Below are 69,081 nucleotides of genomic sequence, written 5' to 3'. Positions count from 1 at the left end.
AGTGAGCCGAGATCGCACCACTGCACTCCAGCCTGGGCAACAGAGTGAGACTCTGCCTCAAAGAAAAAAAAAAACCTAAAAGGATTTGGCAAAAAATTATTAGATATGATTACCAAAAGCACAATGCACAAAAGAAAAAAATAAATTGGACTTCATCGGAATTTTTAAAACTTCTGTTATTCAAAAGACACTTAAGAATATAAAAGGACAAATTAAGGACTGGAGAATATCCTTGGAAATCATACAGTCCTTAAGGATTGTATCCAGAATATATAAAGAACTCCTGAAACTCAACAATAAGTAAACACACAGTCCAATAATACAATGAGTGTGAGAAAAGAGTTAACGAGACCCAGTAGGTCTCATTGCTAACTTCTCACACACCTCCAAGAGAACTTGGAGCTGTTATTGATCACTGGACATCCTCTGGGAATGTGGTATTTGGCTGATTCTTCATGTTAACGATTGAGGATTTTATTGTATGCACCTAGAGCAATGTACTATATTATACCATCTTGCTTTGCACTAAATCAAGATTGATGATGTGAACCTGATTTCATGTTGGGGTCTTGAGTTTTGACTGCCACAGCTGGCTGCAGAGCAGAATGTGCTGTGTGACCACCTTTCCATAGAAACTTCAGATCCTGAGACTTAAATGGCCTTCCTCATATAGAGTCTTCACATATGTTTGTCCCATACAGTTCACAGCAGAGATAAAGTATATTCTCTGAGACCCCATGTGGGAAAGTGTTGGTAACCTGTGCCTGACCACTCTGGACTCCACCCAACAGATATTTTGTTACCCTTGTCCTTGCACTGTACACTTTTTCTTTAACAAATGTTAGTCGTGAATAAAACCTGCTATTGAGTTTTGTGAGTCCTTCTAGTGAGTTATCGAACTTGAGGGTGGTCTTAAGACCGCTGAGACGATAGAAAAAGTATTTGAACAAACACTTTACCAAAGAAGATAAAAGGATGACTAGGATGACTAGTAAGCACATGAAAAACTGCTTAATAAGATTAGTCGTCTGGGCAATAAAAAAAAAACTACAATGAGATACTATTACATGCCTGTTAGGATGACTAAAATTAAAAAGATTGATCATACCAAGTGTGGCAAGGTATGGAGAAATTGAAACTCTCATGCACGGCTGACATTAACATAAAATGGTACAACCTTAGGAGGCTGAAGTGGGCAGATCACCTGAGGTCGGGAGTTTGAGACGAGCTTGACCAACATGGAGAAACCTTGTCTCTACTAAAAATACAAAAATTAGCTGGGCGTGGTGGCGCATGCCTGTAATCTCAGCTACTCGGGAGGCTGAGGGAGGAGAATCGCCTGAACCTGGGAGGCAAAGGTTGCCATGCCTGAGCCGAGATCACACCATTGCACTCCAGCCTGGGCAACAAGAGCGAAACTCTGTCTCAAAAAAAAAAAAGATAAATAAAAAGGTACAACCACGTCAGAAAAACAGTTTGGTAGTTTCTTCTAAAGTTATGCATACACCTACCATACAATCCAGCCATTCCATCTCTATGTGTTTACCCAAGAGAAAAGAAAGCATGTGTTCATACAAAAGCTCATATATGAATGTCCATAACAGATTTATTTGTAATAGACAAAACTGAAAACAACTCAAATATACATAAAGAAGTGAATGGATAAACACATTGTTGTATATCCATTCAGTGGACAATTACTGAGAAACCAAAATGAAAGAACTATGGATCCACACAACAATATGAATGAATCTCAAAATAATTATGAGTGAAAGAATCCAGACTAAAAGAGTACTTATTGCCTGATTCCACTTATTTAAAACTGTAGAAAATGCAAATTAATCTATAGTGTCAGAAAGAAGATCAGTGGTTTCCAGATTGGGGATAGGGTATGGGGAGAGGCAGGATGACAATGAGAAAACATTTTGCAGTAATGAATGTATTCATTACTTCAATTGTGGTGGTTTCACAGGTGTATATTTATTTTAAAATTTTCAAAATGTACAGTTTAAATGTGTGCAGTTCATTGTATGTCAATCATACCAAAAACATAAAACTAATCTATGCTGTTTATGAAAAAACGAAGCTTAATGTTATAGACTCTACTTTCTCTACTATGTTCCCAGCAATTGAAATTGTTTCCTCTGCAAACAACAGAGGAAGGTAGAGTTTCTAGACAGTGAGCAAGGAAAAAATGGCTGGACAGTACAGCTAGAAGTTATACTTGGCGTCTGCTCCAAAGACTGGTTAGAAGGGAGAAAAAAACAGAAACATAAAGGAGCTTCAGGAAAAAATGGGAGGGTGGTGTGTCTAGATGAAGCATGATTGACAAAATGTTCATAATTTGTGTAGTTGGATGATAGGTATATGGGTTTTGTTATAGAAAAAGTGATATTAGCTTAACATGTGACTTAACAGAAGAACTAAAACCCAAAATATTTGAAAGTGATTGTATCCTGGGAATGAAAATGTGGGAAAGAGGGGCAGCCATTCTTTACTGATTGAATTTATAATGATTAAATTTGTATGTTGATTTTTTAAAAGCAATTTTGCAGAAGGAGGATTGATTAGTCAACATCAGGCATGTGTTAAAAAATGTTCACCTTCCCTTGTGAAGTCACTAAGTTGTATAAATCAATGAATGATTAATGCAGTAGTTTAGCAATTTTGATAATCACTTGTTTTTTGACAGCTGAAGTTTTATCAAAATTCTGATTTATCTTTATTTGTACAGTTTGGGTAGAGAAAAAGAATTCTAAATTTGGAAATTATAAGTACTCAGACATTTGAAAGCTCTTAGGCTGTTATTTAAGAATATATAATTTTGGTAGAGCTTTATGAGCTGAAAAGAATTAACATTATATATATATATGTATGTCTTGGGCTCTATATGTATATATCGCAATGTATAACATTATATATATATATATGTATGTCTTGGGCTGGGTCTGGTGGCTCACGCCTGTAATATTTTATATATACATATATATATACACATATATATATACATATATATACACATATATATACATATATATATACATATATATACACACATATATATACATATATATATACATGTATATATATATATATGTATATATATATGAAACCTTTGGCTGGGTCTGGTGGCTCACGCCTGTAATTCCATTGCTTTGGGAATCAGAAGTGGGAGGTTCCTTGAGCCCATGATTGTGAGACCAGCCTGGCAACGTGGCAAAACCCCGTATCTACAAAAAATAAAAAGAAAATTAGCTTGACGTGGTGGAGTGTGTCTGTTTTTCTAGCTGCTCAGGAGGCTGAGGCAGGGTGATCCCCTGAGCCCAGGAGGCCAAGGCTGTAGTGAACAGTGATGGTGTCACTCCACTTCAACTTGGGCAACAGAGCGAGACCCTGTCTCAAACAAAGAAACAAAACCAAAACAAATACCTTGTACTTCTAGGTGAGAGGCATTTTTATCATATTCCACATCACTATGATCTCTCTTTGCATAATCGGGAGAAAAATTTCAGAAATGAGAAAATTGAAGAAAGGAAAAGAATGTCTTCATATTCCTCTTGTTTCATCACTCTACTATGGGTGAATCTTTGATTAAAGGAATATATATATACACACACACATACACACATATATATACACATATATATATACATACAAATATATATATATATCCTAACATCTATAAATTTGGGAGATTTTGGGTTCTAAGGATTCAGAAAAGGGTTCTGAATTCATTGTGAATTCAAAATAGGTGATCCAAATGGTACCCTCACTTACTAAAGAAATTGGTTGCTTATAAATCAAAGAAGATAAAAACACAAGAAATGCTATACTGGATCATATCAGCATCTCTTTAGAAGTGATACTAAATAAATCTTTGTGGGAGGACCCTGTGCTTCTGATCAAAGTAATTAACCTCAAAATATTTTTCAAAACACCCTCAATATCCCAAAACATCCTTTCATATCTCATTAGGAATCTATAATCACTGGATTTACCCAAATCTTTCTTTGACCTATTTGAAGTGGAGGGTGTGCAGCAAAGTGTTAAGGGCACAAACTGCAGTCTGTTAAATTAAGTTTAGCCTAAAGCTTCCTCCTTTTAAGTTCAGCCTAAAGGTTTCTCCATACATAGTGAACTGCAACCTAACTGGATGTGTAACCTATTCTTGTACCAATCTCCAGGGTTCAGCCAATCAAAGGCGGCCAACTGTTCAAACTGTGTGCAGCGTAAATAAGACACTCTAACCAATACAGCTGTTTCTGTATCTCACTTTCATTTTCTGTACATCACTTTACTTCTTTTGTCCATAAATTACCCCCAACCATGTGGCAGTGCACTAGAGTCTCTCTGAACCTATTCCGGTTGCAGGGAAGGGGGCAAGGGGTGGGGAGAGTGACTGCCTGATTCATGAATCATTATTTGCTCAATTAAATTATGTTAAATTTAATGTATTTCAAGTTTCTCTCTTAATACGTCAAACAAACCTGGGTCGGACTCTTAGATCTCGGACAAGGAATTTCTCTGAACCTCAGTCTCATCATTTGTAAAATACAGATGATTAAAGTAACTACTTCACAAGTATGTTGTGATATTCAAGGAGAAGATTCATGCAAAACACTTAGTATAGGGTCTAACAGTCAATACTTTATATGTAAGTCATTGTCATTTTGTATTTTCAGCATGTATGTTTTCTTGGTGTTTCCATTATTAGTCCCAGATCTATTCTAATCATTAAAAGAAAAATTCTTTTTATAATAAAGGCTGAGCTTTAAAAGGATGAAATAGTCAATCATCTACATAATATGATTTCTAAGAGTATCAGGAAAATACCAACCCCTTCGTTCCCCCAGTCCCCACATGAACACAGCATACTCTTCTATTCACTTCCATTCCACCAATAAAGTGCTATCTCTTTGCTGACTTGGTTGAAATTCAGTTCAAAATTCAAATGTTCCCATTGTACATTGAAACAATAGATTAAACAAAGAATCTAAGGCTGATTTTGATTCTCTGGAAAGGAGAGGCTAGCAAATGACTGAATAGAAGAAGCTGGGTCAAGTAATGCTAGTAACTACCAGGAAAATCTAACTCTCCCCTCCTTTACATTGTGGTTAAGGAAGCTATTTAGTGCACTGGTTCTCAAATAGTTCTGACAAATAGAATCACTTGGGTCATTTGCTCAACACTGGACTCCCAGATCTTTCCCCTGGGATTTTGTAGGTTTAGGATAGGGCTCAGGAATCTGAAGGTTTAATGAGCATTGAAAGGATTCCTAAGAGCTGACAAGTTTGAGAAGTGCTGGAGTGATTAGGAGCCCAGGGTTTGGAATCAGACTACACCTGAATTCAAATCCTAGCTCCCCTTCTTGGAGATGGCTGACCATGGAATTAATTAGCCACCCTCAACCTCAGTTTTCCTCCCCGCAAAATGTTGCATTGGGATTAAATAAGTTAATATATGTAAGACATTTGTCTCACAGTGAGCACCGAAAAAATTGTTGGCATTATTATTGTGTTTAGTTTCAATTCATTTATACTTATATATGAATCCTTAGAGTCTCCTGGGCAAGGTGCCAAAGTGGTCAATGATTTTCAAGAATTTTTTGTTTGCTCTCTAACACGTCCTTATCGTTGAAGCCAGAGTTAGAGAAATAAGCATTGTTATTTTGATTAGCTGTTGTGGGTCACCTTTTATATCTTTATGCCTTATCATGTAAATTAAGCATTCAGAGTGTCTGAACATTCCAATTCATACCCTCTACCATAGGCACTGGACATCACCTGTCCCTGGAATGTTGATTTTCAAGCCTTCTCTTTGAGTTCCAACTTGAAAAGACCCAAGAACACTCTCTTATCAGTTTCAGTTTAAGCAGGGCTGTGAAAGAGCTTCAGAGTTTGACCTGCATGTTAGAAGGGGTAGGTGTCAGAGAAACAAGAAACAGAAATGGACAGAGAGTAGAAGAGAAAGCAGGGATAAAGTTAAAGACATACCTACAGCAACAAGGAAAAGACTGAAAAAGACACTAAAAGGCAGATTGACAGTGCCAGATAGAGGAGGGAAGGAGGTGAGAAGACAAAGACAATGATGGAGAAAACAGACAGAGGCATAGAGAGAGCTAGACATAGGGTTTTACATAGGAATAGAGATAGGCACGGGCACAGAGAAAGAAACCAAGGTATGTGCTAGGATGAAAGCTTCTCTTGTTACTAATACAAGTAGGTTTCATGTAGGGAATTTCCCTGGCAATTGAGGAAAGGGAAAATTCATTCGTTCCACGCAATTTTAAAGTAATTGCTATAGGAAAGGCACTGCTAGGTACCATGTGGAAATATAAGCCTTCCATCCCCTAGGTGGGGGAAGTAAAAGTGTGATAAGGCAGAATGCAATAAGCAGCTTTAAAATGTGAGGCCCTTTTTAGTCCTGAGAAGGAAAGAATACATGCAGTTGAAGGATGAAGGAGGTGTTACAGCATTGGTGCTGAACCCAGAGGGATGAGTACAGATTCAACAGATGGAGGGGGAAGGAATTTTCAAACAATAGGAAGAGCATTAGTAAAAACTTTGAGCAAGGAAAACAAGGGGCATGTTCAGGAAAGAAGGAATGGTATAATTTGGCTAAAGTTTAGGTTATAAGTAGGGAAACAGTGGGAAAAACTAAAAAGTCATTTTGTGTGCAAGAGGAGGAGCTGAAGGTGAGATTGAGGAGAAAGCAAAGGTTTTGGATGGGGGAGTAACAAGCCTGTGGAAGAATGAGGAGGAGGAGGCCTGGAGGGTATAAGTGGAGACATGAAGGAGACTGTTGCTATTGTATGTTCTGGAAGGTAAATCCTATCAAATGTCTCCTGATCATTCCTCCTACCCATTCTTTACTTTCTTTTCCCCAGTGTCTTAGTCATTATTTGGTTGGATCAGTAATGGTTTAAAGTGTTTTTGTTGTTGTTGTTGTTTTTGTTTTTTTTTTGAGATGGCGTCTCGCTCTGTTGCCCAGGCCGGAGTGCAGTGGCACGATCTCGGCTCACTGAAGCCTCCGCCTCCCAGGTTCAAGTGATTCTCCCACTTCTACCTCTCAAATAGCTGGGATTACAGGCACGTGCCACCACACCTGGCTATTTTTCTTATCTTTAGTACACACGCAGTTTCGCCATGTGGGCCAGGCTGGTCTTGAACTCCTGACCTCACGTGATCCACCTGCCTTGGCCTCCCAAAGTGCTGGAATTACAGGCGTGAGCCACTGTGCCCAGCCAGTAGTGGTTTAAAGTCTTAATTGGAGGTAGAGGATGAGGTCAAGGAAGGAATTGAAGGTAGCCTGTAGGTTTCTAGCCCGAGTAATTGGGAAGATGGTAATATCATTAACAGAAATTAGTTTGGAGAAGATAGGTTTAGTTTTTGATATGTAGTGTTAGAGATGCAAGTGAATCATTTAGATTATGTCCAGGAGGTGGCTGGATTGTGGATGTGGACATTTGGAGAGAGTTTGCTGCTATTAATATAAAGCCTAGAGGTGGATTCTGATGTGTTCCAGGAGAATGAGTGCAATAGGCTCTTTGGGAAGAGTTCTCATATACTTTCCTTTAGCCATGAGGTCCTTTTTTGTTATACTCTGGAACCATGTGTTAAGGTATCATGACTCTCAGTAGTAGATTCAAATTAGTTTCACTCTTCTACTTGATTGTCACCTCTATGGCTAAGGCACCCTTCCAGACCCAGAGAGAAAAGAGAGAGGGAATTAATAGATGGTCATAGACTATAGACAGTAGGATGGCATGAAAGGTGTTCTCTTTTTCCAAGAGAGCATGGTGCCTGCCTGCTTAGATGCGTTACTGTGACTAATGAGCACAGAGTAATAGCAGATAGCGTGAGAACATTTGCGGCAATGTGACGTGACTATGTATCTATCTAGGCTGTCCTACTCTGCTCCTGGAGCTAGTGAAGTCGTGTTCTGCTGATTTGTACAGAACCAATAGGACTAGTACAAATGGCTAAGACAAAACCCTACTGTCTCCACGTGGGTACTTGCTTCTTCTTGAAGGACTGTTTTTTTTTTTTTGAGATGGAGTTTCGCTCTGTCACCCAGGCTGGAGTGCAGTGGCGTGATCTCGGCTCACTGCAACCTCCACCTCCAGGGTTCATGCAATTCTCCTGCCTCAGCCTCCCAAGTTGCTGGGATAACAGGCATGCACCACCACGCCTGGCTAATTTTTGTATTTTTAGTAGAGACGGGGTTTCACCATGTTTGCCAGGCTGGTCTTGAACTCCTGACCTCATGTGATCTGCGCTCCTCAGCCTGACAAATTGCTGAGATTACAGGTGTGAGCCACCACGGCAGCCGTTGAAGCACTCTTTAACCACCTTCAGCCCTTCAAGATGGAGTGGGAGGATTGGCAGGCTGGGATAGGTTGCTATAAATATAGAGGGACTGAGGCCATAAACATTTGGCTATCTCAGGACCTGTTATCACCTACTTCCCACCATGGTATCTTTTGCTTCCTTCCATCTCCAAAGCCTGCGGGGTATTTACTCCAACCACATTCAATGTAAGGTATCCCTTAAGCACCGCAAAAATGTATGTATCTTTGTCATTTAAAATAGGTACACTCCAAGAATGGGGAATAGGTTCCTGGGTCTTCAGCAAGTTACCTCTTTTACTCTGCCATTTGCTGGATACCTTGAAGTAATTGATCTGGTACAAAGGATCTCAACTGTTAAAATTTATCAGAACGACCTGAGTCGTTTTAAACATACAGATGCTCAGGCCCTCCTTATGATTATGATTCCTTTAGTTTGGGGTTAGGACCCAGGAATGTGTATATTTAACAAGCTTCCTAAGTGATTCTATTCACATTGTTACCAGCAAATTGAATTATTTCCATCTTGACCTTTTGGGACATTAAGTTGGGTCCTACAGGCCTTAGGTCTCATTCCCTAATTGTATTTGCACCATCAATCAATGAGTCTCAAGGAAATCTCACGAAGTGTAACCTTTGAAAATGCATATCCTCAGGTCTCATCCCATATCTACTCTATCAGAATCTCTAAGAATAGAGCCCTGGAATCTGCATTCTTGCAAACACCACAGTTACGTGTAGGACACTTGTCTGGAATCCACACTTTGACAAACACTGATCTACATGTGGGAAGTTAAACTTGGCCTCCATTGTCAGGGGTGATGAGGTTTGCAGCACAGTGGAAAGAGGAGGTAGATCTGATTGGCTGTTGAGTCACTCTGACTCAGTGGACCAAAAAGTTCAAGGTTTGAATCTCAGCTTCAGTAATGTACTGAGCTGTGGTTAGGGTCTAGGCAAATAAGGCCAGATGACAGCTGGAGAAGATTGCTAATTAGTTAAACCTGGTCTAAGGTCAGGCCACCAACTGGCAGGAACAAGATCTTTTTCAGTTGGAGAATACGGATGAGAAGAATAGGAAAGATCTGAAATGCAAGACCTTTTTTTGACTTCTCAAACACCTCCTGTTGTTTGTCTTAGAGCTTAAGCAGTTCCCCTATAACATTATCAGAATTGACTCTTGAATTATTATTCATTGTTAAATTATGTTAGGAATGCATTTGAAATTCAAGAACACGGTACACAAAGTAGACACTATTTGAAAAGGCATTTAGAGTTTTTTAAAAGTGAGGAAAAAATATTTTTTCAGTGATATTTGAAAAATGGAGGAAATGTTTGTATTTTTCATGGTGTGTATTTTGTGAAACCATCCCATTATTTTATGGTAACATTTCTTCAACTGTGAAAAGCCATGGAAGGTAGGGCTGGTTTTCTTTTCTATTAATGGGGGCACCAGAGAGCATAGGTCCTAGTGGCACTTAAACGGAATTTGAGATTTTACATATACAGTGGTTTTCTGTTGTTATTGAGACATTTGACTATTAATTATGACTGAGAGTACTGTCTCCTCTTCCAGTCAATTAGATGGTTAACTTCCTGAGAGCAGGTACCTTGTCTCATTTTTTTTTTTTTTTTTTTTGAGTCAGAGTTTCACTCTTTCGCCCAGGCTGGAGTAAAGTGGCGCAGTCTCGGCTCACTGCAACCTCTGCCTCCTGGGTTCAAGTGATCCTCCTGCCTCAACCTTCCGAGTGGCTGGGATTATCAGTGCATGCCACCATGCCGGGGTTATTTTTGTATTTTTAGTAGAGATGAGGTTTTGCCATGTTGGTCAGGCTGGTCTCAATCTCCTGATCTCAGGTGATCCACCCACCTCGGCTTCCCAGTCTCATTTTTTATATTCCTCCATCTAGCACAGGATTGTGCACCTAGCAGGCTCTCAATAAAGATTTAACTTACATGAGAGTAATGAGATAGGAATGGAAGAATTGCACATGTCCACTCCACTTGCACTTAGTTGTAGTCCTAAGACACAGAGCAGCATGGGGTAAGGGATGGTATACTTTGGCACATCTATCCCAGCACTAGCTATTTATATTATGTATCCTTAAGCTGTCTTCTTACTGACACTTCCACTTAATTAGCAACTGCCGCCAGAGAAAATAAGGCAATACTGAGTGTCGTAAAAAATACTAAATTTACACTTTTCTGCAGCTACAATCATAAGTCAGTAATAGAAAGGTTAATAGTAGCCACCATTTCTATGAAAAAGAAAAAGAGTTGTTTGCTTCCTAAGATAGAAAGCATTATGCAAATTAGTCCAGACAATCATATTTAATAAGAATTTGGTTTCATTCAACTATCTGAATATTTCCCACAATTCTTATCAAATGTCTGCTTCCCTCTTTGACACACCAGCTATTCTCTGAAAAAGAGCTCCTTAGGTAAACCCAGCCCCACCCACACATGTCAGAACCAGGCTTTGTTCTCACTGATAGAATGGGCCAAAGAGGGAGAAGTTTGGGCTGAGAATCTAAACAGTCTTACAGGTAGCAGGCAACAGGGAGTCAGGCAGCCTAGACATCCCAATAGCAAGCATTAGAAGGAGGTACAGATAGTTAAACAGATCCCAGATGCTATGTTAAGTCCCGCAAGGCCAATGTTTGGTATAAAAGAGGTATTACATGAGATGGCAAGGAACAAGTCATGAGGATAAGGTTAAAAGCAGACAGACTAGGCTGGGCGCGGTGGCTCACGCCTGTAATCCCTGCACTTTGGGAGGCCGAGGCGGGCAGATCACCAGGTCAGGAGATGGAGACCATCCTGGCTAACACGGTGAAACCCCGTCTCTACTAAAAATACAAAAAAATTAGCCGGGCGTGGTGGAGGGTGCCTGTAGTCTCAGCTACTCAGGAGGCTGAGGCGGGAGAATGACGTGAACCCGGGAGGCGGAGCTTGCAGTGAGCCTAGATCGCGCCACTGCACTCCAGCCTGGGTGACAGAGAGAGACTCTGTCTCAAAAAAAAAAAAAAAAAGCAGACAGACTCAAATCATAAAGAGAAATTTTAAACATGGATTCCAAGTTACGCATGAAGCTAAGATGGGTTATAATAAGGCAATGAGACAGCCAAATAAAAACGGCTTCCCGGAGAACCTCCGTCTGGCCTGCACACTGGGAGGATGGGGTGGGGCCTTTGGAAGTTCTTGCCATTTGCAAGGGGGAGGAGCCTGGCCTCTCCTGCTCCTGGGTGGTAACCTGGGATTCAATCAGTGAGATGGGGCCTGTTAACAGGAACCCCTCTAGCTTTGCTGAGTTTTTTTTCCTTTTTTGTTCTCACCCTTCTGTGTGTCCACGAGCCTAATCTTTCCTGGTTGTGTGACAAGAACCCAGTTTTTAACTGAACTGAGGAGAAAGTTCTGCAATGGCAAGAGGTCAGAATGAAACCTAAAATAAAGGTGATAGTACTGATCTTTGAGATTATGGTTTCAGAAAAATTGGGGACAGAGTTTAACCCATAAGCAGAAATTCAATGGCTTTAGCTATTGGAATTCTTTAACTCTCAGGGTTCTAAGCTAGACACTGAGATTAATGTATTCCTGTGCTACCTCTATTTAGATAGATCTCTGCTACTATTCCCCAGCACAGCATGAATTTAATCTTTGTGTCTCTAAATATTTTCACTTGCTTATAAAATCTCATTTTAAAATGTGTTCAATCACATATTCATTCAACAAACATTTACTAAATGATTACTATATTTCAGATACTGTGGAATACTGAGGTAAATAAAGCACAGCTTTGGCCTTAGAAAACTTACAGGTTTGTGAAGGAGTCAGCATCTAAAGTGGTGATTCCAGAATAGTGTGCTGAAAGAACAAAGAAGAGAGGGGACTTTCATTCTCATCCCGTTAACCAAATGTATTGAGTGCCTTCTGTTTTCCATGCACTAATCTGGGAAAATAGAGGGTGACCCCGAACCTGGACTTGTGATGTCATGAAAAACTTCCAAGAGAAAGTGAAGCTTGATCTGAATCTTGTAAGAGATAACCAGGTAAAAGGATGTGGCAGACAATGTCTATTCTTCCCTTCTTACATACAAACAGAATTCTGAATTTTTTGTAAAATCTGCTCACCCCTTTATACAGCATTCTAGGCCTAGTGACCATATAAGAAAAAATCTACTGAGTGGGGCTTTGTTGAAAGTCATTTTTTTTCCTGATAAACTCAGCTGACAGGTTCTTTGCTCTTCTCTTTCTTTGTTGTTGCAATGCAGATATGAAACCTAGAGATGGAACTATCATCTTGAAGCCTCATTATAATAATGTAAAATAAAAGAGATAGTAGGAGTCTCAGACTCTGATTACATCATGCAACTTCTACTTCCTTTGGACTTGTGTTTAAGCTACTGTTGTCACTTTTCTATTGTGCCTATTATGTGTCATTAAACACAATTCTAAATAATAAAGAAGAATACTGGGGACTGGGCATGGTGGCTCACACCTGTAATACCAACATTTTGTGAGTCTGAGGCGGGCAGATCACTTGAGCCCAGGAGTTCAAGACCAGCCTGGGTAACATGGCAAAACCCCATCTCTAGTAAAAATACAAAAAATTAGCCAGGCATGGTGGCATGCTTCTGTAGTCCCAGCTACTCTTGGGCTGAAGCAGGAGGATCACCTAAACCTGGGAGGTCAGGGCTGCGGTTAGCTATGACTGTACCACTGCAAAGCGTTCCTGGTATGGGAAACAATGGCATGTGCAAAGGCATGGAATTAATGGAGTTAGACGCCTTCAAGGTGAAGAAACTGTAAGTAGACCAAATTGGTTGGGGTTATGAAGGGAAAGTGGCTAGAGATGAAGTTGGAGAGGTAAGTAAAGACCAGTTCCTTGTAACCCATGTTAGGGAATATGAGCTTTATCATAAAGGTTGTGGAGCATCACTTATAATTTTTTATTTATTTATTTTTTGAGACAGAGTCTCAGTCTGTCACCCAGGCTGGAGTGCAGTGGTGCAATCTCAGCTCACTGCAATCTCCACCTCCCAGGTTCAAGAGATTCTTGTGCCTCGGCCTCCCGAGTAGCTGGGATTACAGGTGCCCGCTACCACACCCAGCTAATTTTTTTGTATTTTTAGTAGAGACAGGGTTTCATCATGTTGGCCGGGCTGGTCTCGAACTCCTGACTTCAAGTGATCCACCCGCCTCAGCCTCCCAAAATGCTGGGGTTACAGGTGTGAGCCACTGTGCCCAGCTGATAAATTTTTTAATGACCTAATATTTGCATTTTAGAAAGATCCTTTTGTTAAAATATTTAGGACCATTTTGGGGAGGAGAGACTGATGGTGGCAGGTGGACTAGATAGAACACTTAAATAATCCAGGTGATTAAAACCAAAACTAAGATAGTAGAAATGAGAATATGGAAAAGATTAAAATTACTAATTACAGGTCCTTAGAAAAAATTCAAAATATATCAAAGATGTAGAATCAACATAGATTGGATGTGTGAATCTAAAGAGGTAGCTATCTCAAAAAAGAGTCTTAGGTTTCTGTCTAGGGTGATCAGATGATTCACCAAGATAGGAAATACAGAAGGAGACAATGGTTACGTGATTATCCAAGCTCTGATATCTCTGATAACCGAAGCAAGTTTAAGTGTTTTGCCAATTGTGGAAGTATCTATCAGAAGTAGTAATTATACAGCCTGTATTAGTTCATTTTCACGCTGCTATAAAGACATACCCAAAACTGGGCAATTTACAGAAGAAAGAGGCTTATTGGACTTGTGGCTGGGGAGGCCTCACAATCATGGCAGAAGGTGAAAGGCAGGAGCAAGTCACATCTTACATGGATGGCAGCAGGCAAAGAGAGAGCTTGTGCAGAGAAACTTCCATTTTTAAAACCATCAGATCTTGCGAGACCCATTCACTATCATGAGAACAAGAAGGGAAACACCTGCCCCAATGATTCAATCATCTCCCACCAAGTCCTTCTCACAACACATGGGAATTACAGGAGCTACAAGATGAGATTTGGGTAGGGACATAGAGCCAGACCATATCATTCTGCCCCGGCCCCTCTCAAATCTCATATCTTCACGTTTCAAAACCAATCATGCCTTCCCAACAGTTCCCCAAAGTCTCAGCTCATTTTGACATTAACTCAAAAGTCCACAGTCCAAAGTCTCATCTGAGAGAAGGCAAGTCCCTTTCATGTATGAGCCTGTAAAATCAAAAGCTAGTTAGTTACTTCCTAGATACAATGGGGGTACAGGAATTCGGTAAATACAGCCGTTGCAAATGGGAGAAATTGGCAAAAACAAAGGGGCTACAGGCCCCATGCAAGTTTGAAATCCAGCGGGGGAGTCAAATATTAAAGCTTTAAAATAATCTCCTTTGACTCCATGTCTCATATCCAGGTCACACTGATGCAAGAGGTAGGTTCCCATGGTGTTGGGCAGCTTTGCCCCTGTGGCTTTGCAAGGTACAGCCTACCTCCTGGCTGCCTTCATGGGCTGGCGTTGAGTGTCTGCGGCTTTTCCAGGTGCACAGTGCAAGCTGCCAGTGGATCTACCATTCTGGGGCCCAGAGAACGTTGGCCCTCTTCTCACAGCTCCACTAGGTGGTGCCCCAGTAGGATCTCTGTGTGGGGGCTCCAACCCCACATTTTCTTTCCTCACTGCCCTAGCAGAGTTCCCCATGAGAGCATTGCCCCTGCAGGAACCTGCTGCCTGGAATCCAGGCATTTCCATATATCCTCTGAAATCTAGGCAGAGGTTTCTAAACCCCAATTCTTCACTTCTGTGCACTGGCAGGCTCAATACCATGTGGAAGCTGCCAAGGCTTGAGGCTTGCACCCTCCGAAGCCACAGCCCAAGCTCTATATTGGCTCCTTTCAGCCATGGCTGGAGCAGCAGGGATGCAGGGCAACAGGTCCATAGGCTGCACACAGCATGGGGATCCTGGGCCCAGCCCATGAAACCACTTTTTCCTTCTAGACCTCCTGGCAAATAATTGGAGGGGCTGCTGTGACATGCCCTGCAGACATTTTCCCCCTTGTCTTGGGGATTAGCATTCAGCTCCTCATTACTTATGCAAATTTCTACAACTGGCTTGAATTTCTCCTTAGAAAATGGGATTTTCTTTTCTATCACATTGTCAGGCTGCAAATTTTCCAAACTTTTATGCTCTGCTTTCCTTATAAAACTGAATGCCTTTAACAGCACCCAACTAACCTCTTGAATGCTTTGCTGCTTAGAATTTTCTTCTGCCAGATACTTTAAATCATCTCTCTCAAGTTCAAAGTTCCACAAATCTCTAGGGCAGGGGCAAAATGCCACCAATCTCTTTGCTAAAACATAACAAGAGTTACCTTTGCTCCAGTTCCCAACAAGTTCCTCCACTCCATCTGAGACCACCTCAGCCTGGATTTCATTGTCCATATCATTATCAGTATTTTGGTCAAAGCCGTTCAAGAAGTCTCTAGGGAGTTCCAAACTTTCCCACATTTTCCTATCTTCTTCTGAGCCCTCCAAACTGTTCCAACCTCTGCTGTTACTCAGTTCCAAAGTCACTTCCACATTTTCGGGTATCTTTCCAGCAGCACACTGCTCTACTGGTACCCATTTACTGTGTTAGTCCATTTTCACACGGCTGATAAAGACATACCCAAGACTGGGCAATTTACAAAAGAAAGAGGTTTATTGGCTGGGGAAGCCTCACAATCATGGTTGAAGGTGAAAGGCAAGGAGGAGCAAGTCATGTCTTACATGGACGGTGCCAGGGAAAGAGAGAGTTTGTGCAGAGAAACTCTCATTTTTAAAACCGTCAGATCTTGTGAGACCCGTGATTCAATCATCTCCCACTGGGTTCTTCCCACAACATGTGGGAATTACGGGAGCAACAGGATGAGATTTGAGTGGAGACACAGAGCCAAATCATATTACAGCCTCAAATCTTAAAGTTGACATTTATACAAACTTATTATTTTCCAAAAATTCACAAGTAGATTGAGATCAGGATAACAGTATTTTTTCTTTGCATACTACTATGCTTATGCTGTCCTTTAATATTTCTTAGACCACTGATAGAAAAACTATGTAAAAGATAATACCAAAACGGCTGTACTACAGGAACTATAGTAATGTTTTTTGTTTCTTTGTTTTCTATCTCAGCCCAGTTCAAAACTAGGTAAGGAGAAAATGATGAATGGAAAGAATAACAAGGAAAGAAATGTGCCATTAGAGTCATTTAGCAGATGTTATTTTAACGTGTCTGACATAGCTCTGCATAGTTTTACACCTTTATGAGTTTATTGTGATAATGGTGGCAGGAAGATGCAGGCTCCAGGCATTGCTAAGTAATGTTACAGTTCTGAGTTTTACTTGATACTTCCTTCCATTAAAATGTTTTCACAAAGTCTGTGTTCTTTCAAGTCAGCCTAGAGAGTAATAACATAAAGCATTGGCAATGTCAAAGGAAATCAAAACTATCCCGATTCTTTTCCATTTAGATGTTGTCTCTTTTGTTAGGCCAAGCCTGGATTAAGGACAGAGTATAGACTATCACCTGTTGTCAGCTATGTACCTACTAACAGTAAAAATGCTGATGTCCATAGTCTAGTGACAATGGCTGGAAAAGGTTGGTATAGTTCAAACTTCTGAACTTAATGGCATAAACCAGGAGCCCATATTTGGACAAAGTAGCTACAGAGCAGTAATCATTCCATCTTAATAGGACTTGGTTTATTGCTACTTGCATCTAAAGGGGGCACTGTAAAAGACTTGGAAAAGCTGTTGTTACTACATATGTGTTGCTGCAATTCTTTTTTTTTTTTTTTTTTTTTTTTTGAGACAGGTGGTGTGATCATAGTTTACTGTAACCTGAACTCCTGGGCTCAAGCAATCCTCTTGCCTCAGCATCTTGAGCAGCTGGGACGACCGGTGCATGCCACCATGCCTGTCTAATTTTTGTATTTTTTGTAGAGACAGAGTCTCCCTATGTTGCCCAGGCTGGTCTCGAACACCTGGCCTCCAGCAATCCTCCCACCTTGGCCTCCCCAAGTGCTGTGATTATAGGTGTTAGCCACTATGCCCAACCTGCTGTTCCTCTTCTTAAACAGTGGAAGACTGCTTCTAATACATGGGCAGATACAGGTGTGATGGGAGAGAGATATTTGTGGAATAACTCGGTTCTTATAAGCTAGAAATATGGATTAGAAAGTTGTTGACCGTAGTCACTCTAGCTTTATTGGCATTTCAAAGGAAACACAAAAATAAAAAATTACCTTCCAAAACTTATTTTTTTTGGAGGCCATGCTCCTAAATGAGTTTGTAAAACACTTCTTGGAGTAAAGTCAGAGACTAGGGTAGTATTTGCTGAATTATCATTTCAAAGCTTAGAAACCTAGGCATCAATTGTATTTTTAGCCATCTGTTTAATTCACATCTTTCTTACACAGTGCTCAACGGGGGGAAGGGGAGAGCATAAATCCTACACTCTATGGGACTGGGTAATAAAACACCCTAAGGGGAATTTTTTTCCTGATCCCAGGTTATATTCATCTTATATCCAGAAGGATGAGGACTCATTTATCTTTTAACTTTTCTCTTTCCTTACTACTTCATCACAGATGGTTTTTATACAAATGTATGATATGTTTTTGGTTTATCTCAATTATTGTTTCTACCTTTCATTTTCTAGGTTACTTTGCAGAATCTCAAACTATTTTAATTCTAAAGTAGTCTAGTTATATATCAGTATAGAACAAAAAGCTCACCAATCAGAAAGCCAGGAATGAAATGGGTGTACGTCTATGCAAACATTAGAGTGATTTGGGGCCAGACCAGGTGGTGAGGTAGTGGCCATAATGACAGAAGATATAGACTATTGCCACTTTGCATGGAAGCAAGAAGATACAGGAAGGCAATGATGCCTTAAGATGTGTATAACAGTAAGGAAAAGAATAAGAAATAAAGCCAGACTCGTAGAAATAGGCTTTTCGTTTTCATTATATTTAAAGGCTCTAGAATGCCCTCTGACATTTCTACTAGGAGAAACACTAAATAAAAGGTATGAATACATTTTATTTACATATACGCTTTATACCTCAAATATGAAAATCAGCCCATTTGAAGATGAGCATGCCTAATTGCAACATCAGTGAATTCAAAGTCAACTGGTCTGTCAACCCAGTTTGAAACATTCTATTTGTTTCAAAATCATGTTATTTGCCCTTGTAAGAAGCAAAATACACAATGTTATTTATTTATTTATTTATTTTTGAGACAGAGTCTCACACTGTTGCCCGGGCTGGAGTGCAGTGGCATGATCTTGGCTCACTGCAACCTCCGCCTCCCGTGTTCAAGCAATTCTCCTGTCTCAGCCTCCCAAGTAGCTGGGATTACAGGCATGTGCCACCACACCCGGATAATTTTTGTATTTTTAGTAGAGATGGGGTTTCGCCACGTTGACCAGGCTGGTCTTGAACTCTTGACCTCAGGTGATCCACCTATCTTGGCTTCCCAAATTGCTGGGATTACAGGCTTGAGCCACCACACCTGGCTAAACAATGTAATTTAAAAGAAAGTTATGATATATTCAGGCTTAAATAATTTGGCTTCGTCAAATTCAAGAAATGAAAGAATACACAACTTTTTAAAAAAAAAAAGATGTTGGAGACAGTCTGTCCTTTTTTTTAAAATTCAGAATCAACAACTAATTTATTAAACAATTATTGAACATCTTGTATGTGTCAATCAGTACATGGGCTAGATACTAGATGTGTTAAAAATGAGAAGCAGGCAGGATCCATTTCTGGTTAGGAGAGGAAAAAGGAGATACCATGACAGAATAGTAGGTGAAATTTTAGGTTAAAAGTAGCCTTTAAGCATCTCTCATATCTCACCATGTAGGTGGCTACCTACCTAAAGAGCGGCCCTACTCCATATGGTGGGGAATAAATAGAGCCTCCCAAGTGCCTACCCAGTTTTGCCTCCAATTCTTACATAATGAAAACAATAAGAACATCGTTTTAATTGAGAAGATGATGGGTCTATATAAAAGCTTGCATGCTTTAAAAAATTCCTGCAATTACTGGCCTTTTAATACTCATGATAAAATACACAATGGCCACATCCTTAGTGTATCTCTCAGAAACCATAAGCTTTTGCTTTACATATTTTAAAATAGACTTTTTTTTTACAGCAATTTTAGGTTCACAGCAAAATTGAGCAGAAAGCACAGAGTTCTCATGTACCCCCTACACCTACACAGTCACAGCCTTACCCACTGCCGACATCCTGCACCAGACTGGCACATTTGTTACAAGAAAGGGACTTAAATTGACACAGCATTATCACCCAGAGTGCATAGTTAATGTAAATACTTAGGTTCATTCTTGGTGTTGTATATTCTTTGGTTTGGGACAAATACATAATGCTATATATTCACCATTATAACATCATACAGAATAGTTTCACTGCCCTAAAAATCCTCTATGTTTTACCTATGTATCCCTCCCTCCTCCCACTTCCTTGAAACAACCAATCTTTTTACTTTCTCTATAGTTTTGCCTTTTCCAGAAGGTCCTATAGTTGGAATCATATAGTATGTAGCCTTTTCAGATTGGCTTCTTTCATTTAGTAATATTCTTTTTAAAAAAATTTTTTCTAAAAAAAACTGGGATACATGTGCAGAATGTGTAGGTTTGTTACATAGGTATATGTGTGCCATGGTGGTTTGCTGCACCTATTGACCCATCCTCTAAGTTCCCTCCCCTCGCCCCCAACCCCCAACAGGCCCTGGTATGTGTTGTTCCCTTCTCTGTGTCCATGTGTTCTCTTTGTTCATCTCCCACTTGTGAGTGAGAACATGTGGTATTTGGTTTTCTGTTCCTGTGTTAGTTTGCTGAGGATGATGGCTTCCAGTCTCATCCATGTCCCTGCAAAGGACGTGATCTCATTCTTTTTGTATGGCTGCCTAGTATTCCATGGTGTATATGTGCCACATTTTCTTTATCCGGACTGTCATTTATGGGCATTTGGATTGATTCCATGTCTTTGTTACTGTAAATAGCACTGCAATAAACATACGTGTGCATGTGTCTTTATAGTGGAATGATTTATATTCCTTTGGGTATATACCCAGTAATAGGATTGCTGGGTCAAATGGTATTTCTGGTTTTAGATCCTTGAGGAATCGCCATACTGTCTTCCACAATGGTTGAACTAATTTACACTCCCACTAACAATGTCAAAGCATTCCTATTTCTCCACAGCCTCGCCAGTATCTCTTGTTACCTGACTCTTTAATAATTGCCATTCTGACTGGCGTGAGATGGTATCTCATTGTGGTTTTGATTTGCATTTATCTGATGATCAGTGATGTTGAGCTTTTTTTCATATGTTTCTTGGCCGCATAAATGTCTTCTATTAAGAACTGTCTGTTCATATCCTTTGCCCAGTTTTTGATGGGGTTGTTTTTTTCTTGTAAATTCGTTTAAGTTTCTTGTAGATTCTGGATATTAGACCTTTGTCAGATGGGTAGATTGCAAAAATGTTCTCCCATTCTGTAGGTTGCCTGTTCACTCTGATGATAGTTTCTTTTGTTGCGCAGAAGCTCTTTAGTTTAATTAGATCCCATTTGTCAATTTTGAATTTTGTGGCAATTGCTTTTGGTGTTTTTGTCATGAGGTCTTTGCCCATGCCTACATACTGACTGGTACTGCCTAGGCTTTCTTCTAGGGTTTTTATGGTTTGGGGTTTTACATTTAAGTCTTTAATCCATCTTGAGTAAATTTTTGTATAAGGTGTAAGGAAGGGGTCCAGTTTCAGTTTTCTGCATATGGCTAGCCAGTTCACTTAGTAATATTCATTAAGGTTCCTCTGTGCCTTTTCATGGCTTGATAGCTCATTACTTTTTAGTGTTAAATAACACTCCATTGGCTGGATGTACCACAATCTATCCATTCACCTACTTAAGGATAACTTGGTTGCTTCCAAATTTTAGCAATTATGAATAAATTGCTCTAAACATCTGTGTGCATGTTTTTGGGTAGACATAAGTTTTCAACTCCTTGGGGTAAATACTAAGGAGTATGATTGCTGGATCATATGGGTAAGAGTATGTTTAGTTTTTTGAGAAACTGCCCAACTGGCTTCAAAAGTGGCTGCACCATTTTGCATTTCCACCAGCAATGAATAAGAGCTCCTGTTGTTTCATATCCTCAACAGCATTTGATGTTGTCAGTGTTTTGCATATTAGCCATTCTAATACGTATGCAGTGGTATCTCATTGCTTTTATTTGAAATTATCTAATTACATACGATGTTGAGCATCTTCTTTATTCTTATTTGCCATCTGTATATCTTCTTTGGTGAGGCATCTGTTCAGATCTTTTGCCCATTTTTAATTAGGTTGTTAGACTTCTTGCTGTTGAAAGAGTCTTTTGTATATTTTGAATAACAATCCTTTATCAGATATGTCTTATGTAAATATTTTCTCCCAGTCTGTGGCTTGTATTCTCATTCTCTTGACTGTTTTTTACAGAGCAGAAGTTTTTATTGTGAATGAAGTTCACTGCATCAAGTCTTCCTTTCATGGGCTTTGTCTTTGGTGTTGTATCTTTTTTTTTTTTTTTTGAGACAGAGTCTCGCTCTGTCTCCCAGGCTGGAGTGCAGTGGAGTGATCTCGGCTCACTGCAAGCTCTGCCTTCCAGGTTCATGCCATTCTCCTGCCTCAGCCTCCTGAGTAGCTGGGACTACAGATGCCCGCCACCACGCCCAGCTAATTTTTTTTGTATTTTTAGTAGAGATGGGGTTTCACCGTGTTAGCCAGGATGGTCTCGATCTCCTGACCTCGTGATCTGCCCACCTCGGCCTCCCAAAGTGCTGGGATTACAGGCTTGAGCCACCACACCCAGCCCCGGTGTTGTATCTTAAAAGTCATTGCCAAACCCAAGATTATCTAGATTTTCTCCTATGTTATCTTCTCAGAATTTTATAGTTTTGCATTTTACATTTAGGTCTATGATCCATTTTGAACTAATTTTTGTGAAGAGTGTAAAGTCTATGTTAAGATTCATTTCCTTTTTATGTGGATACTCAGTTGTTCCAGTACCATTGTTGAAAAGACTGTCTTCTCCCCACCTAACTGCTTTGCTCCTATGTCAAAGTTCAGTTGAGTATATTTGTATTGGTCTATTTCTTGTCTTTCTAGTCTGTTCTACTGATCTATTTGTCTATTTTTCCGCCAATACTTGATTACTGTCTTGATTACTGTGTAGTCTTATAGTAAGTCTTGAAGTGTTAGTCTTCTTCTTTGTTCTTCTCCATCAGTATTGTGTCGGCTATTCTGAATCTTTTGCCTCTCTATATAAACTTTAGAATCAGTTTGTCAATACCCACAAAATAACTTGCTTGGGTTTGCTTTGCTTTTAAAACTTTCAATTATGAAACTTGAGCCCGAGAAATGCAATGAGCAGTAGAGATATATCTGAGTAATTCTACTCAATCTGCCTAATTTTACTTAATTTGGATAATCAAAGACTCCTACCATTGTTTCTCCTGTTTTTTTTTCATAAACAAGAAACATCAAGAGACATGCCTTAATAGCAAATGACGATACCCACCAGAATAACTAAAAATTTCTAAAGTATTTATTTTATTTCAATATTGATGGTTGCCATAAAGCAAACGTACAATCTGCCTTGGAAACATATAACATAGAGACATCATCAAGCCCGGTCGCTTGATGGAAGCAGAAGTGACATTTACTTTTCCTATATATATTTTAACTGTTTTATTTCCATTCACTTACAGAAAAGGAACCATTATTCATTTTCTGTGATCAGAATATAATTGGGTTTTCACCCTTACGTGATTCAGTATTGTTGTGAAGTTGTTCTGTTCGTGAATCCTTCACAGAAGAACGCATCTCAGTCTGTGTATGTGCAATTCTTTTTTTTTTTTTTTTTGAGATGGAGTCTCGCTCTGTCGCCCAGGCTGGATGGAGTGCAGTGGCGCGATCTCAGCTCACTGCAAGCTCCGCCTCCTGGGTTCACATCATTCTCCTGCCTCAGCCTCCTGAGTAGCTGGGGCTACAGGTGCCCGCCACCATGCCCGGCTAATTTTTTGTATTTTTAGTAGAGATGGGGTTTCACGGTGTTAGCCAGGATAGTCTCTTTCATGCGCGTCCGTGTGAAGAGACCACCAAACAGGCTTTGTGTGAGCAATAAAGCTTTTAATCACCTGGGTGCAGGCCGGCTGAATCCAAAAAGAGTCAGCGAAGGGAGATAGGAGTGGGGCCGTTTTATAGAATTTGGATAGGTAAAGGAAAATTACAGTCAAAGGGGTTCTCTGGCGGGCAGGAGTGGGGGTCACAAGGTGCTCAGTAGGGGAGCTTTTGAGCCAGGATGAGCCAGGAGAAGGAATTTCACAAGATAATGTCATCAGCTAAGGCAGGAACAGGCCATTTTCATTTCTTTTGTGGTGGAATGTCATCAGTTAAGGCAGGAACCGGCCATCTGGATGTGTACATGCAGGTCACAGGGGATATGATGGCTTAGCTTGGGCTCAGAGGCCTGACATTCCTGTCTTCTTATATTAATAAGAAAAATAAAATGAAATATTGGTAAAGTGTCGGGGCAGTGAAAATTTTTGGCAGTGGTATGGAGAGATAATGGGCAATGTTTCTCAGGGCTGCTTCGAGCGGGATTAGGGGTGGCATGGGAACCTAGAGTGGGAGAGGTTAAGCTGAAGGAAGATTTTGTGGTAAGGGGTGATATTGTGGGACTGTTAGAAGAAAATTTGTCATTTAGAATTGTTGGTGATGGCCTGTATACAGTTTTGTATGAATTGAAAAACTAAATGGAATAAGAGAAGGAGAGAAACAGGTATTAAAGGTCTAAGAATTGGGAGGACCCAGGACATCTGATTAGAGAGTGCCTAAGGAGATTCAGCATAGTCCTGGCCAGCAAAGATTATTTATTTACTTCAAGAGTCAAGAGTGGCAGTTTAGGGATAGCACCAGGAGTTATCAGCTGTGATGGCTTGGAGAGATAGTGTAAACTGACAGTGTAAACAAGAGCAGGGCATGTATGAGTAGTTGAGAACGGTGAATAGGAGTATGACTAGACAGAAGATAGCAGGGATGACAAGTTTTTGGGGGCACAGTCCAAGTTGGTCTGGTGTCTGGAATGAGACTGGGGCTTAATAAGAAGGAGCGTCCATACAGGAGCTCAAATGGGCTGTAACCTGTAGCATTTCAAAGACAGGCCTGAATTCTGAGAAGGAAAAGTGGTAAAAGTATTGTCCAGTCCTTTTTAAGTTGGTGGCTGAGCTTGGTGAGGTGTGTTTTTAAAAGACCATTAGTCCGTTCTACCTTTCCTGAAGATTGAGGACCGTAAGGGATATAAAGGTGTCACTGAATACCAAGAGCCTGAAAAAATGCTTGGCTGATTTGACTAACAAAGGCCAGTCTGCTATCGGACTCTATAGAGGTGGGAAGGCCAAACTGAGGAATTATGTCTGGCAGAAGGGAAGAAATGACTGCGGTGGCCTTCTTAGACCCTGTAGGAAAGGCCTCTACCCATCCAGTGAAAGTGTCTACCCAGACCAAGAGGTATTTTAGTTTTCTGACTCGGAGCATGTGAGTAAAGTCAGTTTGCCAGTCCTGGGCAGGGACAAATCCACGAGCTTGACGTGTAGGAAAGGGAGGAGGCCTGAACAATCCCTGAGGGGTAGTAGAATAGCAAATGGAACACTGAGAAGTGATTTCCTTGAGGATAGATTTCCAGGATGGAAAGGAAATGAGAGGTTCTAAGAGATGGGCTAGCGGCTCGTAACCTACATGGAAGAGGTTATGAAATGACGACAGAATAGAATGGGCCTGTGAGGCTGGAAGGAGATATTTTCCTTGGTCTAAGAACCATTTGCCTTGTGTGGGAAGAGATTGATAGGTGGAAGTTTCAGCAGGGGAGTAGGTGGGAGTGACTGATATGAAGGAGAAAAACTGGCCGTGAGGGACAGAAGTTGGAAAGCTAGCTGCTTGTCTAGCCACCTTATCAGCATAAGCGTTGCCTAGAGCAAAGGGATCTGATGCCTTTTGATGGCCTTTGCAGTGAATGACCCCAGCTTCCTTTGGAAGTAAAGCGGCCTTGAGCAGAGTTTTATTAAAGAGGCATTAATGATGGAGGACCCTTGCGTAGTGAGGAAACCTCTTTCAGCCTATATAACAGCATGGTGGTGCAGAATATGAAAGGCGTATTTAGAGTCACTATAAATATTGACGCGTAGTCCTTTTGCAAGAGTGAGGGCTTAAGTTAAGGCAACTAGTTCGGCTTGCTGAGAGGTAGTGGAGGGGGGCAGAGCGGTAGCCTCAATGATCGATGTGGAAGATACTATAGCATAGCCTGCCTTTGCTGGTGAGTGGCAATTAGGCCTGGTGGAACTGCCATCAATAAACTAAATGTGATCAGGGTGAGGAACTGGAAAGAAGGAAATATGGGGAAATGGGGTGAATGTCAGGTGGATCAGAGAGATATAGTCATGAGGGTCAGGTGTGGTATCCAGAATAATGTGGGAGGCTGGATTGAAGTCCGGGCCAGGAACAATGGTAATTGTGGGAGACTCAACAAAGAGTGAGTACAGCTGAAGGAGCCAGGGAGCAGAAAATATATGTGTCAGGTGTGAGGAAGAAAATAGATTTTGGAAGTTATGAGAACTGTAGAGAGTGAGTTGAGAGTAGTTTGTGATTTTAAGGGCCTCTAAAAGTATTAGGGCGGCAGCAGCCACTGCATGGAGACATGATAGCCAGCCTAAAACAGTAAGGTCAAATTGTTTGGACAAAAAGGCTACAGGGTGCGATCCCGGTCCTTGTGTAAGAATTCCAACTGCACAGCCCCGCACTTCAGCTGTGTGTAATGAAAAGGGTTTGATGAATCAGGGAGAGCTAGGGTGGGGGCAGTCTCTAAAGCTGTCTTCAAGGAATGGAAAGAGGAGTGGGGAAAGGATTTAGGATCTATGGGGTCAGCTAGGTTTCCTTTTATTGAGTTTATATAATGGTTTTGTTAGGATGGCAAAACCAGGTATCTAAAGTCAAAAGTATCTAACCATGCCTAGGAAGGAAAGGAGTTGTTGTTTTGTAGAAGTTGCTGGGGTTTGAGAGATCAGTTGGACATGATTGGCAGGGAGAGCACATGTGTTTTTATGAGAATTATGCCAAGATAGGTAACAGATGAGGAAGAAATTTGGGCTTGACTGAAGTAATGGGGGCTGTCTGTGAGGCCTTGCGGCAGTACAGCCCAGGTAATTTGCTGAGCCTGATGGGTGTCAGGGTCAGTCCAAGTGAAAGCGAAGAGAGGCTGGGATGAGGGGTGTAGGGGAATAGTGAAAAAAGCATCTTTAAGATCAAGAACGGAATAGTGAGTTGTGGAGGAAGGTATTGAGGACAAAAGAGTGTACCGGTTGGACACCACAGTGTGGATAGGCAAGACAATTTGGTTGATAAGGCGCAGATCCTGAACTAATCTATAAGTCTTGTCCGGTTTTTGGAAAGGTAAAATGGGGGAATTGTAAGGAGAGTTTTATAGGTTTTAGAAACCCATGCTGTAGCAGGCGAGTGATAACAGGCTTTAATCCTTTTAAAGCATGCTGTGGGATGGGATATTGGCATTGAGTGAGGTAAGGGTGATTAGGTTTTAATAGGATGGTAAGGGGTGCATAATCGGTCACTAAGGAGGGAGTAGAGGTGTCTTATACTTGTGGGTTAAGGAGGGGAGATACAAGGGGAGGATGTGAAGGAGGCTTTGAACTGGGGGAAAAGGCGGCAATGAGGTGCGGCTGTAGCCTAGGAATAGTCAGGGAAGCAGATAATTTAGTTAAAGTGTCTCGGCCTAATAAGGGAACTGGGCAGGTGGGAATAACTAAAAAGGAGTGCTTAAAAGAGTATTGACTAAGTTGGCACTAGAGTTGGGGAATTTTAAGAGGTTTAGAAGCCTAGCCGTCAATACCCACAACAGTTATGGAGGCAAGGGAAACAGGCCCTTGAAAAGAAGATAATGTGGAGTGGGTAGCCTCCGTATTGATTAAGAAGGGGACGGACTTACCCTCCACTGTGAGAGTTACCCGAAGTTTGGCGTCCGTGATGGTCTAGGGGCTTCCGAGGCGATCAGGCAGCATCAGTCTTCAGCCGCTAAGCTGAGAAGATCTGGGAAGGAGTCAGTCAGACAGCCTTGGGCCAGAGTTCCAGGGGCTCTGCGAGTGACTGCCAGGTGAGTTGAACAGTTTGATTTTCAGTGGGGTCCCGCACAGATGGGACGTGGCTTAGGAGGAATCCTGGGCTGTGGGCATTCCTTGGCCTCGTGGCCAGATTTCTGGCACTTGTAGCAAGCTTTTGGGGGAGGAGGTTCTGGAGGAATGCCTGGCTGCTGTGGTTCAGGCGTTTGGAAGTTCTTGTGTGCTGGAGATGTGGCTGGGATTTGTCTCACTGTGGAGGCAAAGAATTGCAACTCAGAAATATGTCGCTACTTGGCTGCCTCTACTCTATTATTGTACACCTTGAAGGTGAGGTTAATTAAGTCCTGTTGTGGGGTTTGAGGGCCGGAATTTAATTTTTGGAGTTTTATTTAATGTCGGGAGCAGATTGGGTAATAAAATGTATATTGAGAATAAGACGGCCTTTTGACCTTTTAGGGTCTAGGGCTGTAAAGCATCTCAGGGTTGCTGCCAAATGAGTCATGAACTGAGCTGGGTTTTTATATTTGATGAAAAAGAGCCTAAATGCTCTCTGATTTGGGATAAAGAAAAAGGAGCATTAACTTTGACTATGCCTTTAGCTCTAGCCACCTTTTTAAGAGGAAATTGCTGGGCAGGTGGGGGAGGGCTAGTCACGGAAGGAAACTGTAAGCCGGACCAGGTGTGAGGAGGGGAGGTGATAAAAGGATTATAGGGTGGAGGAGTGGAGGCTGAGGAAGAATTGGGACCTAGCTCAGCCTGGTGAGGAAGGGAGAGGTCAGATGGGTCTGTAGAAAAGGAAGATTAGAAAGACTCAGCGATGCTTGGGGTTGGGACTGAGGGGACAGGTGGGAGGGAAAGAAGGAAGATTTGGGATGAGTTGCATTGGGAACAGACTAGGGAGGGACTGATGTGTAAAAGAATGCCTGGACGTCAGGCACCTCAGACCATTTGCCCATTTTATGACAAGAATTATTTAGATCTTGTAGGATGGAAAAAATGAAAGTGCTGTTTTCTGGCTATTTGGAACCACTGTCGAGTTTGTATTGGGGTCAAGTGGCATTGTAGAAGAAAATAAGGCATTTAGATTTTTGGTCAGGTGTGAGTTGAAGAGGTTTTAAATTCTTGAGAACACAGGCTGAGGGAGAAGAGGGAGGAATGGAGGGTGGAATGTTGCCCATAGTGAAGGAGGCAAGCTGAGAGAAAAGAGAGAGTAGAGACATGGAGGGAAGAGGTTCAGGGGTTCTTACCCTCTAGAAAAGTGGGAAAGGGGTTGGGGCACAGAAATAAGGGGTTGGGGCACAGAGATAAGAGGTCAGGGTGTGGAAATAAGGGATTGGGGCACAGAGTTAAGAAGTTGGGGTGTGGAAATAAGGGATCGGGCATAGAGATAAGAGGTCAGGGCGTGGAAATAAGGGATCGGGGCACAGAGATAAGGGGTTGGGACATGGAAATAAGGAATTGGGGGGTTCTTGCCCCCCAGAAAAGCAGAGAGGGGATAGAGACAGAGAGAAGGGGTCAGGGTTCTTGCCCCTTGCCCAGAAAAGCAGGACTTGATGCTAAGGGTGAAGGACCAAGGCAGGCATCCCTGTGTGATCAAACACCTCTGAAACGTGGGTGAATAATCAGAGAGGCATCCCTGCAATGATTAAACACCAAGGGAAGGCTGCCTTCCTGAGTCCATGACTGGCGCTGGAGTTTTGGGTCCACTGATAAAATGTGTCTCCTTTGTCTCTACCAGAAAATGAAAGGAATTGAAATTAAGAGAAGGGAGAGATTGAAGGGTGGTGCCAAGATTGAAAGGAGAAAGTTGTTGAGGGATAGTGAGAGAGGTTGGAGAAGAGAGTAAGAAGAGGCCACTTACCCAATTTAGAATTGGTGAGATGTTCCTTTGGCTGGTGGGTCTGAGGACCTGAGGTCATAGGTGGATCTTTTTCACGGAGCAAAGAGCAGGAGGACAGTGGATTGATCTAAGTCACGGCACCAAATTTCATGGCACCAAATTTCATGCGCATCCATGTGAAGGAACCACCAAACAGGCTTTGTGTGAGCAATAAAGCTTTTAATCACCTGGGTGCAGGTGGACTGAGTCCGAAAAGAGTCAGTGAAGGGAGATGGGGTGGGGCCATTTTACAGGATTTGGGTAGGTAAAGGAAAATTACAGTCAAAGGGGTTCTTATCTCGTGGGCAAGAGTGGGGGTCACAAGGTGCTTGGTAGGGGAGCTTTTGAGCCAGGATGAGCCAGGAGAAGGAATTTCACAAGACTATGTCATCAGTTAAGGCAGGAACAGGCCACTTTCATTTCTTTTGTGGTGGAATGTCATCAGTTAAGGCAGGAACCAGTCATCTGGATGTGTATGTGCAGGTCACAGGGAATATGATGGCTTAGCTTGGGCTCAGAGGCCTGACAGTCTCTATCTCCTGACCTGGTGATCTGCCTGCCTCGGCCTCCCAAAGTGCTGGGATTACAGGTGTGAGCAACCGCACCTGGCCTCTTTTTTTTTTTTAAACAACAATGTGTTTCATTTTAAAACAAGTCTATAAAAGTAGAAATCACACACAAAAATATGGATTACTCTGACATGTTGGCAAAGTAGGTTATGCAAAGTAGGTTATAGCTGGACTTGAGTTTGGGAGTTCTGTATGTTTGAGGGCATCCAGAAGTGAGAGTCCTTGACCAGTCCTTGTCAATAATCTGTAAACAATAATTTCAAGTCGAATTTAGCATTTTTTAACTACTAAGAAATTGAAGCTTAATAATTTCCTGTGTAACACTACTTAGGTCTGAGCAGATAAGGGCATTTCATACTATTGTTCCTAACATTAAATTTTTTTTGATTTAAAAGAAAAGTTAATAGGAATGATGAGTTTTGGCTTTTTTTGTTGCATTTTGAACATATGAGGAGTTCATCAATTTAAACTTTTTTTTGTTATTTTTAAAAAGCAGCATATAATCTTTTTACTTCTATGTACCAGTTTTTAAAAAAAATCACTGATGCTATCAAAACGTTCAGTACCTGAATCTTAACTCTTACATAGGTGAAAGTAGTTCTTACTGCTGAAACTGCATGGAACATATACCTATATACCTTCTTCTAGTGTTTTTTTTGTTTTGTTTTGTTTGTTTGTTTGTTTTACAGAGTCTGGCTCTGTTACCCAGGCTGGAGTGTAGTGGTGTAATCTCGGCTCACTGCAACCTTGCCCTCTGGGTTCAAGCAATTATCCTGCCTCAGCCTCCCTAGTAGCTGGGATTACAGGTGTGTGGTACAATGACTGGCTAATTTTTGTAATTTTAGTAGAGATGGGGTTTTGCCATGTTGACCAGGCTGGTCTCGAACTCCTGACCTCAAGTGATCTGCCTGCCTCGGCCTCCCAAAGTGCTGGAATTACAGGCATGAACCACCGTGCTCAGGCTTCTAGTGTTTATTTTCAATTGAAGGGAACATGCAGTTCCTCTTAGGGAATTTTAGGCCCCATTACCCTATAAAATGAATAGTTTTGAATAATTATTGTGAGAGATCATTAAAAAAAGACAATTTAAAATACTTGATTCCAAATTAATATACACGTAACCTCAAGAAACCCAGTGCTAAAGGAAAACAGCAGGCAACTACTGTTCTGAATTCTTCCATCAAACTTTTCAAGAATAGAGACTGGGTTAATACTACCTTTCTAAAACAAAGCAAGTCATTTTGAAAGCTAAAGAACCCCTGTTAATATAATTTGATTACAAAGTTAGAAAACCAGAATTATATTTCTTCACCTAATTTAGAAGTCTGGAAACATATTACCTTAGTAAGCATTAAAGGATACCTCAAATTAACCTGTCATAGAAAATTGTCTCTTGAGCTTTCAAATCCTATACCAATTCTTTACCTTTTGTTGTTTGTTTATTTATTTATATATTTATTTTTATGTTTTAAGGTGAATTACATGGGGCTATTTGTTTCTCTAACCTAATTTCAAATCTAAAGGCAAAAATAAAATGCATTTTTTTCCTATTTCCAGAAGAAATTGCCTGAAATGCTACTATCTTATGATTCTCTTTTCTGTTCAGCTCACAATAAAATAGCGTATTGTTCTTCCAAACTGTCTTATAAGGCAATACTATAAAATTAAATAGATAAAAGTTACCATATAGGCTATGAAGATTGTTTGCGGGTGGTAATTTTTAAGCTTGATTCTGAATAGACTTAATAAGAAGGGCACTTAGAAGAGGTGGCTCAAATTTTGCTTTTTAAGGTGTCTTGAAATTATAGGCTCACTCTCCCAACATTTCAAAAAGCCTTTTTGAAAGGCTTTACCTTAAGGGCAAAGCAGTGATGAAGCTTCAGAGTCATTTCAGAAAAGCACATTGTTTTCCCTCTTAAATCATTGCTTAATACTCCTGGAATGAAGGCAAAGAGAAAACCGAGAATAAAACTAGCCAAGCACTCCAGCAATTGGGCTTCCTGCCTGTTTTCCCTGTCCCAAAGAAAAGGGAGACACCATCTTGCAATAAATACTTTATAGACAATTGGACTTTTGCAATGTCAGTCAGCATTTGATGCCCCATATCTCCTAATTCTTTTTGTTGCCAATAGTTGGCCTGGCAGTGGTAGTTAACTTGGAGCAATTAATCTGTAGATGAGGAAGGGCTTCCTTTAACAGTTGAAGGGTGCTGTCTGGCAGGATTCCAAAGACTTGTAGTGTTTTTAGAGTGGGAATTGCTTCAAGTTCAAGTAAAGTTTTGGGTATATCATAGCACCGACTGAGTGATATGTATTGGAGGTAGTTGAGCTGGAAAATATCTGAAAGCAGCCATTCTTTAGCTTTAGCATGACATTATCACTTATGTTTAGGTGGACATCTAGACCCTCATTGGGGGATCTTCTAACTAAAGTAGAGACATTGGATTTCAGGATATTCTTTCGGCAGCCACTGAGATTCAGCTGGGTGATGCTCTCTGACAAATGCGCAACAGCCACTTGCACATGTTTTTTCAGTGAAGTCATATCACCAGCAGAGATTTAGCTCATCCAGTCTGGAACAGCTGGATTAAGAGAACCCAGAACACCCAGTTGCACTAAATTTGAGTTCTGTGCAAGATTATTGATAAGGGGATCTGAGAGCCATAGGTCTTCCAGAAAGCTTAGATTCTGCAGCTTGGAGCCCCGAGACAGAATGCCATGGAGGGCAGACACATCTATAACTGAGTTCAACACATCCCTCTGCTGTATATGCAGAGGGCTGAAATGTTCAACCAATGGTTGGTCATAAATGATTGTTGGCAGTGAAAGGCAACCGGCCCACACTAATCACATCTGGCTTCAGATTTTTACCTGTGAGGTATAAAGTCTGCCACAGAGACTCAACAAATGCTAGGGCAATACCATCTCTTAAAACATCGGAGGCCTTTAGCAGCTCAGTGAGGCACAGACAGGAAAATATTCCCAAGAGCAGCTCATCTGGAAGGGAGTCCCATGAAACACCTGGAAAGTTCTCTCCATTTAGTTTAGGCCTGTTGATGATCACAGTCTTTGTCATTCCTTTTGCTCTTCAGCCATTTCCTTGGGTGGCTGTGTGATTGGCCCAGGTTTTAGAGCAGTTCCTTGGGGATATTCTTACTGTCTGCCTCCTCCTTCTCTAGGGCGTAGACCCCGATGCCTGACAGTAGTTCAGAAGTCTTGCTGGAATCCTATCCCCACACGAAGCTGGTGGTAACATTGCTACTCTGGTCTGGAATCTCTTAAAGGTGGTTCTTGTGCACGGTATCTGCAGGTTTGGGAGTTTTAAGTACATGCTTTTAATTGCACAGCTTCCTGCCTCCTGGATTCCTGCTTTGGTGCACGGCAGCCCCTAGCTTGCTTAGGAACGCAGCAGCTAGATCTATGAACTCTAGCAACATTTCAAGTGGGATGGTCACTCCCTGTTATTGTTTTTTAAGCTCCACTTTTCCTTTCTGGAATTAAAATTATTTAAGTGTATAAATTTACAGGGTACAAGTGTAATTGTGTTACATGAGTAAATTGCCTAGTGGTGAAGTCAGGGCTTTTAGGTTAGCCATCACCAAATAATGCATGTTGTACGCATTAAGTAATCTCTCATTATCCACCCCTCTCCCACCCCACTCACTCTTCAGAGTCTCCATTTGTTTATTATTCCACACTCTAAGTCCATGTGTACACATTATTTAGCTCCTACTTATAAGAACATGTGATATTTGTCTTTCTGTGTCTGACTTGTTTCACTTAAGATAATGGCCACCAGGTCCATCCACGTTGCTGCGAATGACATGATTTCATTCTTTTTTATGGTTGAATAGTACTCGATTTTGCGTATATGCCACATTTTCTTTATCCAGTCTTCTGTTGGTTAACACTTAGGTTGATTCCATATCATGGCTGTTGTGAGTAGTGTTGTGATGAACATATGTGTGCAGGAATCTTTTTGATATAATTTATATATATTTTTTATATAATTTATTTAACTTTGGATAGATACTCAGTAGTGGGATTGCTACATCAAATTGCTACATCTATTTTTACTTCTTTTAGAAATCTCCATACTGTATTTTCATAGAGGTTGTACTACTTTACATTCCTACCAACAGTATGTGAGTTGCCTTTTCTTCACATCCTTGGCAACAAGTTATTTTTTATCTTTTTAATAATAGCCATTCTGACTGGTGTAAGATGATATCTCATTGTGGTTTAAATTTGCATTTTTCTGATGATTAATCATGTTAAGCATTTTTTCATATGCCAGTTGTATGTATTCTTTGAAAAATGTCTATTCATATCCTTTTCCCACTTTTTAAGGGATTACTTTTTATTGTTGAATTGTTTGAGTTTCTTGTAAATTCTGGATATTAATCCCCTGTCAGATGCATAGTTTCAAATATTTTCTCCCAGAATGACTAAATTTTTTTAAAAAAACTTTCCAAATTAAGTGTTGATTAGGATGTTATATTAGTCAGCGTCCTCTAATAAGACAGAACCAATAAAATATATATACATACATATATACCTATATATTATATATACATATTTTCTCTATAGAGAATATATATATACATTTTATTGTCTCTATATATCTATATGTATTTCTCTCTCTCTCTCTCTCTCGATATATATATATATATCTCGAGACAGATATGAGTGGGGATTTATTAGTAAAATCAGCTCACAGGGTTATGGAAGCTGAGAAGTTCCATGACAGGCCATCCGCAAGCTGAAGACCCTGGGATGCTGGTAGCATGGCTGAGTCCAAGTCTGAAGAATGAGAACTCAGGTGTAAGTCTTGTAGTTCAAAGGCCAAAGGGCTTGGAGTTCTGATGTCCAAGGACAGAAGAAGAGAGTGTATTCCAGATCCAGGAGAGAGAGAGAGAGACCAATTTGCTTTTCCTCTCTTTTTGTTCTATCCAAGTGATATGGTTTGGCTGTGTCCCCACTCAAATCTCATCTTGAACTGTAGTTCCCATAATCCCCATATGTCATGGGAGGGACCTGGTGGGAGGTAATTTAATCATGAGGCAGTTACCCTCATGCTGTTCTTATGATACTGAGTGAGTTCTCATGACATCTGATGGTTTTATAAGGGACTTTCCCCGTTTTGCTCAGCACTTCTCCTTGCTGCCGCCATGTGAGGAAGGACGTATTTGCTTCCACTTTCACCATGATTGTAAGTTTCCTGAGGCCTCCCCAGCCATGCTGAACTGTGAGTCAATTAAACCTCTTTCCTTTACAAATTACCCAGTCTCGGGTATGTCTTTATTAGCAGCATGAGAATGGACTGATACACTAGGCCTCCAGCCCACTGGATGGTGCCTACCCACATTGAAGTCAGATCTTTCCCATTTAGTGCATGTAGACTCACACCAATTTCCTCTGGAAACACCCTCACAGACTCACTCCAAAATAATGCTTTACCAGTTCTCTAGATATTCCTTAATTCAATCAAGTTAACACCTAAAATCAATCATCACAGATTTAAAGTAACTGGAATTCTTACACAATGCTGGTGGAAGTGTAAATGGGTAAAACCACTTTGGAAAACCACTTGTCTGTTTTGATTAAATCTAAATATATGCTAAATAATTATGACCCAGTAATTCCAAATCTCACAAAATGAGTACATATATTCACCAAGAAACTTGGGCATCTCAGAAGCATTATACCAGAGCCAGAAAAAATAAAATATTTATTTATACAGAACAGATACATAAACTGAGGTACATTCAGACAACTTGAATACTTAGCTATGAAAATGAACAAACTACTACCATAGGCAACAACATGGATGAATCTCACAAACACCATCTAAGTGAAAGCTGTTGGACATATAAGGCTACATACTCTTTTTACATTTATATAAAGTTCAGAACCACAAAACATATCTGTGATAAATAGCGAAAACCTTGGGAAAGCAGGGGGAATAATGAGTTGGAAGGGGAATGAGGGAGGCCTTTTGAGTTTGAGTAACTCTCTATTTCTTGTGTTGGGCGATGGTTACAAGATGTTTTCATTCTGTGAAATTTCATCGAGCTGTATGCTTGTGATTTGTGTACTTTTAAAATGCATGTTGTTTTATTTAGGCACAAACATTTATTAAAGAAACTTATAAGCAATCCAACAGAACCTACTGAGTTCTATAAAAACTATCAGAATGCATATGACAGGAAATTTATATTATTTTAAACTCTTATGGGGAAAACTTACTACCTACTACACAATGGGTTAATCTCATGAGGCAGGGATTGCCTTTTGATAGATGAGTTGGGATTGGAATTTAGGTGTGTCTGATGTCAAAGCCCATGCTCATAGCCACTATCTTGTACAGCCTTCCATTATGATTAGATATTCTCCTCCTTATCTACTTATGACAAACAACTGTGGTTTCATATCTTTTCCTGTTTTATTTTGTGACACTAAGTGACAGTGAAATATTATCTATATCCTTAATTGTGTTTCATGACACCAAAATAAAGTTGAAAAACATCTGTTTGCTCTAAACAAGGCCAAATGACTACTTTTATGCATATATGTATGTATTATTTGTGTGTGTGTGTGTGTGTGTGTGTGTGTGTTGTGATCACAAAGCTTAGATGTATGATGTATGTGGTATATCATTATATCTTTTGAATAATTCTTCACTTGGGTCATGGCAGTTTTAATACTTTGCTTGGTATTTGACCACAGCTGAACAGTGAGCAGACAATCTCACTGAGCTGTCTGTGGTCAGCATTTAAGGTTGTTGTTGTTTTGTTTTGTTTTTACCTCCCTCAGGATGTGCTAATTCAGAATCTTTCAGAGTATGCAGCAGTTTAATTTTTTCCAACATGCATTGACTTGTACACAGAGACATTAAATTAAATCTGTCATTGTTCACCTGTTGCCCAATGATAACATTTGCTCAGTTCCCCAGGAGCGTTTTATAATTCCCGCCTCATTTCAACTCGGTCTTATGTTCATCCCTCTTCCGGTTGTTAATAAATTGATGAAACTGCAACACCACCAGTCAAACATAGGTCTACACCATCGCCCTGTTAACCTTTTATACACACTGAAAGTTGGCCATTTATTTTTACTGTTAGCTTTCCACCTCTTAAATACTTTATAAGCCGCAGCCAAAGTGGCACATGCTCACCCTTTAGATACTGAATTTAATATATAATCACCAAAGAATGTGAGAATTCTATTGTTTTATAGAGGTAAATGCTTTTTTTTCCCTAGAGGGTAGCCATTTAGTTTACCTATTGAATATCATAGATAATTATTCTCTATTTTTCCTTAAAAAATAGTTTGCCAAGTATTCCAGCTCTTCTCATATATTCACTATTATTCCTTTAACTGACTAAATGCATCTGACATATTTATTACTGAAGACATATTACAGAATAAATGTTCATTAGAAATCTACATCAGAATAATATGTATATATTTTCATTTGCTTATATCAATTTTCTTCACTTGATTTTTCAGAGACTATACTGATAGAATTCCTAAAAGGACAAAAGATTATCTCCAAAGAAAAATGTTTACAAAATTAATACATTCATATGACAGAGCAGTTAAATTTTTGGCTTCCTTAATATTGTAATGCATAGAGCTAGCTGAGAAGACTATTAAGTAATCTTTATCTTTATTATGGACAACAGTAGATCCTTATTCTGTTCAGGTAGATGCAGCAAACTAACAAATCTTCCTTTATTATAGTCTATGTACTAATTATAGAGTAGCTACAAAAGTTGAAACTTGTTCAAAGTTAGAAACAATGATACACCCACATACTCTCTGAGCCACCTTTCAGTAACCTGCCTATTTCAGAACTTGGTAGCTTCAGCTCATATTATTATTATAGCTTTTGCTTTCTTTTTTTTTTTTTTTTGCAAGATACTTGGGAAAGGTGAAATAGAATAGAAAATCATTACAATGCAATGGTATTTCTGCATTGCCTGTAGGTTTAATATTTTGATTTGTTTCTCACCTAGACACTTGGTTATAAATCCAAATGAATTTTTTTAAATCAGTCTGGGAAGAGAAATGTCTTGAAAAAACCCACCAAGCTTTATTTGTGAAGAATGTAACGAAAAGTTTAAGGAAGGAGAACGAGGACTTACAATACCAAGATTTTCGTGAAAATTAATCTGACCTATTGCTAAACTCAAATTCCAAGACTGAGTTTTGAAACAAACTTTCTTATGGCATTATAGCTAATCTGTGATGACTGTTACATAAATAGCTTTTTTTGCACTACAGCAAATACAAGTGTTCTCATTTCCAAATCCCTGAAAAACTGTTATGACATCGAATAAACAAGAATCCTTTTAAACGAATAGGCCGTTGCTACAATCAAGTCAATTTCAGCATTCTTTTCCCAGAACTATTTTGCATATTGGGTCATACAACAGTTTTAGTCCTAGTAACTGTCTATTTTGGGACCTCACCTACAATCTGGTGACATTATGGAAAAAGTATGAAATTAGAACTGTAATATGAATAAAAAAGGCAAACATCTAGAGTTTAAAAGATTATCTTTGTACTTAGCTGCTTTTCATTTATAAAGGTACTTTTTAAGCACTAATTAATCCGCTTAAAACCCCTATGAGCATGGCTGGACTAGGAGAAAAACAGAGTTTTGAGGAGAGAAAAGTGAAAAGTTCCTATTGGAGCTGTATTTTTCCATAGCTCATCTCAAAGCAGAATCTCCTAAATAGGTAAGTCAATTAAATTCCTCTTATCTGAACAGTCAGGCTGTTCAGTAGATAAAGAAATTCCATTTTGCTTGAGACCCCCAGGGATAACCTAAAGCATTGTTCCACAGTAAGCCAACGTCTCAGAATTGAGAAATCAAGGGAGCCCAGGATCATCTTAGATATTTGGACATCTTCCGGATCAGCGATGGAAGGATTTAAAGCCAAATAACACTGGTTCTGACTAGAATTGGACATATTTCTAAGAAAATAACCAGTTGACTCACCATGTCTAATTCCTTGCTGGTCAATAATTCATTTCTGACTATGGCAGTTTCAATCAAACTTTTGGGGTGAAGGAATGCATGTGGGTGTCACTGACTGCCACTGGCAGGCCCGAGGCATAAACAAGAGAGAAGACCAAATAGAAGGGGAGAAGTTGTTGTGGTAGAAGATCACCAAGTAATTCTTTTTTTTTTTTTTTTTTTTTTCCAGAGGCAGAGTTTCGTTCTCGTGGCCCAGGCTGGAGTGCAATGGCGCGATCTCGGCTCACTGCAACCTCCGCCTCCTGGGTTCAAGCAATTCTCCTGCCTCAGCCTCTTGAGTAGCTGGGATTACAGTATTTTTAGTAGAGATGGGGTTTTGCCATGTTGGCCAGGCTGATCTCGAACTCCTGACCTCAGGTCATCCACCTGCTTCAGCCTCCTAAAGTGCTGGGATTACAGGCATGAGCCACTGTGCCTGTCCCGCCAACTAAATCTTAAGATGCAAGCAATAATTTCTACCACTGGCTCAGAGGGCAGTGAGTTAAATGCACTAGGTGTTAAGGCAATGGAAGGAATAACAGTAAATTCAAGGAACGAAGACAAGAGTATGCTGGAAAGTGCAGGAAGATCACCACATATAATAGCCAAGTTATGGGGAAGCCATGTCAGAAACCAGGATATTGCATATAGATAGAATCTCTGACCTATACAAAATATAGCCCAAGAAATATGTCAAATCCAAGTATAACATTGTAGCAAGGAACAATAGTGAAACTGCACACACACACACAGAGGCACATCCAGACACAGCACTTATAAATACATGCAAGCACTCCCAATCCTACATTCTTGCTCTATATTTTCCCATAGCATTATTGCTTTCTAACATATACTTCACAAATTACTTATTATTATATACTTGCTCCCTCCCACAGAGAATGGAAACTCTACTAGGGTAGAAAGTCTTGTTTTGTTCATTGATATATGCCTAGAATATACAACACTGTCTGTAATATAATAGGCTCTTGATAAATATTTGTTGACTGAATAAGTTAGGTGTGTGAGGTTTAAGAAATGTTTATGGGATGTTTCAGAGTGGATGAATGAAGGATACAGAGCACACTGAGCTCATTGCAGTGGATTGTTTATCCAAAGGAGGACAAAGTCTGAAGCAGGGAGACCAACTAAGAGACTACTACAGTAATCCAAGGGAATAGATGATGATGCCTTGAACCTTGAAGTTTTTTTTTTTTTTTTTTTTTTTTGGGGAGACTGAGTCTCACTCTGTTGCCCAGGCTGGAGTGCAGTGGTGCGATCTCAGCTCACTACAACCTCTGCCTCCTGGGTTCAAGCAATTCTCTGCCTCAGCCTCCCGAGTAGCTAGGATTACAGGTGCCCGCCACCACACCTGGCTAATTTTTGTATTTTTAGCAGAGACAGAGTTTCGCCATCTTGGCCAGGCTGATCTTGAACTCCTGACCTCGTGATCCACCTGCTTCAGCCTCCCAAAGTGCTGGGATTACAGGCATGAGCCACCGTGCCTGGCCAGTAGTGGAGGTTTTAAGAACTGGTCAGATGGAGGATATATTTTTAAGGTACAGCCAATGGGATTTTAAAAAAAGAACACTTGAGTTGTAATTGACATAGAGAAAGCTGTGCAAATGATATAGCAAAGAAATAATAAAATTGTCATTGTAGATTGTGCTCATTAAAATATATTCAGTTAGGGTTTTATTGTGATAATTCACTGAGAGAAATTAAGTATTCTTGGTGCCAAGCTGTCCTCTTAAATTGATATCAGTAAACTGTAAAGATTAAATATCTATATGTGCATGAAACAGAAATTATAATGAAAACAAGATCAGTGTGACAATTCGCTGTACCATATTAAACTAAACCCCTTTCAGAAGTTACACTGTATCCTGAGTGTTAAATCATAAGGAGTATGTTGCTGTTTTCACTCATAACAAATCTGTGCAATCTCAGTATGGCTAAAATTAGGGCATTTGGCAAGCAAAAAATGTGCCTGGTGACACATCCATATCCTTTGAACAAGAATATTAAGAATGTGCAGGTTTATATCCTAGAGCGTTTCTTGTGGCTATTGTAATTCAAATTGGAAACAATCTAGATATCCAAACTTAGAGTATTTAAGTAAATTATGGCACGCTCATACAATGGAATACTAGAGAGTCAATTGAAAGGATGTTGTAGAAGCGTATATATTAGCACAAAAAACCTACCTACATTTTTTTCCATCATATTGACAGAAAAAAAAGAAGTTAGAGAACAGCATTACAGGCCAGGCTGGTGGCTCACACCTGTAATCCTAGTACCTTGTGAGGCCAAGATGGGAGGATTGCTTGAGCTCAGGAGTTTGAGACCAGCCTGGGCCACATAGCAAGACTATATACATATGGTGTGGTGGTGCATGCCTGTAGTCCCCGTTACTTGGGAGGCTGAGGTGGGAGTTTCAGCCTCGTGCCTCAGCCCAGGAGTTGGAGGCTGCAGTGCCTATGATCGTGCCACTGCACTCCAGCCTGGGTGACAGTGAGACCCTGTCTCAAAACAAACAAAAAAGAAAACAAACAAAAAAACAACCAGCATTACATGTGACCCCTCTTGGAGGGTGATAGGTTAATCTATTTATGAACAGAAAAGTTCTACAAGCATATAACACAAAATGGAAACTGATTATCACTGGTGGGATTATGATTATCCCTATTTTCTAAAATGTTAATACTGTTATAATACAAATGTTTGAATGCATGGAACAACAAAGATTACAATAGACTAAAGGATTTCACGATTTAGAAAGATATACAAGTCTTATTTTCCCTGGAGACTCACCCTTGTTCATGCATCACAGAATAAACTTCCAACAGCATTATTACTGGCACTTCCTGACAACAATATTTCTTATTGAGATTTGTATAAGTAATAAGTTGCCAAATTAAGTATTTTAAACTCTCACGTAAAACTCTTCAAATGTGAGAAATGTGCGGAAATATCCACATGTCCATAAGATTACTTTCAGGGTTTTACCAATTACAATAATTAAATGAATAATTAATGTGGATTCTCAGAGCCTCATGTACTTTTTAGTTAGCTATACAAAAGAGGAACTAGGGAGAAAATTCTCAACAGAAACAGCATAACAGAGAGCCAGTATCTTTAATTTTCCTATTAAAGACCCACTCTTTTCTCCATATGGCAAGGCAAATAATGCATATGTGGCCAACTCTGGATTATGCAGGGTCATGAGGGACAGAAACAACGTGGATAATTGAAACCCGCTGATAATCCGGAAACCTAATTTTACCTAATAGTTGCAACCACCTCCTGGACAGAACCCTTTCATAGAGCTGCTAATTATGAGAAGCATAATTGAGTGGTTTGCGTTCATCTGCTTTCAGTTATCCTTTGCAGGTGCTAATGAACAGTGAAATGGTCAAAGGGATGTCAGCCAAAGGAAGTGGTAGGAGAAAATGCAGGACATGGGTAACCCAGAAACTGGATAATCACCCTCAAAATGACTGAGTTAGCTGCACTGAGGATCAGCTATTAACAAAATTCCATGAGGATATATGTCACTAAACCAGATCTTCATATTAAGGGTTTTCACATGTACATATTCAAGCTTGGTTAACATGAATTACAGTATAGTCTTACAAGTTCTCTATACTGTAGTGATTTTCCTTGATGGCAATGATAGGATATTCATCATCAGAGCATAGCTAATCAACTGCAGGCTCCTCTGCTAAATATGGCCAACAGGCTGCTTATGAGTCCAGACTCTGGCAGACAGCCCTGCTTTTAGACCAATGGAAATGTTATTGACTCACCCCCATGCCTTTCTGGGAGAGAATATAAGCGTTGCTGGTATCTGATCATTAAAAAAAAAATCATTGCTCCAAATTCGTGTTTCAGTAAACAGCATTTTGAAAGTCTTGTTATGGTGCAAACATTTTGTGGCTTATGTTAAGCATTTGGTTTTCAAAAATTGTCAAAAATAAATGTTTTTAGAGTACAATTACTTTCAAATATTACACAATAAACTGTAATATTAGTAACAAAAACTGTATCTATGTTTGATTAGTAAGTAAGCTCTCAAATGGTTGTGAAAGTAATTTCCTTTTATAAGGATGCAGTTTAGGACAAATTACTTGTTACACTCACTAATATTCAGAACTTCAACTGTATCTACATATGATTATTAATGCAGCTCTCTATAGTAGTAACAAAAGTGATTTTCATTTATGGCAGCTGTTTAAAACGAAGTACACTGTAAACTCTCTGGTATTTGTAAATAAAACTGTGTGTGCACATGAATATTAATAGTTTTCTATAGCAATTGTGAGAGTGATCTCCATTTATAGCAGTCATTTTGGGTAAATGAGATTTTTAATCATTTTAATATCAACTGTTATTTCTTGATCTTATTCTGTGATAGTGTGTCCTTTTGCCCATATTGTGAGAAAAAGGATGAATGACCTAGTTGTGTATAATGTGCATTGTTTAAGCCACTTGAATATTCTGGACTACTCTCTAACTTTTGCTTAAACCTAAAGAAAAAAAGTAATTTTCAATTCAATTACAGATAACATTCACCAAACTATTTAACTGAAAAATACAAGTCCCGAAATTTCTGCTTTATTGAAAATTTAGGTAAGCTATAGCCCTCTTCAATTTGTTTTTATGAAATACAATGGCATGAGTAGATGAATTGTAAAATTTATTTATATTGAGCACTTGCTATGTGCCTGACCTGATATTGTTTTATATGTATTGACTCATATAATACAGTTGGCAGTCTGTATCCATGATTCTGCATCTGTGGTTGGATCCAACCAACCACAGATGGAAAATACTGGGAAAAAAGGATGATTGTGTCTGTAGTGTACAGACATTATTCGCTAAACAATACAGTAAAATAGCTATTTACATAGCATTTACAGTATATTAGATATTATAAGTAATCTAGAGATAACTTAAAGTATATAGGAGGATGTATGTAGATTATATATAAGTACTATACCATTTTATATAACGGACTTTAGCATGCATGGATTTTGGCATCTGAGAGAGGACCTGGAACCAACCCCCCATGGATACTGAAGGACCACTGTACTTGCAAAAAAAAAAAAAGAAAAGAAAAAAAAAAAGAAGAAAAAGCAACCTATGGGGGAGATGACACATATATCTGTAATTTATTACAGATGAGAAACTAAGATTAAGTAATTTGTCAAAATTCATCTAGAGCTCATAAGTGGTAGGACTGAGATTTCAAACCAAGCAGTTGACCTCTGGAGTCAAGCTTTATAATACTCCATGCTGTACAGCTTCACTTAGGTTCCTGTTGCCTAAAATCTATAGACCAAGTATTACTACTTTTTAAGTTTTCCGGAACCATCTTCCAACTTTTGCATCTGTTCATTTGACAAGTGTGTCTTGCATTCAAATAGGCCCACAGAAACTCTATTTGTGCATAGATTTTGAATTGCTTTCCATGTGTTTATCAACTTGATTTCTCCCTCGGTTAATCATTCTAGTCTTTTAGTTTTTTAATCTTCCCAATTTGATGCCTTCAGTTCCCTCATGGACATGAATTTCTACTAAACAAATAAAAAATAAGGAACTTATTATAATACACTGCATTTGCAAAGCACTTTTGCATGCTTGCTCTCATTTTGTTCTCACAGGTTTGTTTGTTATTTTTTAATTATAAAAGCTATTCAAGTATGGCAGGAGTCCTAGAGTGAGAGGCTAAGTTGTGGTAGTACCCACTGTGGATTCAAACATGTCCAGGCATATCTAGATGCCCAACAGGGAAAACACATCAGGGGTTTATTTATATGGGGGGTTGAGGACTCTGATGTGAGCTATAATACTGGATAAGTTGCAATTGATATCTGCCCACAGACATCTCCCCAAGTTTTGGAAGAATAAGAGCCCTCCCTTGAACAAGAATTCAGTTGAATAGATGGGAAGAAACTAGCTTTTAGGTGACATGTTGGTGAAGTAAACTAGTCTGATCAGAAAAATATGATCTGTGTTAGAGGGGTAAAAGGTGGTTTAGGAAAGCACATATGGATCTGTGCTGTGTTGGAGGCTGAGGGTCAGGATGTTGGTGCAGGGCTATGACAGATAATAGGTCAAATGAAAGAGTTTTAGCATTAGAGTGATCCTAAGAACTTGAAAGCACAAGGCAGTACTATCAGTGGCTTAGAAATACATTGATATACAAACATGGGCAGAAATGAGTATTGAAATGGAATGGAAAGGCAGCCAAGGCTACAACATTGTGGCTGACATCCAGAGGTATTATGGAAGCAGTAGTTGCCATTAAGGAACAGGTCTGGAGCAGGAAAGACAGAGATCACAAAGGCCATAGGAAGAGGAAAATGATCACTAGCTATTCATAAACCATGTGAGTTCCTCTTTGAACCGGTCCCACCCTCTTGAACCAGAATAGAGGGATTGGAAGGAGGACTGGATTTCAGAGACTCAGCTGTTAGAGGCTGGGAGACTGATTAGATTTTACTATTATTGTGACTCTCTTAGGCCACACATTCTGTGCCACCTCATTGGTAGAGTCTAAAGTAACTAAGGTTACAAGCATATTGCAGATATGTATAATTACTTTTTTCTATTACTACCAAACCCAACCAACCTAGACAAGTCTTCATTCAATTTACCACATCCCAATTTTATGTAAACACAATTCCTGAAGTCATCTTTACCGCTACTATTAGTTCTCTTTCTCTTTTCCCACAATTTGTTTTATTATTTTCTTCTTTATTTTACATAATTACTGAGTGCCTATACATGTAAAACACCACTAGGTCACATAAGGAATAGAAAGGGGGATATGACACAGGCACTTTCGGCCTATCAAAGGAGCCAAAAATGCTCACAAATTATAAAATAGCATCCAGATGATGGAGAAGTTTAGGAATAGTACTGAATAATGGCTAAATATGAACTTTTTATGTTCTAGGTCCCAAGTTGGTAGAGGAGCCATTTTTGTATTCTAGTCTAATGGCATAGTTAGTATTAGTCCTGCCTGGATCAGAAAGCAGGAGAGACAAATAGTTATTTCCTTTTTCAAATCTCTTGCATACATACATAAACTTCAGAATTTTTGCTACCTTGGATAATCTTTATGCTGAAGATCATAGATCCAAGGAGCCTCCTTTAAGCTGTGGCTTGGCATGGGGCAAGGGTTGGTCTAGCCTATGGCCTGCAAAGCCTGGAGCCATGGTAACAAAGCTGGTTTGAAGAACTGAAGAATTCATACAAAGAGCCTCGTCAAAAGAGCAGGGAAAAGAGGTAAAAAGCAGGAGTTAAGTAATATGACTGCAATCAGAAGGCTGCCAAGATGGAAGAACCATTCTGAGACATCGGATAGGAGAAGAATTCCAGGAAATATTACCTTTATGTGTTACAATATAGAAGCAGTAGCCTTTTGTGAGGCATCTGTGACCTCACCTGTGGGAAGGAAAGGAATTATTAAAGCACCAAGCCCGATTAGATTCAATCTATGTTACTGTTATTTCTTCCAATTATTTGGCCAACTGATTTTAAAAATCTTTTATTTTGGCATATCTAAATATTGAGAAGTGACATGTCTACTCCTTACAGATTTCTTTTGAGAAGGGTGCTGTCATACTCACCTGATCTTTCCTTTCAATGCAAAGGGAAACAAGATGATGGAGGAGGAGAATTCTCATACTGAACCAAGGGGATGGCCCATCTAAGCATGTGTTGGAGATACTCCTAAAGCTTGACCATCTAGAAATGACAAAAATAAATGGATGACTGAATATACATATGACGATCACATTCAAAACAAAAACTGATGTCAATACTGGTGTCAGATAAAGTATAATTTAAGAACAAAAATTTAATGGGACAAAATAAGTTTATACTGATTAAAAACAAACAATGAAGATATTTCAGTCATGCAATTTATGCACTAAAAGGTAACATCAAAATTCATTCAGCATATGATGATGATGTTAAAAATAAAAGAGAAATAGAATTGCAAAAGCTTAACATACCATCACAGCCTCTAACTATCGAGTAGATTAAGAACATGGAAATATGAGTACAGGAATATTCATAATATTCATTGCATTATAGTATGTAATGTCAGGAAATTGGAAATCTAAGTGTCCATCAAGACACTATTGGCTAAGTGTATTATAACCCATACAATAGACTATAATAAAGCCCTTAAAAATATGTTGTCTCCATAATAACATAGAAAGGTGACTTTGCTATCTAATTAGGTGAAATCAGAGTAAAATGTTTAAGATAATGCTATTTTTTTCATCTTCCATTCTCTAGCCTGAGGTAATGCTATTTTTGTAAACACAAAATATATTTTGTGGATGTATACACATATTCTCTATGTAAAGACATAGAGAAATGGTTGCTAGAAGTCAGGAAAAGTCTAAGAGAAACTGTCACTTTTTTATTCTCTGTATATCTAAATGGTTGGCATTTCATATTGTGTGCTTGTATTTTATTTTAGTACATTTAGAAAATAATTGATAAGAAAAAATTATAGACAACATGAGAAGAGCTATAACCATAGACTAAACTAAATCATAAGTACAGAAGAATTTTTCCCAGGAAATTCTCTTTGCAAGTTTACAGACAAATTCCCACACAATGTAGTCTAGTCAAGATCATCAAAACGATTATAATCGCCTGGAGTGGACTTCAGTTTTTGTTTGCCATTTTTGGAAGAGTTTCTTGAGTATGTTCTGTGGCTGTCCAGCATCAGAACCTCCTTTTTATGTTTGAGGATTTCCTCAGAGTATGAGTATGGAGAGAAGGCAGGGCTTGGCTTCCACTACAGGAACTAACAAGGCCAGATACTCATCTCTGCCTCCAAGCCTAGGTACATGACCCAGGCGAAACTTATCAGATTCTCTGATCAGGAGCTTGGAATCTAAAATAAAGAAGCAGGAATGGGGAAGACTTCCTTACCATGGATGTTGACTGCAATATCCAGTATCTAACGGTAGCAATTCCAGTAGTGTACTTAACAGACGGTTTCAATGGCAGGAGGTAGGCTGTAGTGCTGAGCCCTATCCTCCTGTGGTTCTTGCATTCATACTGATCCTAGGTCTTTGATCTTTCTATGAATTCTATGAAATATCTGTCATTCTTCCAATAAGCTCCATCTTTGTTTACATTAACCACAATCATTTTCTGCTGCTTGAAATTAAGAACCCTGTCTGTATACCTACTCACTATATGTTATAGTCAGCATAACCCTGGTGATAAAATGTTAACAAGATACACCAAATTTACTTATAAATATAGATGAAAAATATAAGTAGATTAAATTTGATATTACTGGAAATAATCGTAACTATATTGGGCTTATTTCAGAAATACAGAGCAATTTCCCAGACAAGCTATTTATATATAACATCAATAGATGAAGATAAATGAGTATCTCCATAGATGCTTTAGGTAAAATTTAATACTCATTCCTTCAATTCAAGAATAATTAATAATTAAGTACTTACTATATGACGTATACTGAGTCAGGCACTGTGTTTTGTAGACGAATAAGACATAATCACTTATCTCACGAAGGCTATGGACTAACAGAAAGACAAGTGAACATACGTAAAACATAATGTGTCGAATGCTTTCATAGAAGTTTGCACACGTTACTCTGGTGGCACAGGTAAGTGACTCTGCCAAGTTAAGAGGTTCAAGAAATGCTTAATGAATAGATGATTTTTGCTGTTTCTTGAGAAGTTTGTTTTACAGAGGAGACATTCCTTGATACTAGAAAGGATGAGAGAATAGATGAAAATGAAGTTATATTATGTGTGGCAGGAAAGGATAGAATAGCAGATTGGATTGCCTAAAAACTTCCCTTCCCACTTTATTCTCTCATCATGGCTACCACCATTATTTAAGCCACTATAATATCTCACCTAGTATCCTGAAATAGTTGCCTAACTCTTCTTTCTGTTTGTACTCTTTCTCTTTCTCCTTTCTAATTTATTCTTTGTATAGCTGAAAAAGTGAGCTTTAAGAACATAAATCAAGCAGTACCACTCCATACCTAAAACTCTTCAGTGGCTCTCTGTTGCTCTTAGAATAAAATAAGATCTTGCATTATCTGGCACCTACCCTTCCCTCAACCTCATTCGTGTCATTTTGTCTGTTTCTTATTAAGTTCTAGTATCCATGCTTTTCATTTTGTCCTTGAACACATCAAACTTTTTCCTGCCTTTGGTCCTTTGGTTTACTGTTTCCCCACCATAACTTTCTCTTAACCCAGCAACCCCCTCCACTGCCTATGTGCTTTTATTTCTTGTCTCACTTTCATCTGTCAGGTCTAACCTCACATGTCATCTTCTCAGTAAGACCTTAACTGGTCTTTCTCTTCCATTTGCTCTTTGCCACTGTCTATTTTTATTATCATACAACTACAGTCTGTACATCTTTTGTTTGCTTGTTTATTTTTCTACATCTCCATTAGAATGTAAACTCTCTGAGTGCAGGGACCTTGTCTGTCTTACTCACCACTATGTCCCTACAACTCATACTACTGGCTGCCACATAGTAGCTTCTCAATATAAATGTTTGTTGAATGAATTAACCTTTGCATTGCATAAACACTTTGTAAATAATGCTAAAATACAAATATCAAACTAGAAAAAATATTTACAATATGTAGTTGACCCTTGAACACCATGGGGGTCAGGGGAATTCATGCCCTGCACAGCCAAAAATCCATAGATAACTTTGATGCCCCCAAAACTTAACTACTAATAGCCTATTGTTGACCAGAAACCTTACCAATAACATAAACAGCTGATTAACACACCGTTTGTATATTATATGCATTATATACCATACTCTTACAATAAAGTAAGCTAGAGAAAAGAAAATGTCATTAAGAAAATGACAAGAAAGAGAAAATATATGTACTATTCATTAAGTAGAAGTGGATCATCATCAAGGTCTTCATCTTCATCATCTTCGTGTTGAGTAGGCTGAGGAGGGGTAGGAAGAAGGGTTGGTCTTACTGTCTCGGAAATGGCAGAGGCAAAAGAATATCTGCCAGTTCCAACATGTTCAACATGGTCCCAGTTCAAATCCATGTTACTCAAGAGTCAACTGTATAGTCAATGTATGACATCTAGAGGGTTAATATTGGTATGCATGTAGAGCTGCTATATATCAACAAGTAAAAGAATAACAGCCAAATCAGATATGCACAGAGGATATGAACAGATAATTCGTAGAAGAAGTACAAGCAGCTCCTACAAATACAAAAATTTCTTCACCTTGTTCATCATAAAAACATAATTTTAAAAAATTAGGTATTTTATACTATTAGACTGTCAAATATTGATGCAAATGTTAATATGGAGTGCTAATAATCTCATATGCTATTTATAAAAGTGTAGATTGGTACAATCTTTCTGGAAGGCAATTTGATATTATCTTTTAAATTCTTTTTTTAATATACTTTAAGTTCTAGGGTACATGTGCACAACGTGCAGGTTTGTTACATATGTATACATGTGCCATGTTGGTGTGCTGCACCCATTAACTTGTCATTTACATTAAGTATATCTCCCAATGCTATCCCTCCCCCCTCCCCCCACCCCACAACAGGCCCCGGTGTGTGATGTTCCCCTTCCTGTGTCCATGTGTTCTCATTGTTCAATTCCCACCTATGAGTGAGAACATGCGGTGTTTGGTTTTTCGTCCTTGCAATAGTCTGCTGAGAATGATGGTATCCAGCTTCATCCCTGTCCCTTCAAAGGACACGAACACATCCTTTTTTATGGCTGCATAGTATTCTATGGTGTATATGTGCCACATTTTCTTAATCCAGCCTATCATTGTTGGACATTTGGGTTGGTTCCAAGTCTTTGCTATTGTGAATAGTGCCGCAATAAACATACGTGTGCATGTGTCTTTTAGCAGCATGATTTATAATCCTTTGGATATATACCCAGTAATGGGATGGCTGGGTCAAATGGTATTTCTAGTTCTAGATCCTTGAGGAATCGCCACACTGTCTTCCACAATGGTTGAACTAGTTTACAGTCCCACCAACAGTGTAAAAGTGTTCCTATTTCTTCATATCCTCTCCAGAACCTGTTGTTTCCTGATTTTTTAATGATCGCCATTCTAAATGGTGTGAGATGGTATCTCATTGTGGTTTTGATTTGCATTTCTCTGGTGGCCAGTGATGATGAGCATTTTTTTCATGTGTCTGCTGGCTGCATAAATGTCTTCTTTTGAGAAGTGTCTGTTCATATCCTTTGCCCACTTTTTGATGGGGTTGTTTGTTTCTTTCTTGTAAGTTTGTTTGAGTTATTTGTAGATTCTGGATATTAGCCCTTTGTCAGATGAGTAGATTCCAGCAATTTTCTCCCATTCTGTAGGTTGCCTGTTCACTCTGATGGTAGTTTCTTTTGCAGTGCAGAAGCTCTTTAATTAGATCCCATTTGTCAATTTTGTCTTTCGTTGCCATTGTTTTGGTGCTTTAGACATGAAGTCCTTGCTCATGCCTATAGCCTGAATGGTATTGCCTAGGTTTTCTTCTAGAGTTTTTATGGTTTCAGATCTAACATTTTAGTCTTTAATCCATCTTGAATTCACTTTTGTGTAAGGTGTAAGGAAGGGATCCAGTTTCAGTTTTCTACATATGGCTAGCCAGTTTTCCCAGCACCATTTATTAAATAGGGAATCCTTTCCCCATTTCTTGTTTTTGTCAGATTTGTCAAAGATCAGATGGTTGTAGATGTGTGGTATTATTTCTGAGGGTTCTGTTCTGTTCCATTGATCTATGTCTCTGTTGTGGTACCAGTACCATGCTGTTTTGGTTACTGTAGCCTTGTAGTATAGTTTGAAGTCAGGTAGAGTGATGTCTCCAGCTTTGTTCTTTTGGCTTATGATTGTCTTGGCAATGTGGGCCCTTTTTTGGTTCCATATGAACTTCGAAGTAGTTTTTTCCAATTCTGTGAAGAAAGTCACTGGTAGCTTGATGGGGATGGCATTGAATCTATAAATTACCTTGGGCAGTATGGCCATTTTCACGATATTGATTCTTCCTACCCATGAGCATGGAATGTTCTTCCATTTGTTTGTGTCCTCTTTGATTTCATTGAGCAGTGGTTTGTAGTTCTCCTTGAAGAGGTCCTTCACATCCCTTGTAAGTTGGATTCCTAGGTATTTTATTATCTTTGAAGCAACTGTGAATGGGAGTTCACTCATGATTTGGCTCTCTGTTTGTTTGTCTATTATTGGTGTATAAGAATGCTTGTGATTCCCTGAGACTTTGCTGAAGTTGCTTATCAGCTTAAGGAGATTTTGGGCTGAGACAATGGGGTTTTCTAAATATACAATCATGTCATCTGCAAACAGGGACAATTTGATTTCCTCTTTTCCTAATTGAATACCCTTTATTTCCTTCTCCTGCCTGATTGCCCTGGCCAGAACTTCCAACACTAAGTTGAATAAGAGTGGCGAGAGAGGGCATCCCTGTCTTGTGCCAGTTTTCAAAGGGAATGCTTCCAGTTTTTGTCCATTCAGTATGATATTGGCTGTGGGTTTCTCATAAATAGCTCTTATGATTTTGAGATAAGTCCCATCAATACCTAATTTAATTTATTGAGAGTTTTTAGGATGAAGGGCTGTTGAATTTTGTCAAAGGCCTTTTCTGAATCTGTTGAGATAATCACGTGGTTTTTGTCTTTGGTTCTGTTTATATGCTGGATTACGTTTACTGATTTTCATATGTTGAACCAGCCTTGCATCCCAGGGATGAAGCCCACTTGATCATGGTGGATAAGCTTTTTGATGTGCTGCTGGATTCGGTTTGCCAGTATTTTATTGAGGATTTTTGCATCAATGTCCACCAGGGACATTGGTCTAAAATTCTCTTTCTTGGTTGTGTCTCTGCCAGGCTTTGGTATCAGGATGATGCTGGCCGCATAATATGAGTTAGGGAGGATTCCCTCTTTTTCTATTGATTGGAATAGTTTCAGAAGGAATGGTACCAGCTCCTCCTTGTAACTCTGGTAGAATTCTGCTGTGAGTCCGTCTGGTCCTGGACTTTTTTGGTTGGTAGGCTATTATTGCCTCAATTTCACAGCCTGTCGTTGGTCTATTCAGGGATTCAACTTCCTCCTGGTTTAGTCTTGGGAGGGTGTATGTGTCGAGGAATTTATCCATTTCTTCTAGATTTTCTAGTTTATTTGCGTAGAGGTGTTTATAGTATTCTCTGATGGTAGTTTGTATTTCTGTGGGATCAGTGGTAATATCCCCTTTATCATTTTTTATTCCGTCTATTTGATTCTTCTCTCTTTTCTTCTTTATTAGTTTTGCTAGTGGTCTATCAATTTTGTTGACCTTTTAAAAAAACCAGCTCCTGGATTCATTGATTTTTTGAAGGGTTTTTTATGTCTCTATCTCCTTCAGTTCTGCTCTGATCTTAGTTATTTCTTGCCTTCTGCTAGCCTTTGAATGTGTTTGCTCTTGCTTCTCTAGTTCTTTTAATTCTGATGTTAGGGTATCAATTTTAGATCTTTCCTGCTTTCTTTTGTGGGCATTTGGTGCTATAAATTTCCCTCTACACACTGCTTTAAATGTGTCCCAGGGATTCTGGTATGTTGAGTCTTTGTTCTCATTGATTTCAAAGAACATCTTTATTTCTGCCTTCATTTGTTATGTACCCAGTAGTCATTCAGGAGCAGGTTGTTCAGTTTCCATGTAGTTGAGTGGTTTTGAGTGAGTTTCTTAATCTTGAGTTCTAGTTTGATTGCCCTGTTGTCTGAGAGACAGTTTGTTATAATTTCTGTTCTTTTACGTTTGCTGAGGAGTGCTTTACTTCCAACTGTGTGGTCAATTTTGGAATAAGTGCGATGTGGTGCTGAGAAGAATGTATATTCTGTTGATTTGGGGTGGAGAGTTCTATAGATGTCTATTAGGTCTGCTTGGTGCAGAGCTGAGTTCAATTCCTGGATATCCTTGTTAACTTTCTGTCTCGATCTGTCTAATGTTGACAGTGGGGTGTTAAACTCTCCCATATTATTGTGTGGGAGTCTAAGTCTCTATATAGGTCTCTAAGGGCTTGCTGTATGAATCTGGGTGCTTCTGTATTGGGTGCATATATATTTAGGATAGTTAGCTCTTCTTGTTGAATTGATCCCTTTACCATTATGTAATGGCCTTCTTTGTCTCTTTTGATCTTCGTTGGTTTAAAGTCTGTTTCATCCAAGACTAGGATTGCAACCCCTGCCTTTTTTTGTTTTCCATTTGCTTGGTAGATCTTCCTCCATCCCTTTATTTTGAGCCTATGTGTGTCTCTGCATGTCAGATGGGTATCCTGAACACAGCACACTGATTGGTCTTGACTCTTTATCCAAGTTGCCAGTCTGTGTCTTTTAATTGGAGCATTTAGCCTATTTACATTTAAGGTTAATATTGTTAGGTGTGAATTTGATCCTGTCATTATGATGTTAGCTGGTTATTTTGTTTGTTAGTTGATGCAGCTTTTTTCTAGCATCAATGGTCTTTACAATTTGGCATGTTTTTGCAGTGGCTGATACTGCTTGTTCCTTTCCATGTTTAGTGCTTCCTTCAGGAGCTCTTTTAGGGCAGGCCTGGTGGTGACAAATGCTCTCAGCATTTGCTTGTCTGTAGAGGATTTGATTTCTCCTTCACTTTTGAAGCTTAGTTTGGCTGGATATGAAATTCTGTTTTGAAAATTCTTTTCTTTAAGAATGTTGAATATTGGCCCCCACTATCTTCTGGCTTGTAGAGTTTCTGCCGATAGATCAGCTGTTAGTCTGATGGGCTTCCCTTTGTGGTAACCTGACCTTTCTGCCTGGCTGCCCTTAACATTTTTTTCTTCATTTCAACTTTGGTGAATCTGACGTCTTGGAGTTTCTCTTCTCAAGGAGTATCTTTGTGGCGTTCTCTTTATTTCCTGAGTTTGAATGTTGGCCTGACTTGCTAGGTTGGGGAAGTTCTCCTGGATAATTTCCTGCAGAGTGTTTTCCAAGTTGGTTCCATTCTCCTTCTCACTTTCAGGTACACCAATCAGACGTAGATTTGGTCTTTTCACATAGTCCCTTATTTCTTGGAGGCTTTGTTCATTTCTTTTTACTCTTTTTTCTCAAAACTTCCCTTCTCACTTCATTTCATTCATTTTATCTTCAATCACTGATACCCTTTCTTCCAGCTGATTGAATCTGCTACTGAGGCTTGTGCATTCATCACGTAGTTCTCCTGCCATGGCTTTCAGCTCCATCAGGTCATTAAGGACTTCTCTGCACTGGTTAACACTAACACTAGAAGTTAGCCATTCGTCTAATCTTTTTTCAAGGTTTTTACCTTCTTTGCGATGGGTTCGAACTTCCTCCTTTAGCTCGGAGAAGTTTAATCCTCTGAAGCCTTCTTCTCTCAACTCATCAAAGTCATTCTCTGTACAGCTTTGTTCCATTGCTGGTGAGGAGCTGCGTTCCTTTGGAGGTGGAGAAGCACTCTGATTTTTAGAATTTTCTGCTCTGTTTTTTCCCCATCTTTGTGGTTTTATCTACTTTTGGTCTTTGATGATGGTGACGTACAGATGGGGTTTTGGTGTGGATGTCCTTTATGTTTGTTAGTTTTCCTTCTAACAGTCAGGACCCTCAGCTGCAGGTCTGTTGGAGTTTGCTGGAGGTCCACTCCAGACCCTGTTTGCCTGGATATCAGCAGTGGAGGCTGCAGAACAGCGAATATTGCTGAACATCAAATGTTGCTGCCTGATCATTCCTCTGGAAGCTTCATCTGAGAGGGGTACCTGGCCATGTTGGGTGTCAGTCTGTCCCTACTAGGGCATGCCTCCCAGTTAGGCTACTCGGGGGTCAGGGACCTACTTGAGGAGGCAGTCTGTCCATTCTCAGATCTCAAGCTGCGTGCTGGGAGAACCACTACTCTCTTCAAAGCTGTCAGACAGGGACATTTAAGTCTGCAGAGGTTTCTGCTGCCTTTTGTTCAGCTATGCCCTGCCCCCAGATGTGGAGTCTACAGAGGCAGGCAGGCCTCCTTGAGCTGTGGTGGGCTCCACCCAGTTCAAGCTTCCTGGCCTCTTTGTTTACCTACTCAAGCCTCAGCAATGGCAGGCACCCATTCCCTAGCCTCGCTGCCACCTTGCAGTTTGATCTCAGACTGCTGTGCTAGCAATGAATGAGGCTCCATGGGCATGGGACCCTCCGAGCCAGGCATGGGACCCTCCGAGCCAGGCATGGGATATAATCTCCTGGTGTGCCGTTTGCTAAGACCATTGGAAAAGTGCAGTATTAGGGTGGGAGTGACCCTATTTTCCAGGTGCCGTCTGTCACTCCTTCCCTTGGCTAGGAAAAGGAATTCCCTGACCCCTTGCACTTCCCGGGCGAGGCAATGCCTCGCCCTGCTTTGGCTCATGCTTGGTGCACTGCACCCACTGTACTGTACCCACTGTCCGACAAGCCCCAGTGAGATGAACCCGGTACCTCAGTTGGAAATGCAGAAATCACCTGTCTTCTGCGTCACTCACGCTGGGAGCTGTAGACTGGAGCTGTTCCTATTCGGCCATCTTGGAACTAAAACCTGAATTCTTCTTACATACCTTTTGATCCAGCATTTCCACTTTCAGGAGTTTTTCCTACATAAATAAACAGAAAAGTTTGAGCACATACAATGCAGTTTTCTTGCATTATGTGCATCATTAAGAGACTGGTCAACTATATTATGGTGATTTATATGGTGTAATAATATCATAATAACCTGAAGCATTTCTATATGTAGTGGCTTGTAAGGATTCAGAATATAACCTTGAATGTCATCTTTGTGCTTTTTCTTCTTTTCTTTCACTTCCTGAACTTATTGACCCTTTCCCTAGTCAGTCAAAGCCACTTGCATGGCTTTGGAGATAAATTGGCATAGTTACTGCAAGAATTCAAAGGAAAAGAGTTAATATACACTCTTTGTTTTATTACATTTTGTTTTTATTTTATTACACTCTTTGTTTTATTACATTTTCTATAGACAAGGCTATAGAAAAACAAAATGGAAGGCCCTCTGGAAAGCAGAACATAGAATTCATGACAATATAATGTTTGAAAGGAAAATAAAAGGAGAAAAAACCCTGTCTACTCAATCTATCTCTGGTCCTGAGAAGAGATTAGATTAAAGTCACCTGGGCAGGAGGAAGTATAGGTGTGTGTGTGGGGAAGGGGGCAAAGGACACGTCCTTGGAGGTGGTTATAAGCTAGACACAGAAAGACTAGACGTAGAGGAATATGGATGACAGGAGGGAAGCCATATTGAGGGACACCAACTACTCTATTGGTACCACTGTCAGAGTGCCAAATGAAAGCTGAATTGATACCAGCAAAAATTCATTATTAGTCGAGAGTAAATGGCTATGCTAAGGACCATAACTGTGTCATTTTTTATCTATCAGACAAAACTTTGCTTTAAGATCTGCCTGTGGTCCTCACTGATCCTCATCCAGTAGAAGCAGGCACTGAGGTTTTCTGGGTCCCATCTAAACTACTCCTTGTGAATGGTTTTTCTTGGCAATAGCCCAAGACTCATAAGATCCCAAAACAGAGGATGATCGTGATATAGTAGGGAAAGCCTTATTACTGGTTCTTCAGTGGGACTGGACAATAAATGATAGAGAAATCCATTTTTGTGATAGATGAGAAATAGATATATAGCTAGCTAGAGAGATATATACATCAAACTCCTAACAGTGAATGAGATAGAGTGGAGTGATTTAATTCTACTCTGTTCTATATATTTCTGTCTTGTTTGAGTATTTTAATAATAAGCATATATTACTTTTATAATAAAAAGTTTCCTCTTATAAAGAGCAGACAAGTCTACAAGATAATGCAAATGTTGCATTTTATCTGACTTGTTAATAAAGAGAATAAATTAGGCATTCCTTCAGAAGCACTTAATGTCTACAGCAATTATTTATTAATGTCAGTGCATATAGAATGCTCAGTCACTTGGAGCCAGGACACCTTTAAAACTAACCAGGGTTCAGTAGAAAAACTATCTACTCCAAAATATGTTTACCAAATGTATATCAGTACAACTGTCTCAGCTTCCCATCCTTAAGGCCCATATGTCTGTGGCTATATTTTTCTTACATGTTTCTGTACTGGGCATTTTGGGGACTTCAGCTTCCACCCGCGAAAAATATCTACTATGGGACTTGCCTTCCTTTCATAAACAACTAGAAAGATGCACAAAATATATGAAACAACACTTTTCAGATACTGGACTGTAGGCTGTACAGGCTTTTGATCCCTGAGAGGAAGAAAGTAAATGAGGGGAGACCTACAACCACCTTAACTTTCTGGTAGAAACACTTTTCTGACAGTGGCACAGGGAGAGGGAATCTCACTAAAATGAGGAGATAGAGATCAGGATTACAGGAGGCCAGTGCAACTAGAATTTGTGAGGCAGAATACTGGATAAGAGGAAGCTACATAGAGAAATGGATCCGGAAATCTACACAGGAGTCTCAAGTCTTTGGCTGAAACCATTCTGTGCATATGTCGAGTGAAAATCCATCAGGATGGGCAAAGAACTACTCTTAGGAAAAGAATAATTACCAGGAAGCTGTAAGCCAAATAGTTTCAAGAGTTCACACAGGGCTGGGAATCATTTTGGCTCCTGCTGGCCAGAAGAGAGAGACATTGTTGAATATCCAGGGCATTCAGCAGAGATCCCAGAAGATCGTACTTTAGTACTTGGGCTAAAAAAATGCTTAAAAACAAGCCTCAAAAGCAAAGATGATTTTCATCTTACTTAACTGCCTGCCAGAATAAAGTCCTATGCTCTTTAAAGGAATACTATAAAATTCAGCCTTCTACACCATAAAATTCATAATGTCCACCATCCAGTAAAATAATTACTTGACATAAGAAGAAGCAAAAAAATGTGACCCATAAGCAGAAGAAAACAGGCCCTGAAATGAGAGATGATGGAATTTCTAAACATTATGTAAGTAGAACATTAAATAATTAGGAATAAAAATGAAAAATAATTGGACACTTCTTGGAGTTATTCTCATTCTTATTAAATTAATGAGGACATTAAAACTGCTATGGTATACATATTCCATACATGTTAAGAGGTTTAAAAAAGCTATGAGCATAATGAGAAGAGAAATGATAGGTGCAAGAGACCTAATGGAAGTGTTGTGGTGACGAAATATACAATGTCTGAAATGAAAATTACATTGAATGGAATTAACAACATAGACATGGCAGAAGAAAAGATTAATGAACTTGAAGACATAGCAGTAAAACTATGCAAATTGAAGCATAGAGTGGAAAATAAACCCTTAAAAAAGCAAAAGATGTGCCTCAGTGACTGTATCAAGTAATCACCATATCAAGCAGTCTAACATACTTGTAAGTGGAGTCCTAAAAGACTGAAGATGGAAGAAAACATATTTGAAAAAAGAATGGCCAAATGCTTTTCAAATTTGATAAAAACTACAAATGCACATATCCGGGAAGCTCAACAAACTCACAGGAGGAAAAATAAAGTGGCCCTTTGTGTTTGTTTTACTGTTCCCCGAATCCTGGCTTCTGAACTGGCTTTATTCTGATTCCTTAGCTCTATTCTTCCTTGTTTCTGGCTCCCTGATCTATTTTCTTTTCTTATTTCTCAAAACTGATTGTCACCTGGGCCAAAGCAATGCTAATGTCCATGTTGACAAAGGGGAAGGGTTGTAAATTAGTAAAATCCCCCTTTGAATACCCTGGAACTCTCCCCTTAGGTAGGAAGTTTCTGTAATCTCTACCTGCCACCATGTCATGTTGGACTTTGGCACTTGAGCCAAGTCCCTTGGGCCTTGTGACTTTGTGTTTTTAAGTTTCCTTTATAGTATGTCTGGTAAGATTACTATCCTAATGTTAGTGAAATGTTTTGAATAATAAGAACCGTGTCTATAATTATTTCCATTCCCAAAATGTCTATTCAGTGCCTTGCACATAAGTCAATCAATAAATATATGCTTATTGACTGATTATACCAGTGGTGGCCTTCAAACTCCAGCATGCATCAGAATCATGTGGAAGGTTGACAAATCATAGATTGCCAGGCCTCATCCCTAGAGTTTATGACTCATTACATCTTGGGTGAGGCCTAATAAGTCGCAGTTCTAACAAGTTCCTAGGTAATGCTGATGTTGCTTGTCCTTGAACCACATATTAGCAATTACTGGTTTAGACTATATTTGTGAAATTCAGCTACTGAGAAATCCTATGTGTATTTTAGGCCTCTCTTTAAATCCTACCTCTTCCATATAAAAATTCCTTCTCTCAGAATAATAGCTCTTCTTTCTAACATATATTTTGTATCCTTTCTTTATCTCTTATAGTATTTATCATAGTCTTTATTATTTATAAGTTGTTTATGTAACGTGTTTATCTTGAATACTAGATTGTTTTAGAAGGTAGAAGCCAATTTTGAAGCCATGCACAACTATGTCAATGCTCAGTAAATATGTGTTGATATTAATAGTGAACAAATAAATAACTGCATAGTAGAAACTGGCTGCAGTACTAGTTCTTCAAAAGCTAGACCAGGCTGGGCATGGTGGGTCATTCCTGTAATCTCAGCACTTTGGGAGGTCAAGGTGGAGGATTGCTTGAGGCTAAGAGTTTGAGAGCAGGCTGGGCAACATAGCAAGATCCTTGTCTCTACAAAAAACAAAAAAAATTTTAAAAGCTGGAACAATTAGCAATTGCTATTTTTCCAAATATGTACCATAATGTGTATATTCCTATACAGAGAAAATAAACTGCTTATTATTCAATAAACAGCTAGGTAATGGAAGTGGACATAGAATTAAAAAAAATATATCAGTTCCTGCTACTTTATATGTACCAGGTCAATGAAGTATTAGATTTTGTGACCCTGAATTAAGAATAACTCCAACACAAGATGTGTAATTATTCTTCATGTTTAGTCTTAATTATTATTAGTGGCATATTCTAACTGCTGGGAAAGGCCCAATATTCCTTCAACAAATCCATCTTGTAGAAGGAACAACTCTCTAATGAGGGTAAAGCACACATAATTCTCAAGAGCTAGAGTTTTCGGTGTGAGACACAAAGAAGTAAAACTTCAAGTTTCAGGTGTGCTCTTATATGAGAGGTGTGATATGAGCCTCCTCCGTGTTGACAGCCCACTCATACTCCTTTTTTTGGTAAAACTAAGTGTACTTAAGGTTAGTGTCTAGGGCACAGGAGGCAGTTTTAAGCAAGTTCTACTCTAGGTTTTTCATGGAAGATTTTCTGTTTGTCCATCTTACTATCTGGGTAAGACCTGAGGGTGGAAAGAAGACAAGTGTCAAGACTGTGGAGTAATCCTGAGAAAAAAGGCCAAGAAGTCACTCTTCTTACCTCTAGTCTGGGTCATAGTCTAGGATGGAGGTTGGGTATATAAAGAGCCATCTTCATTCACAAGTGGTCCAGCTCAATTTAACCTGAGGCTATATAGAGATTTAAGGCCACAGCTCTAGCCAGAATGCAGTGTGCGCTTGTCCAGTGTATCCTCTGTGCAATATATATGCCTTAGGAGCCTCCTACAGGAGCAAGCGGCATGATGGAACCTGAAGATTTTAAGATTTGAGATCCCAGTCATCTCTCTTCTGGTAAGTGCTATGACAAACATATGTGTCCTATGATGTATCTGATTATAAATATCTCAATAGATAATTTCTTTGTGAAAATGAAATAGTATCATTACTTTTAATTGAACAAGAAAATTGTTAGTAGGATTCATTTTCTCTTTTTAAAAGAAAATTTGATGGCCATGCTATTTCTGTTACAAAGCCTGAGTTCTGCAGTAGATGTTATAAATATCACAACAACAAACTGGATTGTTTATCCTGTATAGGTTACCTATTATTTTACTCTCCTAGACTAGGGGACCCCAACCCACAGGCCACCAACGGATCCTGTCAGATCAGCTGCAGCATTAGATTCTCATAGGAGTAGGAACCCTATTGTGAACTGCGCATGCAAGGGATCTAGATGGCTCGCTCCTTGTGAGAATCTAATAATGCCTGATGATCTGAAGTGTAACGGATTCAAGCTCCCACCCTCCTCCTTCTGGGGAAAAATTGTCTTCCCCAAAACTGGTCCCTGGTGCCAAAAAGGTGGGAGACCGCTGTCCTAGAGGACACAGTTCCTCTTTAAAGTCACCATCTCTGTAAGTTCTCTACCAGTCATTGTGTTGGTATCATGAAGAGTTACTTTATCATTAGTGCCAGCTTATCAATAAAATCATTTTCATGGGCAAGTGTAAATGATTCTATATTATTGTGAAAGAGCACAGTTGGAATAAATTTTAACCACATTTCTTTTATGCTGAAATGGAAAGTTATTTCCTCAGGTCTTTACTCACACTGAACTATTAAAAGTGTATTCTAATAAGCTACATTCAACTTTTTAAATACGCCATCTTTATTGGTTTCTTTCTATCCTCCATTTCATTTACTGATCTGCATTTCTGTTTATGCCAGCATCCTCTAATAATGCCATGACTTGCTCAGCAAAATCCTACCACTTCTGGCAACTGACCAAGCTTACACAATGTGCTTTCACATAAAAGCTTCCTCATCGCGGACTGCTATGTGAACTATTTTGGTAGGGATTTTATAATGCTGCTTTGTAATTAAATGAATGAAAATTAAGGATCCGATTTCAAATTAGCTTGTGCAAAGTCATTATCTATCATTCTGACCAGAAAAGGCTATATATCATTTGAATAATATGCTAGTGGGAAAGGCATGTCACTTATCCTAAGTCTTAATAGTATATTCATATTTGAACATAGTCTAATTATATTTAATAAAACGTAGGAATATATATAAAAATCATAAATCGCTTATGAAGATTCATTTCTTAAACTAAGATAGCTTGTACAAGCTTCCATGTAATTTACTAAATAAAAATACTACTATAATTTAACCTAAAGCATTTGGAATGAGCTCATCATCATGTATTTTGAGGGAGACATATTTCTGAAGGTTTAAAAATGTTTAGTGATGACGCTGACATTTTTAAAACCATGAAAACTCAAGTGTGCTTATGTTTGACTATTCTTTCTAATAAAAATACTGAAAAGCAATTGATCTTTCATGGATATAAATATAAAGTGAATCACTTTTCTAAAACAGATAATGTGTAATGTGAACAGAGACCCAAAACACATGCTTTTTGATACCTTCCATAAAATAACATAGTACCTTCTTTTGTATAATGTTTTCTAGGCATAAATTAAAAGTAGCTGAGTGACTATCACAGTTAGACAATTATCCAAATGTTGATTTTGAAAATCCATTAATATATACAATAAATATTATATAGTGTTTACTTTTCACTGCCAAATAAGTGGGATCTGCATTAGCACTGGGTCATAAGTCTAGAAGTTTCTTTTTGCCACGGGTGTGTGTGCCCATACACATACTTGAACACACAGAGAGAAGTTCTTGACAACTGAAAAGAATTCACCAGTGATCAGTCACTGGTGTCAGGAGTAAGAGGTAGTTAAGGGAGTGCTGGTAAATCCTACCTCCCACGCACACTCTTCTGACAACTGGAATGTGATCCCAGTAGAATGAAAAAGAAGCAAATGTGTCAACTATAATGACAGTAAAATTAATGCCTGAAGGAGTAGCTCAGCCTCTCTGTCACCTGGCCCAGCTGATCATGTAGTTGCTCCATTTGTATTGACAAGTATGGTGTGTCTATCTGCATTTATATCTAGGAAGTTGTGTGGTTTCGCAGACTTGGATATATTCACCTCTGTTTTAGAAACAATTTTATTGAGACTATATAACAATGACCATAATTAGAATAATAAAATTTGGTTATGTTATTATATTCCAAACATAGGGAGCTTTGGTCATCAGCTTATAATACAAATACACTTGGAGTCCACTTATTAAATGTTCAGATTCAGAACTCAAGTAAATCTATGCCCTTTAGAAAAGTATAACTTTTATGTTGGAAAGTAGGAAAAAGAATCACAATTAAGCAATTACAGAATCCACTAATGTCAACAGATTTCCATTATATAATAGAAACTGTATTCTTTTTTTATTATTATTATACTTTAAGTTTTACGGTACATGTGCACAATGTGCAGGTTTGTTACATATGTATACATGTGCCATGTTGGTGTGCTGCACCCATTAACTCATCATTTACATTACCCCCTCCCTCCCCACCCCCAACAGGCCGGTGATGTCCCTTCCTGTGTCCATGATTCTATTGTTCACTTCCCTTATGAGTGAGAACACAGCTTCATCCGTGTCCCTACAAAGGACATGAACTCATCCTTGTTTATGGCTGCATAGTATTCCATGGTGTATATGTGCCACATTTTCTTAATCCAGTCTATCATTGCTAGACATTTGGGTTGGTTCCAAGTCTTTGCTATTGTGAATAGTGCCTCAATAAACATATGTGTGCATGTGTCTTTATAGCAGCATGATTTATAATCCTTCGGGTATATACTCAGTAATGGGATGGCTGGGTCAAATGGCATTTCTAGTTCTAGATCCCTGAGGAATCGCCACACTGACTTCCACAATGGTTGAACTAGTTTACAGTCCCACCAACAGTGTAAAAGTGTTCCTATTTCTCCACATCCTCTCCAGCACCTGTTGTTTCCTGACATTTTAATGATGGCCATTCTAACTGGTGTGAGATGGTATCTCACTGTGGTTTTGATTTGCATTTCTCTGATGGCCAGTGATGATGAGCATTTTTTCATGTGTTTTTTGGCTGCATAAATGTCTTCTTTTGAGAAGTGTCTGTTCCTATCCTGCGCCCACTTTTTGATGGGGTTGTTTGTTTTTTTCTTGTAAATTTGTTGGAGTTCATTGTAGATTCTGGATATTAGCCCTTTGTCAGATGAGTAGATTGCAACAATTTTCTCCCATTCTGTAGGTTGCCTGTTCACTCTGATGGTAGTTTCTTTTGCTGTGCAGAGCTCTTTAGTTTAATTAGATCCATTTGTCAATTTTGGCTTTTGTTGCCATTGCTTTTGGTGTTTTAGACATGAAGTCCTTGCCCATGCCTATGTCCTGAATGGTATTGCCTAGGTTTTCTTGTAGGATTTTAATGGTTTTAGGTCTAACATGTAAGTCTTTAATCCATCTTGAATTAATTTTTGTATAAGGTGTAAGGAAGGGATCCAGTTTCAGCTTTCTACATATGGCTAGCCAGTTTTCCCAGCACCGTTTATTAAATAGGGGATCCTTTCGCCATTGCTTGTTCTTGTCAGGTTTGTCAAAGATCAGATAGTTGTAGATATGCAGCATTATTTCTGAGGGCTCTGTTCTGTTCCATTGGTCTATATCTCTGTTTTGGTACCAGTACCATGCTGTTTTGGTTACTGTAGCCTTGTAGTATAGTTTGAAGTCAGGTAGCGTGATGTCTCCAGCTTTGTTCTTTTGGCTTAGGATTGACTTGGCAATGTGGGCTCTTTTTTGGTTCCATATGAACTTTAAAGTAGTTTTTTCCAATTCTGTGAAGAAAGTCATTGGTAGCTTGATGGGGATGGCATTGAATCTATAAATTACCTTGGGCAGTGTGGCCATTTTCACGACATTGATTCTTCCTACCCATGAGCATGGAATGTTCTTCCATTTGTTTGTATCCTCTTTTATTTCATTGAGCAGTGGTTTGTAGTTCTCCTTGAAGAAGTCCTTCACATCCCTTGTAAGTTGGATTCCTAGGTCTTTTATTCTCTTTGAAGCAATTGTGAATGGGAGTTCACTCATGATTTGGCTCTCTGTTTGTCTATTATTGGTGTATAAGAATGCTTGTGATTTTTGCCCATTGATTTTGCATCCTGAGACTTTGCTGAAGTTGCTTATCAGCTTAAGGAGATTTTGGGCTGAGACAGTGGGGTTTTCTAGATATACAATCATGTCATCTGTAAACAGGGACAATTTGACTTCTTCTTTTCCTAATTGAATACTCTTTATTTCCTTCTCCTGCCTGATTGCCCTGGCCAGAACTTCCAACACTTTGTTGAATAGGAGTGGTGAGAGAGGACATCCCTGTCTTGTGCCAGTTTTCAAAGGGAATCCTTCCAGTTTTTGTCCATTCAGTATGATATTGGCTGTGGGTTTCTCATAGATAGCTCTTATTATTTTGAGATATGTCCCATCAATACCTAATTTACTGAGAGTGTTTAGCATGAAGGGCTGTTGAATTTTGTCAAAGGCCTTTTCTGCATATATTGAGATAATCAAGTGGTTTTTGTCATTGGTTCTGTTTATATGCTGGATTATGTTTATTGATTTGTGAATGTTGAACCAGCCTTGCATCCCAGGGATGAAGCCCACTTGATCATGGTGGATAAGCTTTTTGATGTGCTGCTGGATTCAATTTGCCAGTATTTTATTGAGGATTTTTGCATCAATGTTCATCAAGGATATTGGCCTAAAATTCTCTTTCTTTGTTGTGTCTCTGCCAGGCTTTGGTATCAGGATGATGCTGGCCTCATAAAATGAGTTAGGGAGGATTCCCTCTTTTTCTATTGATTGGAATAGTTTCAGAAGGAATGGTACCAGCTCCTCCTTGTACCTCTGGTAGAATTCGGCTGTGAATCCATCTGGTCCTGGACTTTTTTTGGTTGGTAAGCTATTAATTATTGCCTCAATTTCAGAGCCTGTTATTGGTCTATTCAGAGATTCAACTTCTTCCTGGTTTAGTCTTGGGAGGGTGTATGTGTTGAGGAATTTATCCATTTCTTCTAGATTTTCTAGTTTATTTGCGTAGAGGTGTTTATAGTATTCTCTGATGGTAGTTTGTATTTCTGTGGGATCGGTGGTGATATCCCCTTTGTCATTTTTTATTGCATTTATTTGATTCTTCTCTCTTTTCTTCTTTATTAGTCTTGGTAGTGGTCTATCAATTTTGTTGATCTTTTCAAAAAACCATCTCCTGTATTCACTGATTTTTTGAAGGGTTTTTTGTGTCTCTATTTCCTTCAGTTCTGCTCTGATGTTAGTTATTTCTTGCCTTCTGCTAGCTTTTGAATGTGTTTGCTCTTGCTTCTCTAGTTCTTTTAATTGTGATGTTAGGGAGTCAATTTCAGATCTTTCCTGCTTTCTCTTGTGGGCACTTAGTGCTATAAATTTCCCTCTACACACTGCTTTAAATGTGTCCCAGAGATTCTGGTATGTTGTTTCTTTGTTCTCATTGGTTTCAAAGAACATCTTTATTTCTGCCTTCATTTCGTTATGTACCCAGTAGTCATTCAGGAGCAGGTTGTTCAGTTTCCATGTAGTTGAGCGGTTTTGAGTGAGTTTCTTAATCCTGAGTTCTAGTTTGATTGCACTGTGGTCTGAGAGATGGTTATAATTTCCGTTCTTTTACATTTGCTGAGGAGTGCTTTACTTCCAACTATGTGGTCAGTTTTGGAATAGGTGTGGTGTGGTGCTGAAAAGAATGTATATTCTGTTGATTTGGGGTGGAGGGTTCTGTAGATGTCTATTAGGTCTTGGTGCAGAGCTGAGTTCAATTCCTGGATATCCTTGTTAACTTTCTGTCGCATTGATCTGTCTAATGTTGACAGTAGGGTGTTAAAGTCTCCCATTATTATTGTGTGGGAGTCTAATTCTCTTTGTAGGTCACTAAGGACTTGCTTTATGAATGTGGGTGCTCCTCTATTGGGTGCATATATATTTAGGATGGTTAGTTCTTCTTGTTGAATTGATCCCTTTAGCATTGTGTAATGACCTTGTTTGTCTCTTTTGATCTTTGTTGGTTTAAAGTCTGTTTTATCTGAGACTGGGATTGCAACCCCTGCCTTTTTTTGTTTTCAATTTGCTTGGTAGATCTTCCTCCATCCCTTTATTTTGAGCCTATGTGTGTCTCTGCACATGAGATGGGTTTCCTGAATACAGCACACTGAGGGGTCTTGACTCTTTATCCAAGTTGCCAGTCTGTGCCTTTTAATTGGAGCATTTAGCCCATTTACATTTAAGATTAGTATTGTTAGGTTTGAATTTGATCCTGTCATTGTGATGTTAGCTGGTTATTTTGCTTGTTAGTTGATGCACTTTCTTCCTAGCCTTGATGGTCTTTACAATTTGGCATGTTTTTGCAGTGGCTGGTCCCGATTGTTCCTTTCCATGTTTAGTGCTTCCTTCAGGAGCTCTTTTAGGGCAGGCCTGGTGTTGACAAATTCTCTCAGCATTTGCTTGTCTGTGGAGGACTTGATTTCTCCTTCACTTATGAAGCTTAGTTTGGCTGGATATGAAATTCTGTTTTGAAAATTCTTTTCTTTAAGAATGTTGAATATTGGCCCCCACTCTCTTCTGACTTGTAGGGTTTCTGCCAATAGATCAGCTCTTAGTCTGATGGGCTTCCCTTTGTGGGTAACCCGACCTTTCTCTCTGGCTGCCCTTAACCTTTTTTCCTTCATTTCAACTTTGGTGAATCTGACAATTATGTGTCTTGGAGTTAGTCTTCTTGAGGAGTATCTTTGTGGCGTTCTCTGTATTTCCTGAATTTGAATGTTGGCCTGCCTTGCTAGGTTGGGGAAGTTCTCCTGGATAATATCCTGCAGAGTGTTTTCCAACTTGGTTCTATTCTCCCTGTCACTTTCAGGTATTCCAATTAGATGTAGATTTGGTCTTTTCACATAGTCCCATATTTCTTGGAGGCTTTGTTTGTTTCTTTTTATTCTTTTTTCTCTAAACTTCTCTTTATGCTGCATTTCATTCATTTCATCTTCCGTCGCTGATACCCTTTCTTCCAGTCGATCGCATCAGTTACTGAGGCTTGTGCATTCATCATGTAGTCCTCGTGCCATGGTTTTCAGCTCCATCAGGTCCTTTAAGGACTTCTCTGCATTGATTATTCTAGTTATCCATTCGTCTAATTTTTTTTCAAAGTTTTTAACTTCTTTGCCATTGGTTTGAACTTCCGCCTTTAGCTTGGAATAGTTTGATCTTCTGAAGCCTTCCTCTCTTAACTCAT

At 39.3% G+C, this 69,081-nt stretch overlaps 1 pseudogene; it reads right to left on the bottom strand.

The window, feature by feature from the left end:
- Window positions 1-30,093: 30,093 nt before the first annotated feature.
- On the bottom strand, window positions 30,094-62,695 carry LOC116811125 (S-phase kinase-associated protein 2-like; annotated as a pseudogene).
- Window positions 62,696-69,081: the final 6,386 nt, after the last annotated feature.

Source organism: Hylobates moloch, unplaced genomic scaffold (assembly GCF_009828535.3).
Source record: "Hylobates moloch isolate HMO894 unplaced genomic scaffold, HMol_V3 SCAFFOLD_7, whole genome shotgun sequence".
Classification (NCBI taxonomy): Eukaryota; Metazoa; Chordata; class Mammalia; order Primates; family Hylobatidae; genus Hylobates; species Hylobates moloch.
Note: the sequence above shows the minus strand (reverse complement) of the source record. Positions and strands in the feature narration are given on the sequence as shown.